Genomic DNA, 70,872 nt, shown 5'->3' with positions numbered 1-70,872 from the left:
GTCCTCCAGGGGCTCCAAGTTTGATTCCCAGCATCCATGAGACAGCTCACAACCACCTGTAACTCCATTCCAGGGGCTTCAGTGACCTTTTCTGGTCTCCTTGAATGCCAACCATGTATATGGCACATATACACAGCTACAGGCAACACACACACACATACACACACACACATACACATACACACATACACACATACACACACACACACACACTAAAAGTAAGTAAACCTAGAAGCAAGAAATCCAGTGTGGCCCAGTTGGTAGAACAATTTCCCAGCATTTGAGAAGCCCTAGATTAGCTACCCAGAACCAGGTAGAGCAGCCTGAGGCAGAGGCTGGAGGATCCCACCTAGTAGACACAGAGACATCAAGTCTGAAAGGAAAAATATTGGCTCAGGATCCCCAAGAGCAAATCTGCAGCACAAAGGAGGTTTATTTGCCTCACAGGGACAGAGGGCAGGGAGTAAGAGCCAAAGACAGGAGATAGAGGGGCGTTCTGGTACACATTGCAAACACAAAGAATCAAAGTTTGAGGGAAAAAACTACATCCCAGTCTCCCTTACCCTCTCCTACAGGGAAAGGCAGGGAACAGGATGACAAAGAACTGCCTGCCTCTGGATGGAGAGAAGACAGACCTGGCACATAAGAAAATGGCAGTTTATAAAGGTCCATGGACACGTACACGCCCTGTGCAGCATGAGGTGTTTAATTTTGGTTGGGCATGTTAATTCGTGAGCCAAAGAGGGCTTCTGATTGCTGGACTTTAATATTCCATAGTTCAATCTTCTTAGCCTCAGAAGGAGGAAGTGGCCAAATAAGGGAGTAGACCTTGGTAGCCAGCTTTAAGAATATAACCTAACAGTAGCCAGGTAGTAGTGGTGCACCCTTTAATCCCAGCACTCGGGAGGCTGGCAGATCTCTGAATTCGAGGCCAGCCTGGTCTACAGAGTGAGTTCCAGGACAGCCAGGGCTACACAGAGAAACCCTGTCTCAAAAGGGAGAAGGGCAAGGCCATGTTCTCCATGCTCAAGCTCTCCAGAGTCCCTTCATAGTCCAGGCTGAGTAGGACTACAAAGTGAGACACTGTCTCAAAGGGCAGTCAGAGGTGGGGGTGTAGCTCAGTTGGTAGCGTGCTTGTCCAGCACACCTGCAGCCTGGGTCCCGGCCCCACTCCGTTCACTGCAGGAGTGGCCTTGCATACCTGTTATCCCAGCACTCGGGAGGCAGAGACAGGAGGATCTGAAATCCAAGGACATCCTCAGCATAGGAGTTGGAGGACAGCCTGGGCTATGTGAGACTCTGCTTCAGGAAGAAAGAAAAGGAGCTGGAGGCAGCATTGTAGCTGTACAACCTCTGGGAATCTCTTTATAAATACGGACGCTGTCTCTGCTCGTTGAAAAACCCCAGAAGCACTAAAACTATGTATACACTTGATACCAGGGGCCCAATTTCAAAAGAGTATTTCTCTCTAAAAGGAAGCAGAGCTCCTTTGAGAAATGGACGGCAGAACAGAGAAGGTGTAAGCTAAGCTGGAACACCCTCTTATGACAGAAAGTCCCCAAGCCCATCCTGTAAAGGATGGGAACCTGTCAAAAACGGGAAGAAGGTCCCTTTCCAGTAAAAGCTGAGCTGTTCCTTCACAGAAAGCCTTTCCTAAATAAGAAGCAAATACATATAGATAAAATATAAAAAGGAACTTCCTGAAGGCACCAGCAAGCAAGCAAACATTAAGAAACCTGGAAAGATGGGCTCCTTAAGGATTGCTTTTCCAGTACCTGGTGTTGAGTTGTCACAAGTGTTAGGTTTCAAACCTGGAATGAATGGCTGAGGTGCCTGTTTAACACATCAAACCAGACCTGGCTGCCAGGTTCTCCCAGCATCCCTCAGTCCCTACCTGTTACAGGGCCCTTCTGGCTGGTTTACCCTACTCCATACCCTGAATTCTTCAGTGCAGGGGCTGGGCTGCTCTTCCCTATATAATCCAGTCATTTTGGTTACCTGCTCTCTTCGTACCGTTGAGCCTCCTGGTTCCCCTGCCCTTTCCTCTCCCTCCTACTCCACGTGGCCCAGCTCAAGACTGGTCATCCCGCCGGGCGTGGTGGCGCACGCCTTTAATCCCAGCACTCGGGAGGCAGAGGCAGGCGGATTTCTGAGTTCGAGGCCAGCCTGGTCTACAAAGTGAGTGCCAGGACAGCCAGGGCTACATAGAGAAACCCTGTCTCGAAAAAACCAAAAAAAAAAAAAAAAAAAAAAAAAAAAAAAAAAAAAAAGACTGGTCATCCCTACTCTGGAGTCTCCCAGATGTCCCTGCCTCTGACTATGCTCTTCCATATGTCTAGAATAAACCTTCTCCTCCACCATACCTAGGACTGTTATGCTTCATAAAACGGCTATATACTGCGGTGGGAGGGAGGACCTTGGGAGAGGGGCATGCTGAGGTGTACCTGAACAATCATGCTTAGTATAGAAGGAAGTTTATTGGGAGAAGGGAGGGGGAGCTGGAAAAGAGTAGAGACAGAGAAAGGGGGGACAGAAAGAGAGAGAGAGAGAGAGAGAGAGAGAGAGAGAGAGAGAGAGAGAGAGAGAGAGAGAGAGAGAGGAAGAGGCTGGCCAGGAACACGTGGTAACAAAGAGAGAGTGTGACGAAGGGTAACGGGAGATGGAGAGAAAGCTGGGCTGCAAGCAATCCTCTTACACACCTGGCTGGCACCTGGTGGCAGGTGATGATATAAGCTGTTGCTAGGTCACCAGTGCTAGGCTCCTGGGAGGAGCCTAGTGGAATTGTCTGTAAGCCAACTAGGACCATTTTCTTTGCTTTTCATTTCTTTTTCTCATTCATCTGATGCTGAAACCTGGGACTAATCATGTTCCTTTTCTTTCTTTCTTTCTTCTTCTTTTTTTTTTTTTTTTTTTTTGGTTTTTCAAGACAGGGTTTCTCTGTGTAGCCCTGGATGTCCTGGAACTCACTTTGTAGACCAGGCTGGCTTCGAACTCAGAAATCCTCCTGCCTCTGCCTCCCAAGTGCTGGGATTAAAGGCGTGCGCTACCACGCCCGGCTTTTTTCTTTCTTTTTATTCACTCAGCAAGTACCTGTAACTCCAGTTCCCTGGGATCAGAAGCTTTTCTGGCTTCTGAGACACCTGCACACATATAACACACAGACACATTCGAGGAACACACACACACACACACACTTCAAGAGCAGGTCTCTAATCCTGGCTGGCCTTGAATTCCTGAAGTTGTTGAGGGAGATCTTGAACTTCCGGTAAAATGGTCCACTTACGAAAGCTATGACAACCACCTTAATTAAGCCAATTAAGAGTAGATAAGTCCTTTTATTAGCCAGTGACCAAGAATGGGCTCTTGCCTCAGAGTCTCTTGGTGTTGACACTCTGGGGTGCAGCACTCCTTTAAGAACAAAACCACAAATGCCACCAGGTATGAAAGAAGTCAGAACCACATCTGTCTTTTTTTTTTTTTTTTTTTTTCTTTTCTAGACAGGGTTTCTCTGTATAGCCCTGGCTGTCCTGGAACTCACTCTGTAGACCAGGCTGGCCTCGAACTCAGAAATCTGCCTGCCTCTGCCTTCCGAGTGCTGGGATTAAAGACATGCATCACCATGCCCAACTTTTTTTTTTTGCAGAGTTTAGCAGTATTTTCCAGACACCCCATGCCTTTAATCCCAAGTGCTGGGATTAAAGGCATGAACCACCATCCCAACCATTCAGCCAAGCTCTCTCTCTCTCTCTCTCTCTCTCTCTCTCTCTCTCTCTCTCTCTCTCTCTTTCGTTTGTCTTTTGGAACAGGGTCTCCCGTATCCCAGGCTGGCCTTTAGACTCACTGTGTACCTGGCTCCTGCCCTGGCTCCTGCCTCCATTTCCCCAAGTGCTAAGATTACAGTTCTGTGCCATTGCATCTGGCTTAACTATATCTTTTTTTTTTTTTCCTACTAGAATCTTCTGTCTTTCTCACTCCAAGTGAATCAGTATAAAGCCAACACAGTTATCACTGCTAGCTTATTTCTTCAAAAACCTCAAGCTGGTTTCTCAGTCTCATGAGTAAGTATTTGCACTGTGAGGTTAGAGAGACTCCTCTGGCCTCTGTGGTCCACTGTGTTGCTCATTCCCATCATGCTTTGGACATTTCACTTCGTTAGGGCTCCCCTTTGCACAGCATTCCAACGCCCACAAGCTAAAGGGCTTCCTGCCTCATGAGTCTGAGAGTCATGAGGGTTGCTTAAAACACTGCATGCCTTAGGCTCATTCACTTCTCCTTGTCTGTGTAATCATTAATAGAACCAAAGGGAGTTGTCCCTTGAGGCATCAAAGCCTGCCTCTAAATGCATTTTGAAAGGGTTTGTCCAAAAAAAAAAAAAAAAAAAAAAAAGAAAGAAAGAAAGAGAAAAAGAAAAAAGAAAGAAAAGTGTTTTGTTTGGTTTTTTGCATTTTACCCAAAGACCTTTATCTTAAACATTCTTTGGCTTTGAAAGGAAAAGCCTGAGTGGTATTTTGGGAAACTCAAGAGTAAAATAGAAAAATAGACCCCTTCCATGGAAACAAACTGCCAATCAATACCTCAAGAATGCCCAAGGGTTTAGTAGGTTACATAAAGGTTCTTGTAGAACTCTCTGACTTCACACTTCACTGGACAAGGTAAGAAATAGAATTTATTCTTTTTTTGTTTTGTTTTGTTTGTTTTGTTTTTCAAAACAGGGTTTCTCTGTATAGCCCTGGCTGTCCTGGAACTCACTTTGTAGACCAGGCTGGCCTCGAACTCAGAAATCCTCCTGCCTCTGCCTCCCAAGTGCTGGGATTAAAGGCGTGTGCCACCACCACCCAGCTTAGAATTTATTCTTATATAAAAGGAAGACACTTTAAAAATTATTGGACTAGATACAGATGATCATTGATTTACTGTTCTTTCAAAAATGCAGAGATAAACTTGTGTGTCTGTATTCATGTGTTTGCATGTGTGTGTGCAGTGTGTACATGTGTGTGCATGTATGTATGTGTGTGTACATATACATACATGCACATGTCTTAGTCAGGGTTTCTATTCCTGCACAAAACATCAAGACCAAGAAGCAAGTTGAGGAAAGGGTTTATTCTGCTTACACTTCCATACTGCTGTTCATCACCAAGGAAGTCAGGACTGGAACTCAAGCAGGTCAGGAAGCAGGAGCTGATGCAGAGGTCATGGAGGGATGTTACTTACTAGCTTGCTTCCCCTGACTTGCTCAGCCTGCTCTCTTATAGAACCCAAGACTACCAGCCCAGGGATGGCATCACCCACAAGGGGCCTTTCCCCCTTGATCACTAATTGAGAAAATGCCTTACAGTTGTATCTCACAGAGGCATTTCCTCAACTGAAGCTCCTTTCTCTGTGATAACTCCAGCTGTGTCAAGTTGACACAAAACTAGCCAGTACAGCACATGTGTATGTATGTTTGTAAACCAAACTCAACACATGTGTTGTTCCTCAGGATTTGTCCAACTTCTTATTTTTATTTTATTTATTTATTTATTTATTTATTTATTTAGAAACAGGGTCTCACTATGTACCTCTTGCTGTCTAGGGACTCACCATGTAGATTTGACTGGTTTCAAACTCACAGAAATCTGTCAGCCTGTGTGCTGGGATTAAAGGCATGTTCCACCACATTCAATTGGACTGGTCTGGCTGATGAGTGAGTCCCAGGGATCCTCTTGTCTCTTTTTCCCCAGAGACAGGATTATTCGTGAGCACCATGCCAGGCTTCTTTTTATATGAGTCCCGGGGACTAGATCTGGATTCTCACGCTTGTGTGCTGCAAGCTCTGTACTAAATGAGCAATCTCCCCAGCTCTCAGAAGAAAATTCTTTCCCTTTCCTTTCCTTTTTTTTTTCTCTTTTCTTTTCTTTTCTTTTTAAATTTCTCAGATCTTAGGACCAAACCAGAACTTTATACTTCCTAGCAAGGACTCTACAACAGAGTGAAAGCCCAACCCCTATAAATTCATATAGTTGAAAATTTATGTACAGCAAATCTCTTTACTAAAGTCTATACAAGAGGTCTAATGGGCTGAACAGTTATCCCTCAAATTTATAGCTAAACTAAGCTTGTGAATGTCCCTTATTTGGGAATAGAGTATTTTTCAGATATAATTAAGACAAGGCCCTATTGGACTCATGTGAGTTGTAATCCAGTAAGTGATGTCCCCATAAGGTGGAGAAAATGTGGACATTAAAAAGATAGGAAAGAATGAAAAGAGGGTGTGTGTTCCAGTGTATCCCCAGAGTGCTTCCAAAAGCCAAGGAATACCACTGACTGATAGGGATTACCAGGAGCTAGAAAAAAATGGAAGGAGTCTTTTCAGAATTAGGACCACACAGACACCTTCATTCAAATCTGTCTAAATCAAGTGCAGTGGGCTACTCCAGCAATACCGGCACGTGGGAAGTAGAGGCAGGAGGACTGGGAGTTGCAAGCTAGCCTCAGTTACATAGTGAGCTCCAGGCCAGCCTGAGCTACATGAGACTCTCTACAACAAAACCCTCCACAAATAAGCTACCCACTCTGTGATTATGATAGTTAAAGGACAGTCATCCATGCTGGGCGTGGTGGCGCATGCCTTTAATTCCAGCACTTGGGAGGCAGAGGCAGGCGAATTTCTGAGCTCGAGGCCAGCCTGGTCTACAGAGTGAGTTCTAGGACAGCCAGAGCTACACAGTGAAACCCTGTCTCAAAAAAAAAAAAAAAAAAAAAAAAAAAGACAGTCATCCAGGAAGTATACAGACAGGAGTGATATGAGCAAATATTATTCTTCAAAACTCTTTCTTACTCTCCTCTGGGCCCCATGGAAATCTAAATTGCATAGATTTAGAAATATAAATAACTCCTCATTGGTGGGAATTTACGTAATTGCCACACATTATTCAAAGAGAAAAATAGAAAGATAAAAGGCCTTTTATATTTACTATAGCTACAGTAACAATTCTTGTAACTTTGTGTTTAGTTTTTGAAACAGAATCATATGTAGCTGAGGCTATCCTTGAACTCTTGATCCTCCTGTCTCCATTTCCCAAGTGCTAGGACTACAGACATTTGCCAGCATAGCTTGTTTATGACTTAAATTATCTATCTATCTATCAAGAGTATATGGACATGTGCTTACGTGTATGCACAAGCACAGAAGTCCCATCTCACTGGCCTTCTTGTGACTTTCCAACGCTCTATTACTTTGATCCTTCTATCTGCTATCTATCTACTTTGTCTTGATAGTGAAGAACTGATTAATCTTTGTTATTTAGGTGTCTAAGCAAAAGCTCAGTTTAGAGTTGATAGTTTTGAATAAGTCTCAGATGGAATTGCTAAGATCTTTTTGGGGCCATAGGCATACTCGAGAACATCATATTTTATCATTTTGTTTTTGTACCTTTTTTTTTTTTTTTGGTTTTTCAAGACAGGGTTTCTCTGTATAGCCCTGGCTGTCCTGACACTCACTTTGTAGACCAGGCTGGCCTCGAACTCAGAAATCTGCCTGCCTCTGCCTCCTGAGTGCTGGGATTAAAGGCATGCTCCACCACGCCCGGCTTTGTATTTGTTTTTGTGAGATTGGGTCTCACCCTGTTGCCCAAGCCACCCTAGAAATTCTGGGCTCAATGATCCTACTGCCTCTGCTTCCCACAGTCAGTAGACTGCCGGTGCTTAACAATGCACCAGTACACCTGACCTAACAGCATTTCTTTACTTTTTTTTTTTTCCTATGCTTAGAATTGAACCTCATTCATGGTAAGCATGTGTTTTATCTCTGAGCCATACCCCCAGCTTCAAAAACATTTACATTTTATCTTGTTGGATAATGCCATGTCCTCTGATCAATGGGAATACCTACCTCCTAGGGTTATTGTGATAGGTAAAGGAGTCTGTATTTACAAAGCATAGTGGAAACTTCCTGGCACATAGTACAGTGTTAATCATTGCACCCACCTCTCCCTTGCAATTTCTTTAGATGCTTTGTTGATCTTCTCGGCCTGGTGTTCACTAGGAGGCAATCCTCCTGCGTCAGCATTCCAAATTACTAGGATTACTACAGGTGTGAGCCATCTACCCCCACCCTCACCCCCAAGTATTGAAATATACTTCTCAAGATATTTTTTTTTGGATGGAAAATGTATCTGCTCCATTTTCATATCTGTGGTACCTAATAGTGTTCCACAGTTGTAGACTTCAACAAATATATTACCCGTGAGGTATCATCTAACAGACAGAAATGCCCTCTCTGACCATAAAGAAAGGTGGAGGAGGGGCTGGAGAGATGGCTCAGAGGTTAAGAGCACTGACTGTTCTTTCAGAGGTCCTGAGTTCAAATCCCAGCAACCACATGATGGCTCACAACCATCTGTAATGAGATCTGATACCCTCTTCTGGGGTGTCTGAAGACAGCTATAGTGTACTTACTTAAAATAAATAAATTGGGGCTGGTGAGATGGCTCAGTGGGTAAGAGCACCCGACTGCTCTTCCGAAGGTCCAGAGTTCAGATCCCAGCAACCACATGGTGGCTCACAACCATCCGCAACGAGATCTGGCGCCCTCTTCTGGAGTGTCTGAAGACAGCTACAGTGTACTTACATATAATAAATAAATCTAAAAAAAAAAAAAAAAAAGAAAGGAAAAAAAATAAATAAATTAAAAAAAAAAAGAAAGGTGGAGGATAGAAAAATAGACATGAATCCCAAATCATAGACATTTGAAATTAGTGAGAGGCAAGATGGCCAAGATTAGAGCATGGGAAGAAAATAAATGAACACTGGGGAAAGATGTCTAGCAGGAGATGAAAGGAAGAAGAAGAAAAAAAGTCTTAGCTTAACAGGTTAAAGTATTTCAGACAAGCCTGATGTCCGAGTTCAATTCCTGGGTAACCGGGTTAAAGAGAACCAACTCCCACTAAGTTCTCTGACCTCCATAATAACTATTATTATTATTATTATTATTATTATACCTCTAAGAGGATGTACTTTCAGGGAAACCACGGTGCGGGTTGTAGAAACAACTCAAGTGAACTATAGTCCGGGATAGGCTTTCTTACAGGTAGTGTATGAAACACTTGTTTGCGGTTAGGAAGCAGCTGACTCTGAGGTTAGCTTTTTTCCCCCTAAGTCTATGAGGAAGGAAGTGACAGTCACTGTGAAATGCTTGGCAGGATTTCAATTGTGGGTCCCTGCCTGTAGAAGGAGCTGCGGAATGTGAATTTCTAAGTCTCAGAAATGCTGCTTCTCAAGAGAACTGTAATGAAGCAATACCTTCAATTACCATGTGCAGTAGAAAAATTCAAATAAAATGTTCACTGTGTCCATCATTTTGTTCGGGCTCACAAAACACGTTTTGTAATACTTCTGCCAAGCAGATAAAAATTATCAGTACAAGTTGCTTTTTTTTTTTTTAAATCCGAAATACCTCCTTCACTACACTTGAATCTCAATGAGCTCCGCCACCCACAGAGACTGACTGACCAGTTCTCCAAGTTCCTCCTGATGTTCCTGCTGACTCCCTACTCTTCTTTAATTGGGGGGAAAGGACTCTATCAATATTTAGAAAAGGAGCTTTTAAAAAAAATAGGTAGGTATCGTTTTGCATTCAAAAGATATATGAGGAACTGAAAACTCCTACGTGGTCAGATGGGTTCACAGAAACCTACTAAGCAAGATAAAAATAATTACTTTGTCAACATGTGGTCTTCCGGGGATTTTTTTTTTTTTTCCCAATTTGGATAAGTGTAAATCCTAGGTAGCTGCTGGAAGAATGAATCCGATACTTTGTAAGTGGACGAGATCCTATGTCTCTAATATAGGATTTATCTTAAGTCGCTCTCCAGTCTCAAATATTTTCAGAGGTCTAAGAACAAGGATGCGTGTACGTAGAAAAGACTAGCTTTGAGGCCCCCTTCAGCTCTCAGATCATTCTATAATGTGCCCATTTCTTTCATGCTGCTTTCTCCAAGAAAAGGTTGTGAATTGTTTCTCTAGAAAGTAGAGATGGCAGGTAACCTTGCTCCGAGGATAATAGAGTGAAAGGATTCTGATAGACTCAAAAGGCAAACATTTCAAAAGTCACACGCCCAGCCCCATGACTTCCAAACTGGGATAGAAATCACAACGCCGGAACAAAGATGGCGACAGCACACCAGGACTCGTCCGAGCCCCATAGACTCTGCACTGCGGCAGCTGGGGAGAGACAGCATCCTATTGGTCAATTGAGATGAAATCATCTCGGGGGCGGGACTCGGCGGTGGCGTGGGGGCGGAACCTTGCTTGCGTACGCTGGTGGGCGACTCTGCTCAGCCTGAGCCGGGGAGGCTTTGCTGCGGCGGCTGCGGTCGCGGCGGCGGCGGAGCCGGCGAAAGGTGAGCGAGGGTTGTAGAAAGAGCGCTTCCCCGAGTGGCCTTCGAGGGGACGTGGAGCGCACTCCGATACCTCGGACGCTTGTCAGAAGAATTAGCCAGGATCTTAGGTCTCTGAGAAAAATATGGGGGGGGGGGGGCCATCTCCCTCTTCGGACACCCTTCCTGTGGACAGAGGAACTGGAGGGCCACTGCTCAGGGATGACCCGGGAGAAGAGGAGGCGAAAGGACAGAAGAGATCGGATAGGCAGAGGGATCTGGGGGGATTTCTTAAAGGGTCTTACAATTTGGGGATTTCTTCCTTAACCAGGAGACAGGTTATGCCTGGTCCAGAAAATTTCTGCTCTCTCACTGTGCAGCTTAGAAATGAAGAGGTGAACGACAAATGCTCCCTGCTAGAAAGGGAGGATTGGAGAATCCGAGCGAGAGTCCTCCTGGGAGGACCTTGGGTTTGGATCACCCTTTTGCAGAATTACTTTCTTCGGACTTCCTTTCGCGACCCCTGGAAACCGCTTTTCCAAATTCGTTTTGTGTTTGGTTTCAGTGGGGGTAGAGATAGTCTTGGAGAGGCCTGTAATCATGAAGGAACAGGAGGAGGGCGGCAACTCACTGGAGGCTGTCATCCCTGTCAGCTCCTGGTCTATGCCTGTCAGACATGATTTCATTTATTTTGAGGTTGTGGCACCTATCCTCGTTCAAGGTGGAAAGGACTGGTTATAGCTTATGTGGGTGATTCATATTAAGTCAACCCACATAATCTCTTGAGAAATGCTTGCTTTTAGTCGAGTGTGTTATTTTGCTCTCCTTACCTAATGCCGAAAGGATTTGTTGTTCGGGTTCTTCAAAATGTCTTCCTGCCTTCCCGAAGGGCAAATCTTCTCGGAAACATCAGACTTATCTATCGATTAACATGGAATTTGCATGACGTTACGACATTAAAATTGATACAGTGCATGATGATCTGTTGAGGATAGATACTGCAGATGCTGCTGTACAGAAGCTGAGCGGGGAGCTTATCGCGAATAAATAATTGCATTTTCAGTACCACTGATAGCGCCAGCTGCTGACCTGAACGGAAGCCTTCAGGCTCCTAGGAGAGACTTGACAGATAGAAGAAGGCAGTTGTCTTTGAGGATGGGGATGAGTCGCAGGAAGCTGCAGAGGTGGAAGGCTTTTCCTCTGGCTTGTTAAAAGTGCTTTGTCATTACCAACGTTTTCCTGTCATGCCTGAATTGAAATTAAGCTGTGTGATCTCCTTTGTCTTTTTTAAAAATGAGGTTAATATGTTGGAATTCCTTAGAAGAGGAATACTGTTTTCCCAGGAGTTTGGAAGCTTGATCCCTTTAGCCATAGCTTTCAGATAGTGCTGGGAATTTTAGATGTTGGAAGTGGGCATTGTCAGTGAGAGGGGAAGCAGTCACAGCTAGTCACATCTTTTATATAAGAGGGTAATTAAAGTCTCTTTTATTGTTTCCTGCTCACAAAAAAAAAAAAAAAGAAGAAGAAGAAAAAAAAAAGAAATAACAAAGAGGAGGGTTTTAGCGAGAAAGTTTGTATCAAGTGTGAAAAAGCAAACAGTAGCAACAAAAAAGCTCTGGGCATGTTGGTGTATCCCTGTAATCCCAGCTCTAAAGAGTTGGAGGCAGTGCCATTGGTGGTGGTGCACTATGCCAGCACTCAGAGGTAGAGAGACAAGTGGGTGAGTTCCAGGTCAGCCTGGTCTACAGAGTGAGTTCCAGGTCAGCCAGGGCTACACAGAGGAAAGAAAGAAAAACAAAAAACAAAAACAGATGGGAGGCAGGAGGATCAGGAGTTCAAGGCCAGCCTTCACTATATATTGAGTTTGAGGCAGGCTGTGGGTTATATAAGACACTGTCTCAAACAAAATAAAACCAGACCCCCAGGTAGTGTCAGCCTCATATTAAAGAGCTTTGGGGGTTCTCGGTTCCTGTCCTTATTCTGCATATATTCTTTTGTATTGTATTGCCCCAACACACTGTCAGTCCATCCTGATTCCTTGCATTGCTTACAAAGGAAATGACTCTTAGTCTAGGCTCCCTAGTCTGGGATTTAGTAACTGCTCTTGGCAATTTCTCTTTTGCACCTTTCTGAGCCAGATAGCAAGAGTGTTAAGACTTCCCCTTGGGGCATACAAGATAAGAATCTCACCTAGGGTATTGTTTGTTCTTGGTCCTATAGGTTAATTCTCAAGCCACGTCGTTTTCTCTCTTGCCTCGGATTGGAGTGAACTACCATCGCCACCATGGGGGAGCTTTTCCGGAGTGAGGAGATGACGCTGGCCCAGCTATTTCTACAGTCTGAAGCTGCTTATTGCTGTGTCAGCGAATTAGGAGAGCTTGGAAAGGTCCAATTTCGGGATGTAAGTGAAAGTAAAGCTGGGTTTGTTTTGTTTGTTTGTTTGTTTGTTTGAGCACCATTGAACGGATTTTGTTTGTTATGTTGAATGGTTTTATCATGAGGGTTTTCTTTTTTTTTCAATTTGAGAGTAACAGCATAGCACTGGCTTAGACGGAAGCTCAGGTTGTCTTTTGTCTTTCTAGAGATAGAAATGGTTTCTGCTCATTTTTCCTGGACAATTATCTTAAGCTGGGCATGAGGGTTCACCTCTATAATGCTAGTACTCGGGAGGCTGAGGCAATGAGGCGATGAACCTGAGCTACAGAGGGAGACCTTGTCTTGGAGGAGGAGGAAACAAAAAAACTCAAACAAAACAGAAAACTAAGCATGATGGGAAATGACCTGTGATCCCTGCACTTCGGAGGTAGAAGAGCAGTGTTATGAACTCAAGGCCATCCTTGGCTACATAATAAGTTAGTTTGAAGCCAGTTACATGAGACCTTGTCTGGGAGAAAAAGAAGAAAACTATTTGAACTACTCTTAAGGTAGTTGTTAGGAATGCTGGTAGAGATTTTTTATTTTGTTTGCGTCTCCCTAACACTACAGCCTGATATTTAAAACAAAAACAAAAACAAAAACAAAACAAAACAAAGAAACCTATAGTTTTCCATACAGTAGGATCTAAAAGAAAAAAATTAAAACAAAATCTGAGACATCTAGGTACATCACTTATATAGTATGTAAACAAGCATATAGTAATAATTCGCTGTTTTTGGATACTTGGAAAAGGATCTCAAGGACAGACAGTCTCAAAGGACAGACAATATTTTTAAAAAATATGCTCTGAGGGTTTATAATATGAGCAAGAAGACACGGTGCACAGGACTGGAGGCTGTGGGTCGTCAGGCGTGGGGCACGGTGTCCCAGACTCCGATCCTGCAGGCTCAGAGTTCCAGGGACTTTTCATAGATTTTATAATAATGGTCATGACTTCTCACTTATCAATGGGAACAGTTAATTAATGTCCCTCCTCAATGATCTCAGCCCCAGGGAGTCTAGCTCATTCTCTGTTTTTATACCCTTTTGTGGTTTTGGTGCCTATGTAAAGTATCCACATTGCTTGGTTGGAATGAATTCGTGAATTAAACAAGAGTGATGGGAAACGGGCAGGGTTAACTAATACAGGCTCTGGAGCTGGCAAGCTCTTAAGTTAGCCAGCAGGCGGTTCTTCTGGTACTGCTGCGTCCGCTGTGCTCTCCCTGTCGTCAATACACTTGTCATTTTCTTTCAAAAACAAAAACGTAAAAACCAAAGCTGGACGTGATAACTCACATCTCCAATCCCCTCAAGGTCCTTGGGAGGCCAGCGTGGTCTATATAGTGAGTTCTAGGCCAGCCACTGCTAGACAGTTTTTGTAACTAAAAGGCTGTTGTGGGATTGCAGGGGCAGCTTAGCTGATAAAATGCTTGCCACATGGCAACCTTCATTGAATCCCTAGCTCTAAAAAGGTAGCTGTGGTAGGTAGCACGAGTTTGTGAATGTAGCCCAAGGGAGACTGAGGCATGCGATCCCTGGAGCTTGTTAGCCAGAGGGCCCAGCCTCTTCAGGAAAGCCCCACGTTCTACTAAGAGATCCTATCTCAGAAAGCAAAACCAAACCAAACCACGGTAGATGGCTCCCGAGGAACAACATGGATTGGATTGACTTCTGGCATCCATGTGCGTGTGTGTGCACACACACACACATGCACACGCATACACACGGGCACACACACACACACACACATTCCATAGAAGCACCACCAAGTATCATGTGCATCTTTAACATTTTTGATGTTGTCATAGTGTACTTCACAATGGAAGCACACATGTGTTATGCTCCCATGGCTGTGTCAGTAGGTCTGTCCACACGATGATTTTACAGGTATGGGATGGGCCCTTGTTTTAATCTGCACTTTTGTATGTGTAGTTGGCATCCTTTTGTCTGTCTGTGGACAGGGACTTTCCTCTTCTGTGAGCTGTGTGTTCCTCTCCTCTGCTTATAGCGGTCGGTGGGATTCCCTGACTTTTGCTTATTGACTTGGGAGGTTTGTAAAATTTCCCCATGTGTCTTAGGTGGGGTGCTCTCTCCCTCCCTCCCCTTTTCACTCCCTCCCTCCTCCTGTCTACCCTGCTTCTTTTTGTGATAGGGCCTTGCTTTGTGGCATGGATAGTCCTGGAACTCACTAGGTAGTCAGACTGGCCTTGAACTCACAACATTCCCTTCTGCCTCAGCCTCCCCAGTGCTTAGGTATGCCTACTATGCTGGTCTTGTTCTATTATTTGTGTGTGTATGTGTGCAAATTTGTGTGTGTGCTTGTTTGTATACACTTGTATGTGCACAGTTTCTTAGTATTTTATCTCTTTTTTTCAAACATTTTTTTCTTTTTTCTTTTTTAAAGATTTATTTATTTATTCTATGTAAGTACACTGTAGCTGTCTTCAGACACTCCAGAAGAGGGAGTCAGATCTCATTACGGATGGTTGTGAGCCACCATGTGGATGCTGGGATTTGAACTCAGGACCTTTGCAAGAGCAGTCAGTGCTCTTAACCGCTGAGCCATCTCACCAGCCCCATATTTTATCTTTTTTATTTTATTTGGTTTGGTTTGGTTTGGTTTGGTTTGGTTTTTTGACACAAGATTTCTCTTTGTGGCCCTGGATATCCTGGAACTCTGCAGACCAGGCTAGCCTGGAATTCACAGAGATCCGCCTGCCTCTGCCTCCTGTGTGTTGGGATTAAAGGCATGGGCCACCCCGACCTTGCTTCCACCCTAGTTTTCCAGACATGATTTCCTTGCTGAGCCTGGAGCCTGTCCAGCTTTCTTCCCTGGGTTCTAGACAGTGAACTCGGGCTTCCGCATTTCCATGGCCAGCCCTGTACTAACTGAGCTGAGCCCCAGCCCTGTTCTATTATTAAAGATAAATTTGATCACCTGGTTACTGTATTAGTTCTTAGATTTCTCCAGTGTAAAAGTATCTCATCACTTGTGTAATTAATGAGTAATCTGGGGTCACACTTCTGAAAGCTGTGTGACTATCTAGTTTCCCAGAACATTTTTACCCAAAATAGTTTTAAAATATTTATCATTAGTATTGATATTTGGGTTTTGGGGGGTTTTGTTTTTGTTTGTTTGTTTTTTGAGACAGAGTCTCACTATGTAGCTTTGGCTGTCCTGGAACTCTGTATGTAGACCAGGCTGGCCTCAAACTTACAGAGATCTGCCTGCCTCTGCCCTTCTGAGTGCTGGGATTAAGATGTGCAGCACTATACCCAGCCGACTTATTATTTTTTAAATTATTATTATTATATTAATTTATTTTGCTTTTTCAAGATAGGGTTCCTCTGTGTAACAGCCCTGGATGTCCTGGAACTCTCTTTGTAGCTCAGGCTGGCCTTGGATTCAGAAAGACCCACTAGCTTCCGGATCCTGAGTGCTAGGATTAAAGGCATGAGCCACCATGAGACTTTTAAAATTATTATTTTTTTTTTAATTTTTAATTTTTTTCAAGACAGGGTTTCTCTGTGTAGCCCTGGCTGTCCTGGAACTCACTCTGTAAACCAGGCTGGCCTCAAACTCAGACTTCCTCCTGTCTGCCTCCCAAGTGCTGGGATTAAAGTCGTGCACCACCACTGCCCGGCTTAAATAATTTTTAATTATGTGCATTGTATGTGTTTGTATGTGGGTATACATGTGTGAGTGCAGGTGCCTGAGGAGGCCAGATTCCCTCTGCAGCTAGAGTTGCAGGGGTTGAAGGCAGTGTGAGCTACCATGGATGTGGGTGCTGGGGGTTGAAGGCAGTGTGAGCTACCATGGATGTGGGTGCTGGGGGCTGCAGGCAGTGTAAGCTACCATGTATGTGAGTGCTGGGGGTTGAACTTGGTCCTCTGGAAAAGAAACAAGTGTTTTTAGCTGCCTAAGTTTCAATGTGGCAAACATATTTTTTTATATGTGAGGTTTATAGCTTGTGGGTTTTTTTGTTTTGTTTTCATTTTTTGTTTTTACACAACTTGATTTCTTAACTTTTCGATATTTGGGAGGCAAAAGCAGAAGGCTAGCCGCTAGCTTAGGGCTATCCTGAGCTATAGCAAGTTGTATTTTTGCCACTTTTTACTGCCATGACTGAGTGAGGCAGTGAGGTCCACTGCTATAACCCTGTTGCTCCTATCACCACTTCACCCAAGGTCTCTTTTGTCAATATCCTCAGCTCCATAGTAAATTCAAGGCTATCTTGGCTGTGTATTAGACCTGGCCTTAAAAATTCAAGTGGAAGGGCTGGAGAGAGCACTCTTAAGTACTTGCTGCTCTTTCAGGGGACCTGAGTTCAATTTCCAGCACCCACATCAGGCTCTGCAGCTCCTGTTATTATTACTTTGGCGAGAGGTACCACCATACCATTTGTTTATTTACTCACGTCTGTATTCATTTATGTATTTATTCTTGGTGCTGGGAATTGAACCTAGGGCCTCGTGTGTGTGAGGTAAGGGCTCTGCCTATGAGCTATCTCCAGCTCTTTTTATTTTGAGATAGAATCTTACTAAATTGTCCAGGCTATTTACTAGTGGTGGTGGTGGTGGTGGTGGTGGTGGTGTGTGTGTGTGTGTGTGTGTGTGTGTGTGTGAGACACATGTGGCAGTCAGAGGACAGCTTTTTGGAATTGATGCTGTCCCTCTAGCTTTATGGAGGCTCCAAGGGCTAACCTCAGATGATCAAGCTTGCCTTGTCTCCAGCCATACTCCTTTATAACACTGAGCTATCTTGTTCACCCTGCAGTGGTTGAACATTTTATTCCTGGGCTGGAAAGGTGACTCAGTGGTTAAAGCACTGGCTGCTGGCACAGAGGAGCCAAGTTTAGTTGCCAGTTTCACATCACTCCAGTTATGTGGAATCAGATGTTCTCTTCTCCATGGGTGCCTATACCACACGCGCATACGCAAATAAAATGTATTACTGGAGTCAGTAAGAAGGCTCAGCAGGTAATAGCACTTCTTGCCAAGTCTGACAAGCTGAGTTCCATCCCTGGAACCCCATGGTCACATGGTAGAAGGAGCAAAGCACTCCTGCAGCTCGCCCTGTCACCTTCACATGTGTGCTATGGCAAGTATGCACCCACACACATGCATGTGCATTTACACACACACACAGGGAGTACATACATAAATGTTTAAAAAAAAAATGTATCCCTAATAGCTCAACCCTTTGGTCAGCTGCTTGTCATTTCCTCCCTATTCCCTCCTATCTGAAAATTTGTGAACTTTGACCTATACCTTCCCCAGCTGGCCACACCTCCTCTCTGTCTGTCTCCCTCCCTGATAGCCATTTCATAACAACCTTCCTCTCAATACTTCTGTGGATTCAAGCGTCTAAAATGTATGTGTAGGAGCCCGAAGGGATGGCTCTGGGGTTAAGAGCAATGGCTGCTCTTTCAGAGAGCTCAGGTTTGACTCTCAGCACCCACATGGCAGCTCACAACCACCTCTCATTCCAGTTCCAGAGGATCTGATACCCTCTTCTGGCCTCTGAGGGCACCTTGTATGCACATGGTACACAAATATACATGTAGACATGCCACCCGTACACATAAAAATCCTTTAAACAAAAAACCTAAATAATAAAGTTGTACGTGGGGGTAAGATGCAGTATACCTGGTGTATTCCATTCACTCTATGCCCCGTGTTTTCTTTGTCTCTACATCTCTTGGTAGGTTGATTCTATATACTAGTTAGTGAGAATAGCTCTGCGTATTGATTTCGGGTCTTGTGCATGTACCCAGAAGTGGGGCTGCGGGACTGTATGGTAGATCTGCCCATTCTAATTTATATTCCTATCAACACTTCACCTGAGGTCTCTTTTGTCAATATCCTCATCAGTTCAAAGTTCTCATCTTCTCAGATAGGTTTTACTATGTAGCCCAGGCTGGCCTAGAACTCTAATCACCCTGCTCTCCAGAGTTGGGATCACAGCGTGTACCCCCAAGCCTGGCTTCCATCTTTCTTTCTTTTTTTTTTTTTTTTTTGTTTTGGTTTTTGAGACAGGGTTTCTCTGTGTAGCCCTGGCTGTCCTGGAACTCACTTTGTAGACCAGGCTGGCCTCGAACTCAGAAATCCACCTGCCTCTGCCTCCCGAGTGCTGGGATTAAAGGCGTGCGCCACCACGCCCGGCCTGGCTCCCATCCGGCCTGGCTCCCATCTTTCTAACATTCTAACAGGTGTTAGGTTTTACGGCTTTAGTGCATGAATAAAATCAGACTGTCCCCAGAAGGTGACATCCTGGGGCAGAAGAACAGATATTTGCTTTCTGTCTCCTTTGCCTGGGAAGGAACAGAGAGGAAAACCAGGCAGAGAGCCTATGACATGGCTGCCCGAGTTCCAGGCAGAGGAAAGGAAGAGAGCTCACCGCTTTGGCTAATTTGCCTTGTATAGCACAGGAGGCTTTTAACTTTGCTTGCGTGGCTGGCACAAGGCCGTTTCTATCGATCAGCGGATAATCTTGGTTAGAGTTGCATTATTCACTGGCTCAAAATTACGTTTCCATTTATGGCGTGCGTTGCTTATAACACAGAATGTAGACTCGGTGTTTGAAGTCTTACTGTTATGTTCTTGTTCTTGCAGTTAAATCCAGATGTGAATGTTTTCCAGAGGAAATTTGTGAATGAAGTTAGAAGATGTGAAGAAATGGATCGAAAACTCCGTATGTGCAATGTGGTCATTCCTCATTTGTCTCATGTTAGAATCATTAGTCCTCTCAGTAAAGGAATAAAAACTCTACAGTAGAAACAGGAATTCAGGCCCCAAGCCCGAGTATAAGAAAGCCAGATGTGGCTGCCAGCAGGATATTAGTTACCATCCAGCCTGCTGGTCCTTTGCAGTTTATTCAATAAGCAACAACAAATAACTAAGAACTGGGTATGCCGGTGCACATCAGCAACCCCAGCATTCCCACTGTGAGGTGGGAGGGGGAGACTTGCAGCCAGCTAGGCTGGAGTACACTGTGCAGCAGAAGCAAGAAGCAGGGTTGAAGTCAGGAACCAGTTCCCCAAAGTTGGCTTCTGACCACCACATGAGCACCCACACGTACACGTACACATGCATGCGCACATACACAATATAAATAAGCTTGTTAAAAGATGTAAAAAAAATGAAGGGAAAAAAATCTGCAACCACAACCTTATTTTTGTATATTAAATAGATTTTATGGACTTTGAGCTAAGTTGTATTTAAGGGAAATCTTGTTCAAACAACAAGCTGAAAACATTGTGGTTGTTTTTTGTTGTTGTTGAATTGTTTTGTTTTTTCCTTTACTCTTGGACACTGTGTAGCTCAGACTGTGCTGGGACTCCGTGTAGCTGACCAGCTCAGGCAATGATCCTTCTGCCTTGGCTTCTCTGGAATACTTTGATTCCCTGTCTATGCCATATTCTTAGATTCTCGGGGGATTTTTGTTTTGTTTTATTTGTTTGTTTGTTTGTTTGTTTTTCAAGACAGGGTTTCTCTGTGGCTTCCTGGCCATCCTGGAACTCACTGTGTAGACCAGGTTGGCCTGAGTTTAGAGAGTCACTTGCCTCTGCCTCCCAAGCACTGAGATTTGAGCGAGGCATGCACCACCTCTGCCCGGTCAGATTCTCATGGGATTTTAACAGCAGAACTATGTTTCAGAATTCCAAAAGATACTATCAAATTTAGACGTCATCTGAGCAGTTTATGAGAAGTGTAACATTCTCTGAGACTTTACAGGCTGGGGCACTGATGAGTAATTGAAAACCTGATTCATTCCCCACACCAGGACTTTAAGTTGTGGTGGCACACCAGTTTGGTCTACATAGACACTGTCTCAAAAAAAAAAAAAAAAAATATGTGTTACCCTTGTGTAATACTAAGGAGCCTGTAATTTCCTTAACATACGTAAGAGCATAAGCAGTCATAATGGAGTCAGCATTTGAAACTAGGTCATTCTGTCTGGCTCCAAACCCGTGATCTTGCCACTCTGCCAAGTTGATAAGTAAATTGGTCCCTATTTAAAAAAAAAAAAAGTCAGTAGTTGTCATGGAAACGTTTTTTCTCTTTCCATGTTTTGGGTCCTTTTATGCTTATTTTTTTTGGCTTTTGATCTTTAAAAAAAAAAAATGACCCAATTGTTTCTAAATTAAATGACTCTTGTTAAAGGTGTATTCTTGTGGCTTGTTGACTGACTGACCAATCATACTTGCAAAGAGAGCTATCACACCTGAAGGAAGTGTGACGTGTAGGGTGGAAGGGGGAAGGGACTAACAGAAAGTCAGCCCTGGCTGTGTGCATGGGGGCTCTGGAGGAGCTGCTTCTTTTGTTTGCCAGTTCTTGGAATGAAGCTCTCTGGCCAGGCGTCAGCGGCAGGCAGGGTCGGGTCTTTGCAGGGTATGTTTTCTCAGTGAGAATTCCAGGCATCTGCACTACATTTGAATGCTCTGCCTCTATCTTTTTTTTTTTTTTTTTTTTTAAGGATTTGTTGAGAAAGAGATACGGAAAGCTAACATCCCAATTATGGACACTGGTGAAAACCCAGAGGTGCCCTTCCCCCGGGACATGATCGACTTAGAGGTAAACAATTCTCAGATAACTTTCTACCTAAATGCCTGACTGGTTGGCAAGGAGGAGTTCTGAATCCCTCTTTTATAATGCCAAACAGCATCTCACACAAAGATAACATAATAGACCACCAAATTCATGGTTATTGGTTTACTGAGCCCTTGTTGAATGATGACCCTCACATACTATAAATGGGTTTTTGATATTTTTGAGTGTTTGAATTATCACTGAGTGTATAGCGGAATCTGTAGACAAAGGCTCATTTAAGTGAAATGTTTTGCTTAAAGTTGCTGGGGGGAGGGATCACAGAATTGGTTTGGAGCAGTGGATAATTCGTTACCATGGCAACAGTTGGGGGTGCAAATTCAGTTAATGTCTTTGAGCACAGCAAGCTGAATTTGAGTTAACCTCTTAATTTTTTCCCTTCCTTCCTTCCTTCCTTCCTTCCTTCCTTCCTTCCTTCCTTCCTTCCTTTCATTTTCTTTCTTTCTCTCTTTCTCTCTTTTAAACCCTAGGCCAATTTCGAGAAGATTGAAAATGAACTGAAGGAAATCAACACTAACCAGGAAGCTCTGAAGAGAAACTTCCTGGAACTGACTGAATTAAAATTTATCCTGCGCAAAACCCAGCAGTTTTTCGATGAGGTCAGATGATTGTTTCTTTAGTACTAGAGCAGCTGGGATACCTGCGCACGGCCGGCCGTGTCGTTATTCCAACGAGTCTTTTACCTTGTTAGCTTGGAAGCAGTGCCATCTTGCACCCTATTTTAGTTAAAGACTGTCAGCACATGTCCCATGCTCCATGTAGTGCACAGCCAGTCATGGCTTCGGCATATGTTTCTTACATGTCCTGCACGCTTTCATCTCAGGACGGGGGTGCAGTGGGGGTGGGGGTGGGGTGGGAAGGAACCCTCAAGTTGATGTGCAAGTATAGTTGAAACGTTTGTGTGATACCTCTAGCTGTGTGTTGTAAGGTAAGTATGATTTATATGAAGCCAGAGAAACTAGTCTGGTTACACACAAAATTACAGTGAAGCTTCCGTCTCCAGACCTTTAGTCATGGAATTATTTTGTTCACCACACTTGGGAGTTGTTCAGGACTTCAGATCTCACATCACCGTGTTTTTTGGAGTTTTCATTGTGTCCTATGGAAATAACGATGTGATGCTAGTTTGGATTTCCCCAATACACAGTTTATTATTTATAAGGAAACATGTTCCTAAGTTCCTGGTTAAATATAAAGGTACTGAGTTGCCAAATGGCAGCTTTCTAAAGAGACCCCTCCTGAAAGGAGTTCGCTCGGGTTTGTAGATGGCTTCCTTCTAATTAATCTTGGGAAGGATCATTCCCTCCCAATCGGGATGAGGTTTTTCTGATGGTCTAACGGGTGTCTTTGCCAAACTTTACACACTTTAGATATCACCTTAGTTACTGTTACTGTGTTCCACCCAGAAAGTTTATTTCCTTTTCTTGACAAAGATTTTTAGATAGTATCTGCTAGGCTCTCAGTTTCACTTTAAATCTGCCTCGCCTGAGAAGAGACCAGTCCTCCATAGTTGGTAAGGTTTCCAGCCAGCAACAACAGCCTCACCTGGAACCTTGGGAGACGTGTAAATGAGCAGGCTCCACCGCAGACCTGCTGAGTCAGACACGGTGGCGAGGGCTGGGACAGGATCCAGCTAGCCGTTTTAACACCTTTTAACTCAGGCACGCTACTCTGAAAACCACTATGTGGAGAAAAGTCTGCCGAGGATACGATACATTCTCTAGTAAGCACGGATTTCGATTCCTTGCACAAAGAGCTGGGGAAGTCCTATGAATGTAACTCCCTAGTCTCCCCAGGAGGAGGAATCTGGTTATAAAGCAATAGAAATTCCCTATGAATATTTGCCACCCAAGCTGAGAGGTTTGAGTCTGGTCAGTTAGTAGGCGTGAGGCAGTGAGGTCAACTCTCTGTGAGCGCTTCCATCTTTGCGTGAGGCAAAGCCACTTCTGCCATTCCATCCCACTGAACGTGGGCTCCTGGATGCTCACGGCCACATAGCAATGTATTCTTTTTTTTTTTTTTGGTTTTTCGAGACAGGGTTTCTCTGTGTAGCCCTGGCTGTCCTGGAACTCACTTTGTAGACCAGGCTGGCCTCGAACTCGGAAATCCGCCTGCCTCTGCCTCCCGAGTGCTGGGATTAAAGGCGTGCGCCACCACGCCCGGCTAGCAATGTATTCTTATCTGTTAACTCCCAAGTGTATAGTGAGCGCTTACTCTTTATAAAGTCCAGGTGGAGAAAGACCCAATCCCTTCAGTCACAGGGAATGTCATTTGGTTATATGAGGAGACCCCCCCCCGAGCATAGCGCTGCATGTGCTCACAGAGTCGAATTCTTCTAAATGCGCCCAAGCTGCCCTGACCTCATAGGCAAAGCTTAGCCACTTTTACACTTATTTGTGGCTTCTTTTACTAGTTGTGCAGCCATGAGGGAAAGGATCCCATTAAATCGCTCAGGCAGACCTTGCATTTGACATTCCCCTGTGCCAACCCAAGGCCAGCCGAAAGCTATATAGTGAAACTTTTCCCCACCCTCAGCTCCCTCAAAAGAAATCACTAAAGATAAGATGAGCCATTTAGAAAAATGAGTTGCTGCTTCAAAGCATAGTTAGGAGCCAGGTGTGGCCATGCAGCCTGTAATCCCAGCATCTAAGAGGTGGAGACAGGAGGACAAGCCTCAGGTTCATGGCAGTTTTGAGTCCAGACTGTGTTACATAAGACCCTCTCTCAATAAACAAATAAACAGAAACAAAAAACCAAAAACTAAAACCCCCCAAAAACAGAAAGAAAAACAGTCAGAAAAGAACATAAACGGGACACCTTTTTTTTTTAAGATTATTAAGTCTAAACATCAAATCCAGTCTTAAAAGAGACTCTGAGTCTTTCTGGCCTTCCTGCTCTATCCACGGTGGGTTCTCTCTTTCTTATGCTGAGCCACCCCAGCCCTGCCCAATCTCCCCAGTGCTTTGAGCCTACCGCCTTGGCTCCGAGAGCTTCTCCACCGCTTTTTTCATCAATCTCCCATCATTTCAAGCATGAGCCAGCAGCGCACAGCCTTCTGGCCACAGTCACCGTGCTTTCTCTCACCATGCGCAGCTGGCACCTGGCCCATTGCCACCGTCCCACAGTCTCAGCCAGGTCCCTTTCCATAGACCTTGCCCTGCCGGGTAGCCATTGCAGATGCTGCTGCCCTCACCAGAGGCAAAGTCTCACTGGGTGACCACATTGTACGTGCAGGTGCACGTTTAAGCAACACAGAAAGGTGAGCCAACCTGGGACCTCAGATGTCGGAAATTCAGTTCGTAATGAGATTTTGCTTCATGTTTGCAAATGGCACCAAACACTGCCAACCACAAAACCTCTCCTCTTCTCTTCTAATTGGGTGAACTCAATCGATAACTCAGAGTAATCAGTCAAAAGTGGTTAAATCAGAAAATGATGCTTTCCTATTGGTGATAATAATTGGCAGGGTGTGTAGAAAGGGAAAAGTAAACATATATTGAATATGCTTATGATTTAAGATGATTGTTAATTCAACGTAGCCATTTCTTACCCAGAGCATTTAAGATGATTTATTAATGATTATCCTTTTCTAGTCTTCTTGCTTATGAAGAACTGTAAGAGCTGGAGAGGTTTCTCTACATCTTTTACCATAAGCACCATAACATATGGGAACGTAAAGAAGACTGGGAAAGTAATGGTTAATGGCATGCAGATCCCCGCCTCCCTTTCCTTCTCTGTTCTCCACCCATCTGCTTTCTTTATTTTTCTTTTCCATCTGCCATCTCCTCTGGGTGAATTCTTCAAGTAGCAACATTTCATTTCTTTCTCTCTGTAGCTAGACAGCTAAAGTGTTCGTAGTAGCTGATGTAGCTTGACTGGACAGGCTGTTTATATTGAACTGCTAGAGGCAGAGCTGAAGTTCCATCAGCAACTTGCTTCCTCTAAGGTGTAGTTTTCAATGTTCTCAATGGAGAAGGGGCAACTCAAGGAACAACAGGTGATTTAGAGAACTTGGCAGTATTATCATTACTAGAGAAGCATTGTCTTGGGTTGGAGAGATGGCTCAGTTAAGAGCACTAGCAATGGCTGCTCTTCGAGAGGACCTGGGTTCAGTTCCCAGCACCCACACAGGCAGCTCTCAACTGTCTGTGACTCCAGGTCCACGGGATCTGGCACCTTCACACAAATGACATCCATGCAGACAAAACACCAATACATATAAAATAAATAAGCTGAGAGAGGGAAAGGGGAGAGAAAAAGGAGAGATCAAACACCATGGTCTCTGATCATGTTTTGCTTTTAGATACACGCTCTTAGTTCTGATCACTGTAGTTTCCCAACAAGCACAATTTTATTTATAATTTTTTGACCTTCCTACCTAAGACTTGGTGTTCTTAAATATGAGGTGGTGAAATTAGTATTTAGAATTTGAACTTTCTGTTTAATTTTAATTCTGCTGTTTTGTTTTGTTTTTTTAAGTCTCAGCCCCAGATATCTTCTTTGGAGCAGTTGAGTTTAAATACAGTCTGTTCTTGTCGGCTGCCCCCTGTAAGAGCACACATGCCACACTGACTCCAGTAAGAGCCAGGTTCTGAACAACATAAGCCAGTAGGAGAGTCTTGTGGGGAACAATTAGTGCTATTCAATTTGCCAACACAAACCCCAAGAATCATGGTCATTTGACTATTCAGATTGCTTTCAGTTGGCTGATTTGTTTCCTGGTTGAAAAAAAGAAACCTTTGTCTACCCATGTGACAGAAAAGTAGTAGCCAGTGTTCCCATTATCTCACCTTAAATTCTAATCACATGGCAATATTCCTCTGCTCCATGTGCCTGAAAAATAAATCAGCCCTGATCCTAACTTCACAAAACAATTACTTTTACTTTTTTTGCCCTTTAGAATTATCTGGTTTACACTGTTTGTTATGTGTATGGTCCACGACTTTACCATATAAGGCAAGCATGTGCCTTTGCTCCCCCTCAAAGTTTAATTGACAGGATTAAGGTGAAATTAAAATGAAAGGGAATTTCTCCTGGTGTTTTGTTTGCTTTTGAACAGCTGGGTAGATTAGGCAGTGGAGGTGAATATTACAGCTGGGTAGATTAGGCAGTGGAGGTAGATACTACAGCTGGGTAGATTAGGCAGTGGAGGTGAATATTACAGCTGGGTAGATTAGGCAGTGGAGAAGCTGATTGGAGTTCATGTTCTAGAGCAGCTTCTCCATCCTGATGAGACTAGAGGTATTAAAGGGAGAGAGGTGAGAAACAACAGACCTCTGTGGGAAATCCTTTGCCTTCATTTCATTGTATAAACTGTCCTAGTGGAAGTCATTTTAAGTCTCACCAACTAAGCAAGGCCAGTAACTCTAGACTATTTATCTGTGGCCCTTTATTTACACTCCTTGGTTGTTGTTCTCTGCTGTAAAGTTTGTAAAGACTTTTCAGTATCCCTAGATTTATAGTCAGAAAATATAACCATTGGATGTTTTACCTTTTTCTTACCTTTATGAGTGGGACAGAGGCCCAGCCCTGTCCAGCTGCTGTGCTTCTTATCCTCGGGAAGAAGCTCTCTTTAAATCTTGTGCTTTGGGGCAATTGTGTGCGGCCATGCTGACAGTCCTCATGTTCTGCATTTACCAAAGGCTAGCCATGCCCTTTCAAGCTCCAGGTTGCTGCTTGCTTGAAAGAGTGTCCCACCTCCTGCATGCTTGCACAGACAGGTTCTACTTGGTGACTGTCTAGAAATGAAGTATTTGCAATATCTGCAGAGCTGTTTGGGAGTTTGTTTGTTTGTTTGTTTGTTTGCTTGTCTGTTTTTGTCTCAAAAAGAAGAACTTTTTGGCTTCCTGCCCAGATTCATTCAGGAAAACATTAAAGAACAAATGACTTCCACCTAGTAACAGATTTATACATGTCACCATCACTTCATGTTTTTCTTTTGTTTTCTGTTTCCCCAGATGCTTTTCTGGGGGAAGTTTTGTTTTCTTTAGCTCGTGTGTAACCTTTGTCCTTTCTTATTACTCTTCTCTTTTTTTGTGGGTTTGCTCTATCTTTTGGTGTTTTGGGGATTTTGTTTTGTTCTGTTTTGGTCTTTTCTTTCTTCTTTCTTTTTTCATTTTTATTTTCTGAATCCATCTCCTGGTTCCTCGTTCCCTGCATGCCACTAACTATTTTCATTAGATATTAATTGATTTGTGAATTCAGGCTGAATTGCATCATCAGCAGATGGCGGATCCAGACCTGTTGGAAGAGTCCTCATCACTCTTGGAGCCAAACGAGATGGGAAGAGGCGCACCTTTACGACTTGGGTAAGCAGCACTTCAGCCTTTGTGGATCTGTGTTCTTCTCTGCTAATCAAAAGAGCAGTAAGTGCTACCTGCATGCATGTAATCCCACCCCTAGGTGGGCAGAAGCAGGAAGACCATACATGTGAGGCTAGCCTGGGCTACAGTGAGTTCCTATTTAATGCATAGCCTGGAAACATAGATCAGCGGTAGACCTGGCCCTGGGTTTAATCTGAGGCAGGGTGTGTGTGTGTGTGTGTGTGTGTGTGTAGAATCATGAGTCTAGGAGCCACTTTGTTCTGAGACACAGAGCTTTCCCTAGATTTGTCTGGATTTTCTGGCAATCCTCTGATGTGTCCAGAGATGATGTCAGGAAGAAGGGAGTAGCAGACAGCCCTCTTGACACCACAGCCCATAGTCTCCTGTGCAGTGTACAATCTTTCCTCTTTCCCGTTTACTGTCCTGCTTTGTCCTAAGTCTCCCAGCCTGGAGTTCCCAACCTGACTCTTCTCCCCACAGCTTCGTGGCTGGTGTGATTAACCGGGAGAGGATCCCAACCTTTGAGCGCATGCTTTGGCGAGTGTGCCGAGGGAATGTGTTCCTGAGACAGGCTGAAATCGAAAACCCGCTGGAGGATCCTGTGACTGTAAGACAAGGAAATTGTGTCTTGTGGAGTAGGTCTAGCCCAGAGCAGTCGCACAGCATTGTGTTCCCTAGATCTGCCCTTCATTAAAGGAGACCTCACTTGAACAACCCTTGAAAGCTTACTCCCCTCTTTCTAACTTAGCTCTTTACATGTCCACACATATGTAGACACAGCATACACATATTTACCCATGTAAGGTCTTTTTTGCATGTTTTTCTCAATTATTCTAAACCTTAGCTTTTATATAATTATTGTATTAATCTGAGCTGGAAAAAATGGCCTTTATGAAAATTAACATAAAATCAAGATACCTCATTCCAAATCTGGTAATATTGTGTATAAAAAGGTAGATTTCCTAAACTTTAATCTTTATAAGCAGATGAAAACTTTACTCTCAAAATCTTATCTGCTTGTTTCTTGGGAGAATCAGAAACTTAATTTAAGCATAGATACATGCATGATTTGAGTGATCTCACCCACCCAGCTCTTTAGAAAGTAGGAATCATCTGATGTCTTGCCACTGGACACAGGCAAGACAGCGCATAGCAACGTCTACATGGCATGGGTTCAGATGCACCATGGGGACTGCATGTCATTCTTGCCTGAGTGTTAGTTAGAAGCCTATAGCTCGCTTACCTTACGAATGTCTTAAGGTTTTTTGTTCTAAGAGAAATTTAACTTGGAAATCTTTCAGCTCTGGTGGGAGCACTCTGTGGCTTTTGCCCCCTCACTGAGAAGGAGCTTGGTGACAGTGTAAATGCTTCAGTCTTGGGGTGCACTTTTTCAGGCTGCCTTGGGTTGTGGAAGCATTATAATCTGTAGCCATGTCTAATATGGAGCCCCTCTCAGGGGTGTTCAGTCAAGTTTCCTCTTCACAGTAGAAAGATTATCTTATCAAAAAGACAGGAAAGCAAGGCACGATACCTCTAGCTGAGCAGCTGTGCCAAGAATGGGCCCCAGTTTAGCCAGGAGAGCTAGGGATTGATTGTCTGGTATCTAACTTTCTTCCCTCTTTATCTCGTGGTAGCCATCTTAAGTCGCCGTTTTCTTTTATAAAAGCAGTGCACACTCTGTATGTGAGGTGTTATGGGCAGCCTGAGGAATGGAATCTTGGTAAATAGCTCCCACGCATATTTTTTCTGATTTTTTTCCTCACTGCCCTTGTACTTGAGGTGTGAGCTTGGCGTTCAGGGTTGTCTCCCTTCTTGTTCCACACTAACTGTACTAACTTAGTACAGTTCTTGAGATTCAACACCGCTGTTTTTGCCAGTGACTTGGTGCCTTGCATTCAGTCAGCTCTGTTTATCTGGGTCTTTCTAAGCACAGGAATAGACAGGCTTCCTTCTGTTTCCTCTGTGCCTTTGTCATCCTGGAAACACAGGAGTTCAAGTAGAACTGGAGAAACAGGCTCCCATCTGCTGATCATCCCCTCAGCTTCTCTCTCTGGTTAGATCTGAAAGCAGGAAGGGATTTGTGAATCTGGGGCTACAGGGCAGGTAGCCTCCAAACGAAGCTTAAGAGATGGAGTACCGCTAAAGCACGGAAGGCCGTGTCCTTAAAGGTTCGTTCTGATGCCACCCAAGTTTAATTGTTCTAGAACTTTAAAGCTAGGCCTGTCAGCCCAGCACTCAGGAGCCTGGGGCTAGGACTGCTGTGAGTTCAAGGTCAGTCTAAGCTACAGTGACCACCAGGCCAGCCTGAGCTGCAGTGTAGACTGTCTCAAAGGAAGTTTTCACCCATAGTGAGAGTTCTGAACTCTTGGTTTTCCTTCTGGGGCCCAGGGCGACTACGTGCACAAGTCCGTGTTCATCATTTTTTTCCAAGGTGATCAGCTGAAAAACAGGGTCAAGAAAATCTGTGAAGGGTAAGAGATGTTACCTGCAACCAAGAGGCACAGCTGTGATGTCTGCTAAAGGCTCAGAAAAGTGAAGCCTGCAGATCCCTCAGTTCTGCTCTCACTGGGAATGACATTAGGAGTATTTGAAACCATCAGATGTAGCTCAGGTTTCACTTTATGTACTTTTCAAGTATCAGAAGGCCAGCTCAGGGGCTAAGGTGCTCACTGCAAAAGCATACGGCCTGGAGCCTGGATCCCTAACACCACATAAGCGCCAGGTGTGCATGGCAGCTGTCATCCCTAGGCTCTTTGTGTGGGCGAACTCTAGGCTCAATTGAGACCCCCACCTAAATGACTCCTGGTGTCAACCGTGGGTCCCCAAGACATGCACATACACATGTGAATGTCCCTGCCCACACCCACACCCCCACACACATATATACACACACAAATGCATGCTACACACACATACTCATATCCCCACCCAAAAACCCAGCAAAGTCCTAATTCCTTTATTCAGGGACCATGGGTTTGCATGCCAACATAGTGCCACAGACATTGTATAAACGTTCTGGTATTCTGGCTATGGACAGAAATTTTACCATGTCATTTTTCTCTAGTAACTTCTAATAAAAATTGTTTTTTAAATTATTTTTTCAACATTCTTTTGTAAAGATTTGTTTATTTTGTGTTTATGAGTGTTTTGCCTGAATGTGTTATGTGCACCCCATGCATGCCTGGTGCCTTTGGAGGCCATCAGAAGAGTGTCAGATCCCCTAGAACTGGAATTACAGGCAGGTGTGACCCACCACTCTGGTATTGGGAACTGAACCTGGGTCCTCTGAAAGAGGAGCCTGTGCTCACATCTGCTGAGCAATCTTTCCAGCCCCTTATTATTTTTTTGATCTCAAAATTCTTTCATAGCTGTAGAGAATGTCAACACTGCTCAGCATTATTGCTGTATGCAGGCCACTTCACATGAGTGAATAATGTTCATTACCACACCAGGCCAGTCTGGCTGTGCTTATCCTGTAGTAAGCTAGGATTATTTTCCAAGGGGATTTGCATGGACTGCACTGAGAAACCTCAGTGTTCCTAAAGCTGTTCCTGTACTCTCCAGGTTCCGAGCCTCCCTCTATCCCTGCCCTGAGACTCCACAGGAGAGGAAAGAAATGGCTTCCGGAGTCAATACCAGGATCGACGACCTCCAAATGGTACAGGGGGACCATGGGAATCGGACTTTGTGACCTACTACGGTAGTGAGCTGGTCTCCTCCCTTAAACCCTTGACAGTTTGTTGAGGCACCTGTAGCAGTTGGATACCAAAAAAAGAAATGTGTGTGGGTAGGAAGTACCCCTGGGGACTGGCAAAAGTCTCAGGATAGGAGTGTTAAAAATAGCATTAGTCATCCTCCAACAAGAAAGGAATGCTAAGCCTCTGGAATCCTTATTGGTTAAAGAGCAGTCCGTTCCCCTCCACTTCATGAATCTGAGATGGTTTTTTACAATAATACATTTTTCTTTAAATGTGCTGCATTAAGAAAAAGAAAAGTCAAGCAACCCAAAGTTTATGTAAAGCCAACTCCATCCTCACACACTCTTCCCAGCAGCCCCTGCCAACTCCATCCTCACTCACTCTTCCCAGCAGCCCCTGTCAACTCCATCCTCACACACTCTTCCCAGCAGCCCCTGTAACAGCACGATATGTCCTCTGGTTACCTTTGATCTGAACCACATGGTCCAGTCAAAGAGCCTGGAGGTGACTCTTGAACCCAATAAGAGGACTGTTAGATTTTTATCAATTTTCAATGCAAAAGTCATGCACACTGTAGTTCTGAAGGCTTCTAAGGGAAGAGCTTTGATTTGTGCTTATTCGGAAGGAAAAGCTGACCAGGGCTTGTTACTTCAGGAAAGAAAGAGTGCGGTAGTTGTTTGTTTTCCTTAAAACATTAACAAATACACCCCCCTCATCCCAAGGCAGTTCTTTGTAGCAGTGGCATTGTCACAGATAGTGGATGGCTCTTGTTTCCCCTCTAGCCTCTGCTGTATTGGACCCACCAGCTTGACTGGCTGCTGGTGAGATATACTTACCCATTTAACCATGGGAAAGACAGAAGGTTGATGTGTGTAAAGAACTGTTGTTGGGTAGTATAAGCTATTTTAACCCATCCTGGTGTCTATGTCATACTCTTTCTAGGTTTATGGGTAAGTTTAAAGAGAATGTGGAGGAGCCATTGTGAATGACTAGAATTTGATTTTTTAAAAGTTCAGCTAGGGGCCAACATGATGACTTAGCAGATAAAGGCATTTGACACCAAACTCAACATCTCCCCATCACACACTGTGACACAGCATGCTTATACATGCACACACACACACACTCACACACACACACACATACACACACATACATACACACACACACACTCACACACATACACACACACACACACACACACATAGTTTTTTTGGAAAGTTTAAAAAAAAAAATGTCCAGGGGCTGAAGAGATGGCTCAGCAGTTAAGAGCACTGGCTATTCTTCCAGACATCCTGAGTTCAATTCCCAGTATCCACGTGGTGGCTCACAACCATCTGTAATGGGATCAGATGCCCTCTTCAGGTGTGTCTAAAGAGAGCAACAGTGTACTCACATACATAAAAATAAATAAGTTAATCTTAAAAAAAAAAAAAAAAGAAGTCTAGCTATAGAAAAATTTTCAAGGCCGGGCGTGGTGGTGCACGCCTTTAATCCCAGCACTCGGGAGGCAGAAGCAGGCAGATTTCTGAGTTCGAGGCCAGCCTGGTCTACAGAGTGAGTTCCAGGACAGCCAGGGCTATACAGAGAAACCCTGTCTCGAAAAACCAAAAAAAAAAAAAAAAGAAGAAAAATTTTCAAAGGGATCGAAAAGCAAGGAGAAAGAGGAAAGGAAATAAAACTAAAGGCTTTCAAATTCAGGCATTATTCAGATTGAGTATTAAGAAATTTTAGTATTATTTTTTATTTATTTTTGTTTATTTTTTTTTCAAGACAGAATTTTTCTGTGTAGTCCTGGTTGTCCTGGAACTCCCTCTGTAGACCAGGCATGCCTCAAACTCAGAGATCTGTCTCTCTCTGCATCCTGAGTGCTGGGATAAGAGGTGTGCCCCACCACTGCCTGGCAGCTTCAGGTTCTCAGCCTTACTCTATCCCTGTGTCTTTCTAAAAGAAAGTGGAAAGAATTATGAAACAGTCACAACTAGCAGGAGAGAAATGAGTGTGACACACTCCTAAAGTGACACGGTTTCCAAGCATGGTGGCATTTAAAAAAAAAACCCTACAGAAGTCACCTCCTTTGTGCAAGACAGTTTTTCAGGGATCAGCTGCTGCCCCGTGACTGGAGGCTTTTCCTTTATGTAGTTTGTTTTTTTTGTTTGTTTGTTTGTTTTTGGTTTTTTTTTTTTTTGGTTTTTCGAGACAGGGTTTCTCTGTATAGCCCTGGCTGTCCTGGAACTCACTTTGTAGACCAGGCTGGCCTCGAACTCAGAAATCCACCTGCCTCTGCCTCCCGAGTGCTGGGATTAAAGGTGTGCGCCACCACGCCCGGCTCCTTTATGTAGTTAACATGAAACTCTTTCCTTTTCAAAGAATTTACAATATCTTTTCAAAGCTTTAAGAGATTCTCACACAGGAGTGTGAGAGTGGGTCGTTGGCACAGTTCCTTACAATTGGGAACAGTGGGCTTAGCTTCATTTTGTAAAATTACATCTTTATTCCATTGTATTGACTAGATACACATGTGCTTGCACATCATGGCACACAGGTGGAGGTCAGAGGACAGCCTGTGAGATCCCTATCCCCTCCCACCTGGGGATGGTCCTCAGCTTCTCAGGCTTGGGGGCAAGCACCCTTACCTGCCAAGCTCTCCGTCGCACCAGCTCCTTAGTTTCCTATAACTACCAATGTCTTCCATATTTGATGATAAACAAGACACGGGAATGTAGACTGTCCCTGTGTCTTCCTCTAAGGGCGTCTGTACCGATTTTTAAAGGGCCAACACACAAGCTGTCTCCTCCTACACCAGGTAGCACCTGGACCTGTTGTCGCTCACTGTCCACTGGTCCTTTTTTTTTTTTTTCTTTTTAAGATTTATTTGTATTATTTTTAGTTATATGTGTGTATGCATGTTTATGTGGTGATGTGAGTGCATGTGCCTTTGGAGACCAGAGACATTTGCGTGGGATCCCCTGGGGCTGGAGTGATAGGTGGTTTAGAGCCACCCTCTCATGGGTGCTGGGAACTGAACTCTGGCCCCCTGGAAGAGCAGCAGCAGCAGCAGCAGGAGCAGCAGCAGGAGCTCTGAACTGTGAGCCATCTTGCCAACCCCTAGAAAGTCACTGACCTTAATGCAAGCAAAGCCAGGGGTCTTTCTGTGTTGTGCCTAGGATTAGTGGTAAGATTGAATATTGAGAAAAAAACCAAAACTAAACTAAAAAATATTTTCCTGTTTGTCATCAGCTTGGAGCTACATGAAAATAGTTATAATCAGAACCCATTTTCCTTCTTTTATTTTTATTTTATTTTATTTTATTTTTTGTAGTGGTGCTAGAAATTGAACTTAGAGCCTCATGCATGCTGGACAATTTCCTCTACTACTGAGTTATTTTCTCCACCCCAGAACTCAAATTTTATGAGCTAGAGACACAATTCCGTGGTAGCATGCTTTCATAGCATGTACAAGGCCCCAGGCTCCATCCCTAGCCCTGTGAGAACTCACATTTCTTGCAGTTTGACCCCCCACAACCCTAAACCTACAGAACCCCAAATAATACACCTTGCTAGGGGAAGAATAAGGTTGTTTCCTGGCGATCCTTTCTAGAAAGCAATGCCAGTTTGCATCCTGCCCTATGATGGAAGACTTGTGTTGGAAGATCCCCTCCCCTTCTCCTCCCTCTCCCAAAAGGTTCTGAATCAGACGGAGGACCACCGCCAGAGGGTTCTGCAGGCAGCTGCTAAGAACATCCGGGTCTGGTTCATCAAGGTGCGGAAGATGAAGGCTATCTACCATACCCTGAACCTGTGCAATATAGATGTGACCCAGAAGTGCCTGATCGCAGAAGTCTGGTGCCCTGTCACTGACCTGGACTCCATCCAGTTTGCACTACGAAGAGGCACGGTGAGTCTCCAGCTAGCAGTGAACCTGGCGAGCCTCCTACCACTCAATTTCATTTTTATGACAGTTTCACCTTCAGAGTCCTTTAATGTGTTCTTCCACCCTGAGAGTATGCTCTATCTATCGTCTGGAGGACTGGCCTTCTTTTCCAGGGCGGAACCTGCAGCTCAATGCTATGAAGGGATTTGGTCATGGCTGTGATTCCTCAGGACAGACCGTGCTGGAGCGTTAGCTCCCTGGCTCGCTCTCTCTTGGTAGTTACAGCAGCCTGCTTTCTAAGACACTGACCTCAGTAAGCCAGGGAGGGTGTATACATGCATATGTATGTATGTATATATGCACATATATATGTGTGTAGGGCAAGGTTCTCACCCTTCCTACAGCTGCAGCCCTTTAGTACAGTTTCTCATGTTGTCATGATCCTCAATCATAAAACTATTTTCATTGCTACTTCATAACTGTAATTTTGCTACTGTATTGAGTGGTAATGTAAATATCCAATATGCAGGATATCTGATATAAGACCCCTGGAAAAGGGTGGCTCAAACCCCAAAAGAAGTCTTGACCCCCAGGTTGTAGAGGGAGGGTGGACTTATTTCTCACTTATGTGACTAGAAAAGGCATCAGGAAAAGGTGGGGTTTGGTATAACAAGGGCTGTAGCTCAGGCCCTGGGCTTGGTCCCCAGAGCTGAAAACAAATGAGTAAACATCGAAAGGGTGACATGTGATCACGAGCCGGATGGCACAGTGGGGACATACTCGGGAAACCGTATGGACAGGGCAGGGGAGGCAGCTGAGTTGGGAGATTGTGTGTCTTGCAAGTACAAAGCCCCGGTATTTTTGTTTGTATGTTTTGCTCTTCAAGACAGGGTTTCCCAGTGTAGCCTCTGCTGTCTTGGCAATCCTGTAGACAAAGCTGGCCTTGAACTCAGAGCTCCACCCACCTCTGCCTCCTGAACACTGCCAGTCCTTGCTAGCTGAAGCCCTAGTTTAGCCTCCAGTGCTGCATAAGCCAGGATGATGGCATATCCTTGTAATTCCAGTACTTGGGAAATAACAGCAAGGGGGATCAGGAGGTCAGGTCCTCCTTGGCTATCTAGTAAGTTTGGGACCAGCCTGGGCTACACGAGACCTTGTCTTTTTTTTTTTTAAGATTTATTTATTTTTATTATATATAAGTACACTGTAGCTGTCTTCAGACACTCCATAAGAGGGAGTCAGATCTCATTACGGATGGTTGTGAGCCACCATGTGGTTGCTGGGATTTGAACTTTGGACCTTCAGAAGAGCAGTCGGGTGCTCTTACCCACTGAGCCATCTCACAAGCCCAAGACCTTGTCTTAACATACAAAACCTCCCCAAACAAGAGGAAAATCACTGCAGATAGCAGCCAGAAATACAGTGCTGTAGTTAGTGCACCGTGTTAGGCAAGAGCAGGGTTTCTAATGGTTCATCTGGAAGAGCAGCAGCTAAAAGTGCGTCCAGCAGATTGAATGCAGTTATGAGTGACTTTTCAAAGGTCACAGGATTTATAACTCACTCTGGGAGGTTAGAGAGGCCGTGAGTTATGTAGCTGTGATCAAAGCAGATTCAAAAGCATGACCAGCAGACCATGAAGAGCCAAGAAATCCTGAGGGTTGGTGGCCAGTCACGAGGCCACTGTGAACATAGAGTTGTCATTGATGAGGGCTGTGGGCAGGACTTGACAAAACCTGATGGATTTGTGAGACATTCTCAAGGGAAAAATGAATACATTATCTATCATCTATCTATCCATCCATCCATCCATTTTAAAGTACAATAATGAGATTAAAAATGGTTCTTAGGCACCAAAGCTGTGTGTCTCAGGTGATTAAAGTTCATAGGAGCCGGAGCCCAGCAGGAGGGCCTTCTTAGGGGAGGATAGCGGGTTGAGCTGCAGTCACACCAAGGCCCTGAATAGAAATCTGTGAGAAAATATCAAGCAGACAGTAGGACTAAACTAAAGAGATTGGAGTGTTAGCAGGTGTGGAGGCACCTCAGGGGACCTCAGAGGTGACCCCTGAGAGAGGAGTCCCCAGAGCCCTGCAGTGTTGCTGGGTGGGCAGAGGAAGAGCTGGTGTGTGGTCAGTGGTTTCATGAGCATCTTAGCGGAACCCCAGGCCTTCAGGAAGGAAGAGTAGGTGGGGAGCAGGGCAGAGAGTGTGGTCTGCTTTCTCTGGTCTCGAACTCTCGAATTCAAGGGCTCCTTCCCCCTCAGCCTCCTGGGTACACCACTGCCTGGCTTACATTTTTTCCCACCATAACGATGTGCTTTCTAAGAATTCATTAAAGCTCACTTTTTATTTTTTATTTATTTATTTGCCTGCAGATAGCCACCCTGATTGCTTTATTTATTACTGTTTTCAATTGTTGAAGTCATTTCTCACTATGTAGCTCAAACTGGCCTTGGGATGTCCAGGCCTCGTGGCGCGCTGGGGATCTCAGGCATGAACCACCATGGCGGGCTCCAAGACTTAACCGAAATCTTCTGTTGTCAGTTTTAGATCTAGTCCCAGTTTTCCCAAAGACTGAGAAAAACATGAAATAATCTTGATTTTTCTTAGTTTAATTGGAATGGATGTATATAAAAAATTACATGTTCTATATGTGCAGAGTGAATGATAATGCACAGCTGCATTATCATACATATTATTGTGTATGCACAGCTGCACAGCCATGAGGACAACCCAGTTCTCACATGTTGGTAATGTTCCCCCAGGAACACAGCGGGTCCACTGTCCCCTCCATTCTGAACAGGATGCAGACAAACCAGACACCCCCGACATATAACAAAACCAACAAGTTCACGCACGGCTTCCAGAACATAGTGGATGCTTATGGGATCGGCACTTACCGGGAGATTAACCCAGGTAAAAACATTTGATGTTTTCCCCCAGCAGGTGCGTCTGGACCTCAGCCTTAGGAGAGCTATGAGTGCAGCCCAGCAAGAAATCACAACCTTATTTAATGTTTTAAGAGCTTTTGTGTGTGTATGTGTGTGTGTGCAGTTCCCTAATGCAAACTTTGTAAACAACATTATGTCACAGGGTCAAGAGACTAGATATGTCTATCACTTCATTTGATTCTTTTAATATTTTAAACTGTTTTTGTTGTGGTGTTGTGTTGTTTTGAAACAAGGTCCCATCATTTATCCCTGGCTAGCCTGGAATTTACTCTTGTAGACCAGGTTGCCTTCCAAGACACAGAGATCTGCCTGCACCTGCTTCCTAGAGCTAGGATTAAATGCATGTGCCACCATGCCTGGCTAGTATTTCAGTTTTAGACTCTGTGAGACAGCTGTTTTAAAGATGTAAAGATGGCCAGACTTGAGTTGGAGTGTAAATCCTATGAAATGTGCCCACTGGACACGAGCAGCTCCATCACTGAATAGTGCTTCACTGTGAGCTCCTTAGTAGATGCTGTGTGCGTCCTCAGTGCTACAAAACACCTGGCATCTCAAAAGAGTAACATCACTGGGAATGGTGGTACACACCTTTGATCCTAGCACTTTGGAGGCAGAGGCAGGCAGATCTCTTTAGTTCAAGGCCAGCCTGGTCTACAGAGCAAGTTCTAAGCCAGACAGGGCTACACAGTGAAACCCTGTCTCAAAAAACCCAACCAAACACACACTTGGCTTTGGGGGACTGCTTTAAACATACTTTTTTTTCAAGTTGCCTTCTATTCTAGAATGACTTCTTAGTTTCCCTGTCCTGGAGCTAGACAAAAAACACAGCAATAAGAACTGTTTTCAGCACAAGTCAGGGAGTCTCCTGTGTTGAGTTAATTATCGATTCAAGAGTCGGAGCATTCAACTTTAGCCTGCAGCTCAGAAATGGTTGCTGCACAGAGAGGCAACAGCTGGTCTAGCCCAGAGCAGAGTCCCGAGGCTGAAGGAAGGGAAGAGAACAACATGTTAGTGTTGTCAGGGCTCTGTTTCCCTTCATCCTCTCAGTGTGAAGTGCCAGCTGTAGCATGCAGCTGTCAGCTGTATTGTGGGGTGTGGATCTCACTGTGACAGTTTTCCTGAGAGAGGGTCTATTCATGCAGCATGCAGGAATAAGCATCCCACATCAGCCTCGGAGTGCAGACAGGAACGAGGCATGTGGGGACTCGGTGCCTTTACTTACCTCGTGCCTTTCCCTCTGACTCCTTTGTAGCTCCGTACACTGTCATCACCTTCCCCTTTCTGTTTGCTGTGATGTTCGGAGATTTTGGGCACGGCATTTTGATGACACTGTTTGCTGTGTGGATGGTGTTGAGGGAGAGCCGGATTCTCTCCCAGAAGCACGAGAATGAGGTACTGTTCCGGTGACCCCTGCACTGGACTGGGTGGTGAGGTCTCTGCAGCATTCATGATGATAGCAATGATCAGAAGGTCCATGAAGTTACCAAAAGGGAATAGGAAGTTGTTTGAATATTGAAGAAGCCATGTACTGAGCCAGTGGATTTAGTTTAGCATTCTTCTTATTTCACTTGTGGTTCTGGGGGTAATCCTTGATGTCACTGGGGCTGGGCTGGTACTCTGACATTGAGCTACTTCTCCAGCCATCTCAGCCTTATATTTTGGTTGTTGGTTGAAGCTTTCAGAGCCAGAATGGGGTGGGCTGCTGTGTGGTTGGTGTAAGGAGCATTGTCACAAGGGATGCTGCCACACTTCATCTTTATAACCCCTTTCCTCTGGCTCCCAGATGTTTAGCATGGTGTTCAGTGGCCGCTACATTATTCTTCTGATGGGACTGTTCTCCATCTACACTGGACTCATCTACAATGACTGTTTTTCCAAGTCCCTGAATATCTTTGGGTCATCGTGGAGTGTACGACCAATGTTCACTCAAGGGAACTGGACGTAAGTTGCAGAAGCCAAAAGCCAAAGCTAATTCCTTGTATGTTCAGCTCTGACTTGTAGGGCCAGCGGTAAACTAACACCCGGTAGGAAGTAGTTGAAAATGTTTGGTTCAGAAGGACATATTGTCTCCTCTTATTTATACTCCAGTCTATGAAGGGCTTTATGATTGGCTCAGCAAATAGCAAGGATCTGAGCCTATAAATTAATGTAATCTATCTTCTTATTGACTTGTAAATTAAAAGCAAGTTACCTAAATGCCCTACTTAGTTATGTATTAGTGCTTAATTTTTCTTTTTTTTTTTTAAGATTTTTTTTTCTATTTATATAAGTACACTGTAGCTATCTTCAGACACACACTAGAAGAATGCATCGGATCCCATTACAGATGGTTGTGAGCCACCATGTGGGTGCTGGGAATTGAACTCAGGACCTCTGGAAGGAAGAGCTGTCAGTGTTCTTAACTTCTGAGCCATCTCTCCAACCCTTAATTTTTCTTTATGTTTGATTCCCTGTTGTTCTTAACTACGAATTCCTCTTTTCTGTGTGTGTGTGTGTGTGTGTGTGTTGACTGTGTAGAGATGCAGGCAGGTGTTGTAAAGGCCCAAGGGTGACGCTGGTTGTCTTCCTAACTGACACATGGAGGCTTCAGGATCTCTTCCTGAACCTGGGGCTTGCCATCAGCCAGGCTGGTTAGATAGCTTGTTTGTCTCTGCTTCCCATAAGGGCTGCTACACCTGCCTGGCTTTTATGCAGGTTCTGGGGATCCAAACTTTGGTCTTCATGCTTCCCAGGCAAGCACACTCCCCCCAGCCATCTCCCTAGCCCCTAGTTTCTTTATTTTCACTGAGGAATGGAGATAGCTGTAGTCGTTTCTCTTATGCTTACTTTTTAGTTTCCTCTTCTCAATCACAAATAAATGTGGCTTTTCTAACACAATAGGGAAGAGACGCTTCTGGGGAGTTCTGTTCTCCAGTTGAACCCTGCGATCCCTGGAGTTTTTGGTGGCCCGTACCCGTTTGGCATTGATCCGGTAAGTGTGCCTCTTTCTGACATGCGGCTTTTCCCTAAAGATTGATGCTTGTTTGAGTACTAAGAATTGAACGGAAGGCCTTACGTATGCTAGACAAACGCTCTCTAGCTCTTGAGCTGTGTGCCAGCCCTCCGTTTGTTTTGTTTTGTTTCATTTTAAGATAAGTTCTCAGCAAGCTGTCTTTGAACTCACTCTAGCTCCAGCAGGACTTGAACTTTTTAATCTTCCTGCCTCTGCTTTGAAGTTTTTAACTGACCTTGAAATGAGAGGTTTAAGGTAGAGCTAACTGGAGCATACCCATAATCCCCAGCACTTGGGGAGCTGAGGAAGTAAGTAACATCACCCCAGATATGAGACCAGCTCAGGCTTTGGAGTGGAACCTGTACAAAAACAACACCACCACAAACAAACAAACAACCACCACCATCAAGAAACGAAACAAAAAACCAAACCCCAAAACTGACTTACATATTAAAATTAAAGCAGGAGCCAGGAGGTGCTCAGTCAATCGAGTGCTTGTCGTACAAGCGTGAGGACCCAGGTTAAGATCCCAGGAGTCACATAATGGCTGGCGTGTTGGCATGCACCTTTAGCCCGAGCACTACGGAGTAGAGACTGGCAGAGCCTGGGCGATCATTAAGCAGCCACTAGTTGAGTCAGAGAGTGGGGGGATCAGTGAGAGACCCTGCCTCAAAAAGTCAGGTGAAGGACAACTAAGAAAGGGCTAGCATCAGCCTCTGGCCTCCGTGTGCACACATACACATAGACACACTCAAAGTGTTCTTAAAACAAAATGTAAAGAAGTGAAGATATGTTAAAAATTGCAGGGTTTTTTAATGTGCATATAAGGGCTCTGTTCTTGTGGAAATACAATTGTACCATTATGAGAAACAAATAATGTTTTTCTGTCACCACTCCTCAGCATGTAAGTGTCAAAGGAGCTTCTCTTTGGGTTGGGTTGTATTATAATGTTTTGTTTTGATTTTTTTGTCTTAGCGTGGCTGGAACCCAGTGTTTCAGGCAGTCTAGCCAGGCATTCCAACCACAGAGTTTGCCCCCAGCACAGAGTGTTTGAATCGCTTGCCTTGAGTTCATTTAAGAGGAAAAAAGGCACTAAATTAATCCTGCATGAAATTAGGACAGAATTTCCAACAATTTTTGCACTGATACTTCTGTAGTTTTGTACCATGTACTCTGCCAGAGCAGCATTCTAGAGTTGATGACTATAAAGTTAGGCTATTGATCAAGTCTGAAAAACGTCGAAGATGCTTTACATCAGACAGTATCAAATGCGCAGTCAAGACCTAATGCTGTGCTTGTGCTTGTTTTTTTTTTTGTTTTGTTTTGTTTTGTTTTGTTTTTTTGAGACAGGGTCTTAAATAGCCCAGGCTGTCCTCAAACTCATTATGTAGTAGAATGGGACCTTGAACTTCCAATTCTCATACCTCTAGGTGTTGGCATTACAGAGATGTGCTACCATACCTAGTCTAGGAGGTAATTCTTTATCTAAAAATAAGCACACCCAACTCATTGATGTATTGATTTGCTTTCTTCTTTATAAATGATGAAATGACACCAAAATTGTTTTCAAAATAAGTTTATGATTCACTTTGAGTATTTGATTGCCCAGCCTAGTTTATATTCCTGTCTAGCCAGGGCAGTGTCACACTTAATCAATGTGTCTTGATGACTCCATAAGGGAAAAAAAAGAACCCAGCAATGTAGCAAGAATTCTTACATGAGCCAGGCATTGGCGGTGCAGGCATTTAATCCCAGCGCTCAGGAAACAGAGGCAGGTGGATCTTTTGAGTTTGAGGCCAGCCTGGTCTGGAATGAGTTCCAGGACAGCCAGGGCTACACAGAGAAACCCTGCCTTCAACAAGACAAAACAAAACAGAGCAAAAGTTCTCCTGTGGCAAGAGCTATGCCAGGTGATACTTAGTGGTTTTGCCTTTATTTTTCTATGTTCTGGGTATGGTGTTTTGCCTCTGTATATGTCTGTACATCATATGTATGTGGTACCTGAGGAAATCAGACATTAGATGCCCCAGGACTGGAGTTATAGGTCCCCTGGATGAACTACAAATATTACTAAACCACCAAGCCCTCTCTCTAGTCCCCAGTTGACACTTAAAAAGTAGGTCATGGTGGCACATACCTGTAGCCCTACACACTGGGAACATAGATAGAGCATTGAAGGTGCTAAGGGCTTAGTTCTATAGTATAACACTTGCCTAGTATATACAAGATGAATAAAGCCCTGGCTTCAGACCCTAGCACATGTGCACAAACACACACAATCACTGTTGATACTTTTGTGATATGATGACTGTATTATAGTCATGTTTTTAAAAGAAGTCTTGGAGCTGGAGAGATGGCTTAGTGGTTAAAAGCACTCACTGCACTTCCAGAGGTCCTGAGTTCAATTCGCAGCAACCACATGGTGGCTCAGTCACCTACCTGCAGTGCCCTCTTCTCGTGTGTCTGAAGAGAGCTGCAGTAGTACATAAAATAAACAAACAAATCCTTAAAAAAAACATCTGCTTGAAGAAAAATTACTTCTTAAAAAAAGTCTTTACCTTTTAGAGATTCATACTGATATATTTATAAGTAAAACACTAGGCTATTTCAGCTTTGTCCCAAAGTAATATGCAAGTGGGGAGAGAGTATGTGGAAAAGATGTTGGCAGCCGGGCGTGGTGGCGCACGCCTTTAATCCCAGCACTCGGGAGGCAGAGGCAGGCGGATTTCTGAGTTCGAGGCCAGCCTGGTCTACAAAGTGAGTGCCAGGACAGCCAGGGCTACACAGAGAAACCCTGTCTCGAAAAACCAAAAAAAAAAAAAAAAAAAAAAAAGATGTTGGCCTTTAAATTGATGGGAATGAAGCAGGGTGTAGTGGCACATGCCTTTAGTCCTGGCACCTGAGAGGCAGGTGGATCTCTGTGAGTTCCAGGCCAGCCTGGAATACAAAGTGAGTTCCAAGACAGTCAGGATACACAGAAAAACCCTGTCTTAAAAATCAAATCAAATCAATTAAGCTGATGGGAATGATCAAAGCTGGCTGATAGGTACATAAACATCTGTTTTAGTATCATCTTTATTTGAATAAATTGTTTCAAATTTTCAACAAAAAGGGTATTCTTTAAGCAGATGCGTAGTGTTTTCCCACTTGAGAATTCTTTGTGTAACATCTTCCAGTTTTCTGTCCTTGTCACAGATTTGGAACATTGCAACCAACAAGCTGACCTTCCTCAACTCCTTCAAGATGAAGATGTCTGTTATCCTCGGCATCATCCACATGCTGTTTGGAGTCAGCCTGAGCCTTTTCAACCATATGTGAGTCCCTCTGTCCCTGTCATCACACATTAGCCAGGTGACGCCTTTGCCTAAAGGCATCTCCTCTGGAGAGGAATCAGTAAGTCAGGGCTCTAGTCTATATTGTAGAAGCAATCTCTATTATACAATCCTCATGGTCTTAAATGAAGCTTCATATTAGTTCCTGATCTGTTTATAGGTACAAAAAAATGATCTTTGAAAAAAAAAAAAGATGCAGCAATTTTCCTGTGATTTAGTGAGTTCTTATTTTGAACTCTGTGTATGTGGTGGTTGTGTGCACATGTGTGTTGTGTGCCCACAGAGGCCAGAGGCATCAGATCCCCTGGAGCCGGAGTTACAGAGGGTAGTGAGCTGCCTGATGTGGGTGCTGGGGATCTGTACTTGGGTCATCTGCAGGAGCAGTAAGTGCTCCTGACTGATAAGCCATCTCTCCAACCCCATTTTTTCTTCCTTGATGTGTAATTTATACAAAATTATGAATCCATATATTAGATCTTCCATGGAGAGTAGTGGAGGTGGTCCAAGAGCCATTTGAGGCCCAGACGTTTGGAAGTGTAGTCTCTGTTGTCTCCAGTGCTCTGGCTGCTGCTTCAGTGTGATGCAGACAGAGCTGAGGGAACGGTGTGTGGACACAGTGTGTGGACAAACCTATGGAGCACTCCGGTCAGTGCCCCAGTCCATAGGCCTGTCGCTCTTAATGTCATTTCTCTTTCCCTTCTTAGCTATTTCAAGAAGCCCCTGAACATCTACTTTGGCTTTATTCCTGAGATCATCTTCATGTCCTCGTTGTTTGGCTACCTGGTCATCCTTATCTTTTATAAGTGGACAGCCTACGATGCCCACTCGTCTAGGAATGCCCCGAGCCTCCTGATCCACTTCATAAACATGTTCCTCTTCTCCTACCCAGAGTCTGGTAACGCAATGCTGTACTCTGGACAGGTATGTCAGCCCCGAGGACGGGTGGTGTAGGTGGCTACCCAGGTCCCAAAGCCCCATGTAACTCTGACCTGAAAAAGGCCTAGAAACACTGTTCTGTAATGCCTGGTTTTCAGTTTATACCACCATATAGTATGAACTATATAGTACCATATAGTCAGACTACTCCCCCTCTACCTCTTAGCTCTGGAGAGTTCATTAATGACTCCATGCTATAAAGGATAGGATTTGTAGGGCTAAGTGCCTCAGGCCTGTAGCCTGAGCACTCAAGCCTGGGCTCCCTAGTGAACTCCAAGGCACGGTGAGCTACATAGTAAGATCCTGTCTCAAACCATTAGATGAGTAAAGGGGGCATAACCTAGAACTACCATTTGATGGGACACTTACTGGGTTTGTCCTGGTGCCTGCTCATTACTTAGAGAACACAGATCATAGTTGTAGACCAATAAGGATATATTGTTTGGGGGGGAAACGTGTGCTGCTGTTGGAAACGGTCTGCCTGACTGGTGGGCCTTGTTGTCTCTTACTTTGCAGAAAGGAATTCAGTGTTTCCTCATCGTGGTGGCGATGCTCTGCGTCCCTTGGATGCTGTTGTTTAAGCCGCTGATCCTTCGCCATCAGTACCTGAGGAGGAAGCATTTGGTGAGTGTCTTTCTGTGGCTAAAGGTTTCTAGACTTTTTCCTCGTCTAAGATCCAGGCAGTGCCTTAGAGGATGTAATTAACTGTGCACACGTGCATGCGTTCTGTTATGGATTTGGGTTACATATGAGCATGAACCCCGGGCCTGCCAACGTCAGAGACACCTGGATCGGAGAGAATAAATCACTTTATTTTTAACCTTTCCTGGTCGTGATTTTTGTCACGCTCTCGGCAGCAGAGGCCAGCCCTGGGCCCACACGTCTAGATGTGGCATCAGCCAAATATCAAGGTTAGGAGAGCTGCAGACAGTGAGCTCACTCGCGTGGTTTGCCTGGGCAGCCACAGGACTGACCCAAAGACATTTTTTTTTTTAAATGAGACTATGACGCTTTCACCAACTGAATGAAACACCTGGAAAGGATCTGACTTAAAGCACACTGGTTTTTTTTGTTTGTTTGTTTGTTTGTTTCTTCTTCTTTTAAGAAGCAGCATATATACACACAGGTGTTTACTTAACAGATGTGTGTATACCGACTCTACACACAGACACACAGAGTTAAGCTTGCCAAATGTTCGATACTGCGTGTAATTTCTGGCTATCCCATAATGCTTACTGCATTGCCCGGGAAAACCCAAGAGATCTTATTGCATGAATCCCATGGCTGTGAGATGATCCCTCCGTTGGAGAGCAGCTGAGTTACAAGACCCTCCTTCTCCCTTTTCTGACCATCTTCATCCTTTCATGTGCCCTCCATTCGTCTCCCCTCCCTCTCCCCATCCCTCTCTCGTTCTCTTCTCCCTTCTTCTCTCCCATTCACTATCAGGAAGGGCAACCCGTGGAGGCCCCAGTCACACCAACCCCGAGCCAACAGGGACTAGAGGCAGCACCGGCTGCAACAGTGAGTCACTTAACTCCGACAAAGCAAAATGTTTGTTTAAAGAGGTGGCAGACAGTGCAGGTGAATTCTTTTTTAATGCTGTTGAGAGCGTGGCACGTGTGCTCTCAAGAAGAGTGGCCTTGTTGCTCACTGAGACCATGACAGAGGAGCCACCTGCCTCTTAGGAATAGATCAGGTATCGTCTTTACCATTGGCCTACTAAGTTTCTGTTTGGTTGTGTAAGTACAATCCTATCTTCAGGAGCCAAGTGGCCCTCTTCGAGTCTCATCATCTTACTCCAAGACGGCAGCTTCTGGGCTCATCCACTTTTGTGTCTGTATCCTGTGATCGTGTGTGGGGTGGGTTTTCAGCATGGAGACAAGAGGGGCTTGGACTCTTTCATTGATGTCTTTGTTCTCTGTGCTTGTAAGCCCTTCTTTAAGGGATCCTTGTCCTTGTTTTGGGAGTTCAGTCTTTAGAGAAGGTCTGTATCTCTTTCCCTTACTGGGACGCAGAAGGTCTTGTTTCTTCAGCTGATTTCCTGAGCCACCCTGCGTGCTGCACATCTGTCAGAGCCATCTGTCTAGACCCTCCCTTCTTCTGTACTTACAATTCAGTGACAGCACTTTGAATGTCAGACATTTGACATCATTTTACCAGAATCTTAGAATGCACTGTGTCTATGCAGCCTCACATCTGAAATTTTCAATCTCGCTGGTCAGGATTGTTCTGTTAGCATACACTGCTTTAAAGGAAATGCATGCTTATGCCAGACAAAATTTTAATCTCGCTGTGTGAAATTATTTTCAAGTTGAGGAACACACTGCCCAGCATGGATTTTCTTTCCCCATCGTCTTTTCTTGCTTTGTTCTTGCTTTTTTTCTTGCATTGTTCTCGATGCCTTTTGAGTGTGACTCCATCCTCCATGCTGAGCTCCACAGTAACCCCTCTCATCTGGAAGCTCTCCCACTCATGGCGTCTGCTCAGCTGTGTCCCTAGCTGAATCTCTTGCTGGAGAACAGCCCAACAGCATCAAGGTGACCACACTCCAAGAAGGACCCTTGACCCTTGACCCCACATATCTGCTCCTGCTTTGCTCCTTGTCTCCTCCGTTGTCTCCTTGAGTGGCATTGTCACAGCTCAGCATTTCTTTTCTTGTCTTTGCTGGTGTGTCTCTCATTTCCTTCCTGTAACTCTTGTTTCCTGAGCTGTGCAGGGTACTCATTAGAGTCTGGTTAGGAGGTCTAATCTGTCTGTTCTCACTTCTTCTGCTGGCTAGGGAAATCTTAGGGAGATGGACTCTGTTTGGGGAATTTTGAATTCGGAAGCTTTCCTCCTCTGCCCTGTAAGACCCAGGCCAAGATACAATGGAGTCTCCCCGCCCCAGCCCCATGCCCTTTATAATGCTTAAAGCCCCCCTTCTGAAGGTAGTTAGGCGACATTTGAGCCTGACCTGGAAGGGCTTAGAGTTTAGTCATTCCCAGATCTGAATCACCTAGTAAACTTTGAAGAGAGAGAGAGAGAGAGAGAGAGAGAGAGAGAGAGAGAGAGAGAGAGAGAGAGAGAGAGAGAGAGAGAGAGAAAACTTTTATATTAACCAAGAAGTCTTGCCGGGTGTGGTGGCGCACGCCTTTAATCCCAGCACTCGGGAGGCAGAGGCAGGCGGATTTCTGAGTTCGAGGCCAGCCTGGTCTACAAAGTGAGTTCCAGGACAGCCAGGGCTATACAGAGAAACCCTGTCTCAAAAAAAAAAAAAAAAAAAAAAAAAAGAAGTCTCAGTGCCCTGCCGCCTGCCCTCCTCCTCCAGGACATTGTTATCAGGTGGGGTCTTTGCCTTCAGCACACATCTGTCACCTACTGAGACACAAGTAGACAATATGTATACCTAGAAGGAGAGCGATGTCTCAGGACCTATTTTAAACTGAAGCAATCTTCTGCCTCTCAGTGTTTCTTAATAGAGTTGTCTTCTTAGAGGCTGCCAATCTTTGTATGGTACCTAACATTGCTGGGTGTAGTGCATGCCTTTAGTCCCAGGCAGAGGCAGGCAGATCTCTGAGTTCAAGGCCAGCCTGGTCTATAAAATGAGCCCAGGACAGCCAGGGCTACTCAGAAAAACCCTGTCGCAAACAAGGTAGCTTCCGTAGAGCTCCTCCCGTGGCCTTTTCTGTGAGCCTTGTAAGACTGATTGATGCTACAAGGGGAGTCTACCCCAATAAACCTTGGGGTCTGAACTGGCCAGCGAGTTGTAGTAAAAGAGGTACCCCAAAAGCTAAAGCTAAGGAATGGAGCCACAGGGAAGTTCCCAGCCCTGTCTCCACATTGTTCAAGCTTACTGGAGCAGTCACGCTGCAGGCAGGCAGTCCTCCCGCTTTGGGTTGATAGAACTCATAGGAAGTGGTCCAGGGGCTGCTTCCTCAGTCCCTTTCACTGTACCAGAACCCTCTGATGGAAAGGGATCTGCCTTACTTTACGTTTTTAAAACTCAGAATTCTTTAGCCACAAATGAGTGACTGTTAGGATGTTGTGATGTTTTGTTTTGTGTTCTTCCAATACCTTGGGTAGTTCTTTGTTCCTACACAGGCCTGGTATATTTCTGGTAGATGTTGCTGGAACCCTTGGGCTCCTGTTGAAAGCCTGTCAGAGCAGGGTATACTTATCATGTCACCCACTGCCATCCCTACCCCCACACTGCACTTGGAAAGTCTCATCTTCAGTTCCAGCAACACTCAGACCCTCTTAGACTTTACAGCTTAGCTGTGTTCATTGTGAGAGTGTTCATGCTCAGCTTCTCACCCATGCAGAACTCTGTGAGCATTGACCAAGGCAAGGTTGATTTATCTTGGTGTGACCGAAGGAGGTGGTAAAAGACAGGGCTGCCACTCGTGGGGTCCAGAGTGGTGGTGGTGGCTGGGGTGGGACAGTTACTTGTTTTTATGTAGCTTGTCCCTTTGGTGGCCACTGCTTCTGTTGATAGGATGTATGCCTTTCTGAGGATCGTATGAACTAACCATCGCCCTTCCCCACCTCACAGAGTGCCGCATTAAAGCCCAGGCAAATACTGCTCTTTCTGTTCGTCTGTGTAGGGAACTCTCAACTTTGGTGGGATCAGGGTGGGCAACGGACCGACAGAGGAGGATGCTGAAATTATTCAGCATGACCAGCTTTCCACCCATTCAGAGGACGCAGAAGAGGTAAGAGCCGGGGGCACGGGCTTCCTCTCCTTACCTTGGGCAGCTCTAGGTCTTGTTTCCTAAAAGGCTTATTCAATCGTCTCCTTGAAAAATAAAACTACTAATGATTGGCCACTGTCAGGCCCGCTCAGGACGCCGCAGCTTGCCCTGTGGGGCCTGCTCTAATCTGTGGCTACAGAGCCCACCCAGCTTTGCTCTGCTCTTCTTGAATTCCTCGGGTCTGTGGTGCACTGCATGCGACCTCAGTGGCTAACTGCTCTCCCCCCAGGCAGCGCCTAGCATCTCACCTCTTGTTAACTAGCAGCATGGGAGCCTTCGGGATAGCGTCTTCATCCTCCGGTCCCAAGGGCCTCACACACACTGCCTAGCAGCTGTATTCAGGGCTTCTTTTTGAGGCCTGCCCCATCTATGTGTTCTTGAGCCAGGGGTTTTTGTTTGTTTTTCAAGAGCTTTTAAATTTTGCTATCTGTCTTCTTTTTAGACTGAGAGGAATCAGGCCAGGCCAGCCTTTCCTTTTGACACTACTTCCAGTTCCAGCTATTTAAAATTCACTCTCCTTGCCCGAGCTTTCGTGGCATAATGCCTGCAAACTGAACTAGTAGTTCTCACTTTTTCATTGAATTTTATTTTTATTCTTATTTTTTTTAGCAAGTAAAATAGCAGCAAGGGACCTAGGCTAAGTTTTTTGGTCTAGCTACTTTGACTATAGTTTGGTTTTTTTTTAATATGTGTGGGGGTTTTTTATTGTAAGAGTTGGGGTGCCTTTAAAATTACGTCTCTTAATTCTGTGATTTCCCTTTTTGTGTGTGCTAAGGACAAGTGCCTCCAACACAGTGTCCCCATTAACCACTCTCACCCCAAATAGTCAGAAATGCATGTTCATAGCTTGTGACCGTGTGTGTGGCACGGCTTCCCACTAAGTGTGAATTTGTGTTTTCAAGCCTACCGAGGACGAAGTGGTAAGACCCGAGCCTTCATGTCTATCCGGGGCTTCTCTCTTCCCATCCTGTGCTCACTCTGTCCACCCTACCGCACCCTGGGGCCACACACATGACACTGTGCATCCTGCATCTCACTGGCCATGTCTAACCAGTCTGTGAGCCTGCATCCGAAACAGTTCATCTCCATTAACTGCATCTCGTGTCGGTCACCTCTGTCCTTGTGCTGTTGACTGCTGATCTAATACCTCTGAGACTGGCTTGGAAGGAGCTGCAGGGAATGTCTACACTGGCATTCTTGAAATCATTACCCCCCAGGGTTAAGGTTCCAGGGGTCTCCACCTTCCTCTCCTGTGATGTGTTGGTTGCTCTGCCCCCGGGGGAGGGGGTGTAGTGGTTCCCACCCTGCTCCTCTGAGTGCTTGCCAGCAAAGCTTACCCTTCCTCCTGTCTGAGATGCAGCCTCTCCCGCTGCCCCCATCAGCTTGGTGGTACTTCAACTTAGGGCCACAGGACCCTTGCTTGGAGTCAGTCTTAGCTCCACATGACCTGGTTAAGAAGTGAACAGCTTTCCAAATGAGCTTTGCCTCTCAGGTACATGCAGGGAAAAGAAATCCACCTGCAGGAAAGGACTTCTATGTTAAGTACATGAAGAATAATAGAACGGGAAGGATGCTAAATGCTCAGGCCACGTCTAGAGTACCAGGCCTCGTAGCTCAGCAGCAATCCATTTGCCAGCACTCACGTTTTGAGATAGGTTTGAAATGACCTTTCTGCACTGTTTGTCTTTCCCCTAAACTTCTCTCTAACATCCCTGTACCTATGAACCGTTCCCTTCCCTCTCCCGGTCTCTCCACGGGGCAGTGCATGACCATGGGAAAACCTTTGTTGTGCTGTGTCAAAACAGGCAGCTCTTGGTCTCCCTGATGGCTGGAGAGGCCTCCTTGCCTGCATCAACCACCTTTGCTCCCGGACCAGGTGTCTGTGCAGAGTTGCTGGCTAAGCTGCCTGGCATGGCTGAGGGAGGGGAGGGAATGAATGGGACCCCGTGTTGCTGAGGAGCCTGGCCCTCTGCCTGTATCACCACCTCCTACGATACTGCTTTCCAAATGGCTACCTCATGTGCCAGTGCCTTCCCCATTGGCAGAATGTTCTAGTCAGCTATCTAGTGCCAGTACCCTCAGATAGCCATGTCCCTGGGAGTTGGACAGTTAAAAGGATGGACCCCGGTGGAGTCTTCCCATTCTCCGGTTACCGAACACACAAAGGAAGTTAGTTCTGCCTGGCTTCTGCCAGGGTTATAATTTTGTCTTTTTCCGGCATTGATTCCCCACAGCCAAATTTAGAAAACTGATATTTTTTGTAATGATTTCAAACAAAGGAGTCTTGCAAAGCAGTGCAGTGAACCTCTATAATTCCCCACGATGTAAACACATGTTTATTCCAGGCAGGGCAACTGTGTCCTCACCTTAGGAAGCACAGGTCTAAACTAGACCCAGACTCGTTGATATCTGGGAAATCTTTGAAGGCTGTAACCATTCAACAAGGGTCAATGACCCCTCCCCCACTGTGTCTTCTCACCCACTGTGTCCACCAACTCATCCACGCTCACCCACCATCTGCCAGTCACGTCACGCACCCTCAGTGTGTCAAGCACTGTGTAATGCTATAGAAATGGAGAGATCGTCCAGACAAGGTAGGGAGCTGGTCTGCTGACAGACTCCATGGTGGCTATGTGCCCGGGATGCTTTGGGAGTACAGAAGGGCGCCTGACAGGCACTGGGGGGGATTGGAAAGAGAGCAGGAACATATTCCCTTAGGTTCCTCCTGGACTGAGGCTGGCTGAGCAGGAGTGTGCAGAGGCAGGGAGAGAGGAAGAGGGCAGACCCACAAGCTCAGCCCATGCTCAGGAGTGGTCCAGCTTTGCTGGAGCTGATGTGGGAGCTGGGGACTCGTGAGAGGAGGGTCGGCAGAGAGTGACAGAAGTTGTAGCCTCATTTTGGCAACAAGGATCTCAGAGTAGTGAAGCTGAGGTGTGTGGGCCCTGCTGCTGAAGTCCCGTGGGTAGCGCTATGGAGTACAGGGGGTGGGGGTGGGGCACAACCGGAGGCAAGGACATCCTACGGCGTGATGTGATTTAGTGAAGGACTGGATAGCTTAAAGTGAATTAAGTCACTCACGTGGAGGAAGAGGGGTGGAAGGGAAGGCCCTGGCTTGGCTATGGGACAGCAGGCATAATCTTGTCGGGACCTGAGGACAGACCGCTGTGTTTCAATCAGTGATATTGAGTCTGGAAGCTTGTGGCACCGCCATTCTGGAGAATGACAGGTGAGAGCCAGGGCGTAGAACAAGCAGGCCAGGGAGAGCACAGATGGAGGGCGGGGAGGGGCTGGCTGTCACAGCAGACATGCTTGTGTTGGGCGAGTGACGACTCCTTCCAAATGCGGGATGTATTTCTCCCTGGATTCTCATCCCTCCTGAGAAAGAACATTCCCAAGAAGCTGAGAGGAAGGAAAAGGAAAAGCAAGGGTATTGTGTGGAAGTGAAGGTTTTCCCCTTCTTTCCTTTCCTCCAGGAAGGGCATGGAGACAGTGTCTCCTGTAGCCCAGGCTAGCCTAGAACTCACTATGTAGCCAAGGCTGATCTTGAGCCCTTCACCTTCCTGCATCTACCTTTCAAGTGCTGGAATCACAGGTGCCACAGCCATATCTGGGTCTCCCTCATTTCACTTGGTTCCTTTTATTGAAATACCTTTTCCCCCACACAGTCTACCCTGACTGTGGTTCTCCTTTTTACATGAGAGAAACTTGGGCTGAGTGAGATGAAAACACTGAAACCACCATCCTTTCATTGCGCCCAGGAATAAAGGCCTTGGAGCTCCAGGCTTGCTTCTGCATTAGTTCATGCAGCCGATATAGGAAAGGGCTCAGTTCCCATTGCTGGACTGAGGTAGCTTGGGGCAACAAGGGCCACTCATTTTCAGAGTAAGAGGCCTGAAAATAGAAAAGTCCCAAAATTCACAGGGTTTGACAGAGATGACTGGACATGAGGCATTTCCCAAGGTAGCTTGCTGGAAATGTCGCCTCTTCCTACTGGCCCTACCCTTACGGCTTGCCAGCACAGCCCCTTAATACAGGACAGAGATTATAGCACACACCAGGCGCTGACATGAGGCCAGGGGAAGCCGATGGAGTCCCAGGAGCCCGAAGACTGACAGCGGTGCTGTGCTGCTCTCCGAGAGACAATGCCAGGAAGAAAAGTATGACTTGATCCGTGGTGGACTTTTTGGTTTCTCCACCGGAGCCTTCCTAGAACATAGTGAGTTCAGAAACTGCTCCTAAATGTGAGCTTCTTCCACACCCTGAGCTCCCAGGCCAGGCAGGGCAAGCGTCCCGGCTGAGCTGTACCCTGGCTCCCCACACCCTTGTTTTGTTACAGATTTTTAGGGACATGGTCTTACTGTGCTGTCCAGGCTCTCCTCAGCCTCACAGCCCTCCCACCTCAGCCTCCTGCTCAGTGCTGGGATTAACAGCGCGAGCCACCAAGCCAGCCACACCTACAGTGTTTCCCAACTAGCTCTTCATGTGGGCAATCTGTGGACTTTTGACAAAAATTTCTCCTGGTGATCTTCTCAGAAGTCAGAGAAGGAAGTTGTCTAGCTCGCAGAAGACTGGGAGGAGGAAGTAAGGAGGCTTGCAGAGCTGGGTGTGCAAGTAGCTTCCTACTTGGGCACTCCTGTCTGGCCTTGCCACATTCCCAGCAGAATGTACACAGAGCTGCGCTGTAGGGTTGGGGATCAGCGGGCTCAGGCCACTGGCAGGGCCCCACGATCTCTCAGTTGATGTTAATTGTCAACTTGACAACATCTGGAGTCACCTGTAAGTCTCCAGCCAGGACTCTGAGAGGGTTAGTGCAGTTCAGTTAACTGAGGTGAGATAGTTTAAAAACAGGTGGCACCATTCCTGGGCGTGGCCCTTGCACTGAAGAGAGGGGAAAGCAGGCAGACATGCGTTCGTTCAGTGTCCTCTGCTTCTTGGCTATGGATGTGATGTCACCAGCTGCTGTAAGCGCCTGTTGCCTTTAGTCCCCAGCATGATGACTGCACTGGGTACTGTGAGCCAAATAGCCCTGTCTCCCTTAAGTCGCTTTTGACAGGGTATTTAATCCCAGCAAGGGGAAAAATAATAATAGTACAGTGTTTACAGACTCAGTATGCCCCACGGTGGTGATCAGAGCCCACCAGAGAGAGAGAAAATTGTTGAAAACAATGTGGCTGGGAGGTGGTGGTGCAGCTCTTTAATTCCAGCACTCGGGAAGCAGAGACAAACAGATCTAGATCTCTGTGAGATCAAGGCCAGCCTGGTCTGCATAGTAAACTCCAACAGAGCCAGGAATACACAGAGAAACCCTGTCTGGAAAAAAAGCAAAAAAATTTAAAAAATTAAAAAAGATACACAGTATGGCAGAGGTGGTGGCTCACACCTTTAGAGGCAAATGGAGCTCCTGAGTGCAAAGCCAGCCTGGTCTACAGGACAGTTGGAGCTACACAAACCAGGACTTGAAACAAACAAACAAACCCCCTCTCCCAAAAGTATATACAATGTGGACCTGGAGAGATAGTTCAGTGGTCAAGAGCACTGGCTGCTATTCCAAAGAACCTTGGTTCAATTCCCAGCACCCACATGAATGTTCACAGTCTTTTAATGCCTATTCCAGAGGCTCTGGTGCCTTCTACTGGCCTCTGCAGGTACTGCATGCACATGGTGCCCAGACATACATGCAGGGGCAATAAGTCTTTGAAAAAAGAGAGAGACAGAGACAGAGACAGTGTGATGAGCATGGTAGTACACACCACTAACGCCAGCAATCGGGAGTCAGAGGCAGGCAGATCTCTGAGTTCAAGGCCAGCCTGATCCACAAGGTGAGTTCCAGGGTAGCCGGGACTATATAGTGAGACCCTGTATGAAAAAAAAAAAAAAAAAAGATACACATTGCAGCTGAATAGATTGCTGCTCTGCCAGAGGACCTAGGTGCGTTCCCAGCACCAACATGGTGGTCACAACTACCTGTAACTTCTTATACACACACACAGATAGGCAGCTGGGTGGTGGTGGTGCACACCTTTAATCCCAGTTCGTGGCCAGCCTGGTCTACAGAGTGAGTTTCAGGATAGCCAGGGCCACACAGAGAAACCCTGTCTCTAAAACAAAACCAAAAGCTAGACATTTCCTGATGCAATGGTCCACACTGTGAAGCCAGCACAAGAGAGGCCAAGGAGTTAAGGTTCCAAGTTCAAGATCAACCTGAAACTACATAGTGAAATTCTGTCTTTAAAAAAAAAAAGGATACAGTATAGCGTATTGATAGGAATTAGGGTGCCCCAGTTGGAAGCCAGGCCAGGAAGGATTTCTGGGGAAGTCATTGCTGAGATCACCACTCATAGTCAACGCCAGTACTCAGCCCTCTCTACAGGTGAGAGGTCAGCTATGAGAAGTGTAATCTCTGCCCTGGCATGGGCTCCGGGGACCACTCAACTCCTGCGCACTCCCCTTCTCGCCTGATCATCTCCTCTGTGGTTTTCTTCCCATGCCAGTTTGACTTTGGTGACACCATGGTCCACCAGGCCATCCACACCATTGAGTACTGCTTGGGTTGTATCTCCAACACCGCGTCGTACCTGCGGCTCTGGGCCCTCAGCCTGGCCCACGCACGTGAGTGTGCTCTCTCCAGTCCCCTCCTCTGGGAACGCCCTTAGAGTGGTGGGGCCTTCTTCAGCACAGAAACACATGATGGTTCTCGAATCCATCCAGCTCCTGTCTCCAAGAATGAGCAAATCGATCATGTCATCAGCTCTTTCTCAAGTTAGCTGTTTATAGTGATCTTGCCCAAAGCGGTCAGGAACACAGGGCTCAAGGAACTCAGCACAGAAATGGGGGAAGAGCAAACCGCCAGGCTCCCTTTTGCTAAACTCAGTTGCACCTTGTGTCTCCCCACCCCCAGAGCTCTCTGAAGTACTTTGGACCATGGTGATCCACATTGGCCTGCACGTCCGGAGTTTGGCCGGGGGGCTAGGGCTGTTTTTCATCTTTGCCGCCTTTGCCACGCTGACTGTGGCTATCCTGCTGATCATGGAGGGCCTCTCGGCCTTCCTCCACGCGCTGCGGTTACACTGGTGAGTGGCAGGGGACCAGGGGTGGGGCAGGCCACGCCTTTGCTCACAAAGAGTAGACAGTCCTCTTGCTTGGCACCAGAAATCTGTCCCTCCTCCAGTTCTCATCGCACATCCCTCCCCCACTTTCCTGGCACAGGAAAGGGCCACAGGAAAGCCCAGCTCATCTTTTCATGGCTTCCGGGAAAGGGCCTGCTCCTTGCTTCAGTATTCCTCAGTGCTTCCAATTGTGCTTATAGAGTGGAGAGGGAGTTGTGGTAATGGGTCTTGTTTTATTATTGTTTGTTTGTTTGTTTGTTTGATGTTTAAACAGGGTCTCACTGTATAGCTAGGCTGGCCTTGAACTCACAATTCTCTTGCTTCAACTTTTCAAGTGTTAGGATTATAGGCAAAAACTACCCTGCACCGCTAGGAGTTCATTTTGTGTGGGGGTGTTTCTGTTTTGTTCTGGCCTGTGACTCCTGTCTTTAGAGCACTAGACTGGACCCCTTGCTGCCTTGGTGGGATGCTAGCTATACTAAAGCAACTTTTCCAAAGATGGTGTGTGTGTGTGTGTGTGTGTGTGTGTGTGTGTGTGTGTGTGTGTAGGGCCGTGGTGTGTGTTCGCTAATGTACCATGTGACCCTTAGGGACTCTATATGGAGAAATGGCTCAGGAACAGAGGAGCTAGAGGCTGGGCTGTGACTGTGAGTTCAAAAGAGGGTTGCTAGGCCTAGCAAATACCAATACAAGAGAAGTCTAGTGATGTGGCCCAGTTAAAGCATTTGCCATCAAGTCTGACAACCCGAGTTTGATCCCTTGGAACCACATGATGGAAGGAGAGAGCCAACCTTTGCAAGTTGTCCACTGGCCTTCAGATGTGTAACTTATACCCCAGACACACACACACACACACACATACACACACACACACACGCAACTGTAATTTAAGAATTCTTTAGTAATACAGGATGTTCAGTTAGATTGAGTTTCAGATAAATAGTGAATATAATTTTTGTATGAATATTTCTTAAATGTGCCTGAACCGTAGTTCTCCTAAAGGCCAGGAAGCCTGTTTTGCTAGCAGCCCTGCCTCAGACTCTGCCTCTTTGGGGCTACATTTACCCCTTTGTGCTGTGTTCCCCATTTCAGGAAAGGGTTAATCCCAGCTTCCTGGAAAGCTCTAGTTGACCCCACACTGTGAAGGGGTCACAAACTCAGAAAGCCCTGGCTGAGGTGGTGTGGGTGATCTCTGGTTCCAGGAGGGCTTTGCACAGCCCTGACCCTAGAAGCCTCGCCTCTGTGACCCTCATCTTCCTCTCCTGGCTTGCATTGCAAGTTTAAGATCCTGCGCCTGGCTGTACCAGGCTATGGGGAGACTTGCTGCACGTTAGGGGCGGGCTGTAGTCCTCCCTCCGTAGCTGCTTTAGAAGGCCTGTGCTGCTATGTCAGCAAAAGCTGCTGTCTCAATCTGGCCCTCTCTGAGCCGGCCCTCTCCTCCTGGCTCCTCTGCACCCAGTGGTTTGTTTACTGTAAGCCTGGGAGGCTGGGAGTGCTGCGTGCTTTCAGCTGCTGGCTTGGCACCCTCTCTTCAGCCAGCACGCTCCACTCTGCAAGCATACCACCCCAGCCACTCCAGTAGGGAGTGTCTGTGTAACCAGCCCCCCGCCCTGTGACTCACTTTTTCTTGTCCTCTTGACCCCCTTTGCTTTCGTGTTCCCATCTGTGTCTCCAGAGCTGATCTGAGGAGAGAGCGCCTACCTCTCATTAGTTCCTGCCTGTGTGAAAGCCTGGTTGCCTCCTATGCTGGGCACGGTGAGGAGCCATGAAGCTTGGATCAGAACCATCAGGCAGACCAACAAGGCAGGGGCGCCCTGTTCTGAGGAGGTTGCCTGGCCCTGGGTCTCACGTTTATCAGGAGCTGAGGCAGTTTGGGGTGCTATGTTTTATTGCCAGAACGTCCATGATTGCAGGCTTACCTTTGGCCTTTAAGTGACCGTGTGCCTTCCTCCACTCTCCTAAAGGAACATGGAGGCGTAGTGGTGAAGTAGGCTTCTGAGACAAACTGACCTCACTGTCAGCTGATCCTGAGCTCTCTGAACATGACTTGGTCTCGTGTGGAGAGAGACGACGATAGCCATGTGGCAAAGTTACTGTGAGAAACAGAAAATAATATACACGCTAAGTGTCCGCTACATGGCCTGACACACCATAATAGACCATGGCTGAAAGTACACTGCCCTACAGAGAGACCTGGCTGCGTGTGCCCCATAAACAAACTTCTTAGGCTGGTTAGAGGATGGGAGGCGCTTGCTGGCATCTGAATGCCCTAATGCATAGTCTGCGAGCACAGGCTTGTAGTATGCGTCTCATGTTGTTTGTCTGTATGGCAGTGTAAGTATTGAGTAGAAGAGGAGAATCGTAGGAAGCCTCCTGCACCTTTCAAAACCCTGGCTTTGGAGGGATGGGTGGCTGCTGAGACGGGCACCACCAAGTTTAATTGGTGCTTGGGCGCCCTCTACTGGCCAAATTCAGAAGTATATCAAGACCTAGAAGGAGCTGAGCAGGTGCTAGCCCTTTGGTGAGATGGAACAGCTAGCTGGTGCTTGCCAAAATGGTCCAGGGATAGTGCTTCTGATTCCTGGCACCAGACACAAGCACCTTCATGCCTCACACAGTCTCTTGGCATTTCCCTGATACACAAGTTCTGAGTTTCTGTGGTGGGATTGAGAAGAAAAACACTTAAATTAAGTTTGATTTGATTTGATTTGATAGCACAAGCCACTAGTCTGAGATTTGTGAAAGTCATAAAGTCAGTGACATTTGAAGATATAGTTTCCTTTTGGGTTGTGCCTCTTCCCACCTACCACGTAGAATGCACTTGGTATTCATGCTCACCATAACTAGACAGGAAGCAGGAATCTGGCTGTAACCAGCCATCAGGATGAAACATAAGACTGCTGTCATGAGACAGAAGTCCATATGTGTCCATGCTGGTTAATGAAACAGAACTGGGAGTAGGCCTGAGAAACGGTGTGGGGCGGGGCGGTGATCCTGGGAAGATAGTCGCAGGCTGACAGCACTGCCAGGGGTCCAAGCCATCAGACAATGTAAACCCTGGAGGCAGAGCCCGAGAAGCAGCCGCTCTAGGCCTCTTCCAAAGCTGCTCCCTCCACCGCACCCCACCAGCAAGGGAAGAGGCCCCACAATCCCTTCCTCCTTCATCCATCCCTGAAAAGAGGTCCCTGGGACCATGGCAGGAGCAGGCAATATCCTCAGCCCCACCCCGACCCCCATGGCTGACTGGAGAGCCTTTGCAGGAGTTGAAGCTGGCAGAGGTGTCAGAGAAGTCTGTTTGCCCTCCTGATACCCTTGAGTGGGAGGTTCATTTCACTAGAGCTGAACAACAGAAGAGCTTGCAGGGGTCAGCACCTCTCACCCCACAAAGCAGCCTCAGATCTGTACTTTCTCAGGAAGCACACATTTCCCTGGCTGGGGGAAGAGGGTGGGGTGACCAGAGGCAAATTGTTTTCCATCTCTGTACTTGGAGCTTGAGGTGTGGACTCTCTGGGTGGGAGGTAAAGTCAGATTTGACCTCTACATAACCCCAAGATGCTGGCTGGCCTCGTGTGTGTGTGTGTGTGTGTGTGTGTGTGTGTGTGTGTGTGTGCGCGCGCGCGCGCGCGCACATCATAAACACTGTGGAAAAAACAGAAAATGTAAAATATCCAAGATGTTCCTGGTTAGGACTGCCCTGAGCTCCTGCTCGTGGGAAGCCTTGCACCAGAGGGACCTTGTCTGTGAGCCCACACAGCAGAGCTTTTATGGCTCAAGCCAAACATAGGCAAGCAGGGCTTTTGCTGACCAGGCTAGGACCCCTTAATCCTCCAAGGAAAATTCAGGCTCCATTTGCCCTGTTTGGAAATGAGAATTGTCTGACTTTGCCATCGGCCAGCCAGGGAGTCCGAGTTCCGAATGTGTCCTTAGACCTGGAGGCAGGAGAGGGGACCCGTGATGGCACGCTTGGGCTAAAGAGGATAGAATAAAGAGAGAAGCACATCTTTTGTTCCGTTGTTCGGAAATACCCATGCTACACGTGAATGAGGCCTACTCAAACCCCGTGGGAGCGAGAGATCAGGAGGCTAGCCACTCTCCTCCAGAGCCAGCTCTGTGCTAGGACTTAAGAAGGGCTTAGAAGCTGGGCAGTGATGGCACACCCCTTTAATCCCAGCACTCGGGAGGCAGAGGCAGGTGGATTTCAGTGTTCGAGGCCAGCCTGGTCTACAGAGTGAGTTCCAGGACAGCCAGGGCTACACAGAGAAACCCTGTCATAAAAAAAAAAAAAGGGGGGGGCCGGTGAGTAAGAGCACCCGACTGCTCTTCTGAAGGTCCAGAGTTCAAATCCCAGCAACCACACGGTGACTCACAACCATCCATAACGAGATCTGGCACCCTCTTCTGGAGTGTCTGAAGACAGCTACAGTGTACTTACATATAATAAATAAATAAATCTTTAAAAAAAAAAAAAAGGGCTTAGAAGCCAGCACTGCAATGCAACTCTGGGCCCTGACCCTGGAATCTTGCAGCTCCTGTTAGCTCAGAGCTCCATTGCTGGCTTCCATTTTCCCTGGGGCCTGGGCCCTGCCCATGTAGAATGTGGGAGTGGGCACCCTACGATCAGTTCTGCGCTTCCCCCCACTTCTCCCAACAGGCACAGCCCGTAGCTCTGACACTCAGTCCTCAGGCAGGCACCCTGGAACTGAAGGGGTGTCTGGCCACCTCTTGCCCACCATTGTCTAGTTGATAACTAAAGTTGAACTGGGTTAGTCTCGAGGCCTTGAAGTGTCTGTCACCTGTCCCCTGGAGCCCACCACAGTCCCATCCCCGTATGTTCTTGCAAGAGTCACACGGTCCCGAGTGGAAACTATGCTCCATCACTGCTCGGCCTTTTGCTCTGAATCATGTGTGCATGTTTCTGCCCATATTTGGTGGTGATTTGGCTGCTGGGCTACCATCCAGGGGAGTGTGCGGGAGGAAGCAGGCAGGCAGCCCTGATGTTTTCCTGCCCCTCTGAGTAGGAAAAGGTCCCAAAGCCCAGCAGGGATGGCTGCCGATCTGTTTGAGAAGACAGTTAAGGCCCTGTTTTCCCTTTTAGTCTCTAGAGAAGAATTCTTTCTCAGATGTTTTTGTGGTTGGAGAAAATTTTGCTTTGAGAAGAATCCCTGTTCTCCCCACCCCCACCCCCACCCCCACCCCCACCCCCCGGCTTTCCACTGTGCTTTCTGGGCTGCTGCAGCCTTTAGCACAAACACAAGAGGACAGAGAAAATGAGATGTTAGGACAGACAGACTTATCCAGGTATCCCCTCCTGCCGACTTGCTGAGGGTGGGCCTGGACTCTGAGGAGGTGGCATGGTGGGCCTGTGGGAAAGGTGCAGCCACAGAAAGGGAGAAAAGGGGACCAGTGCCACACAGCTTGACCTCTGACCTCCCCTCGTAATAAATTTGAAATGTTATTTCTTTTTAAGATTTATTTATTTTATATTTGTGAGCACACTGTTGCTGTCTTCAGACACACCAGATCCCATTACGGATGGTTCTGAGCCACCATGTGGTTGCTGGGCATTGAACTCAGGACCTCTGGAAGAGCAGTCAGTGCTCTTAACCATTGAGTCATCCCCTCAGCCCCCAAAATATTATTTTTAATTTAAAAGATAAATAAAAACAGAGGTCAGGGAGCTAGCCCAGTGAGTAAGTGCTTACCTCGAAAGTCCAGTGACCTGAGTTTAGTTTCCTGAGGCCTCGCAAAGGTGCAGCGTCTCGGGATTAGTATTGCTTCTGCTGTGCTGAAACAGCCTGACCTCAGCTCTATGGGGAGGAGAGGGCTGATTCAGCTCACACCTCCACAGCACTGTTCATCATTGGAGGAAGTCAGGACAGGAACTCAAGCAGGGCAGGAACCTGGAGGCAGGAGCTGATGCAGAGGCCATGACTGGGTGCAGCTTACTGGCTTGCTCCTCATGGCTTGCTCAGCCTGCTCTCTTATAGAACCCAGGACCACCAGCCCGCAGTAGGCTGGACCCTCCCCCATCAATCACTAATTAAGATAATGCCCTACAGATTTGGCCACAGCCCAGTGTTATGCAGGCATTTTCTCAGTTGAGATTTTCATCTCTCAGCCGAGTCTAGTGTGTGTCAAGTTGACATAAACCATCCTGCACAAGGTGGGAGAGGCAGAGAGAGAGAAGCAACTCCACAGAGCTGTCCTCTGACCCACACACATGCTGCGGCACACATGTGCCCACAGACAAATCCCATATACATACAGCATAAGCTAAAATGAGTTCGTTAAAGTAGCTCCTGGGCAATGAGTTGCAAGCCAAGTTCACCCAGGACGGCAGAGTTGGAGGGAATGGAGGAAGTCTGAGGAAGGTTGCTGCGTCGGGCATGGTGGCATCCCCTCTAGTGACAGCTATTCTGGAAGCTGGAGCAAGTGGGTGGTTTGAGCCAGCGGTTCAGGGCTGCTTTGTGGGTGCTGGGATTTGAACCTGGGTCCCCTGGAAGAAAGCAGTCAGCGCTCTTAACCACTGAGCCATCTCATTGTTTTATTTATGTGTCTGAGTGGGGGCGTGGAGACTAGATGAGGGTGTCAGGTCTCTAGGAGCTGGAGTTACAGGCAGTTGTGAGCAGTCACGTGGCTGCTGGAAACTCAGGTCCTCTGCAAGAGCAGCCTGTACTCTAACCACGGAGCCATTTATCCTCCTTATTTTATTTTATTTTTATTTTTGATGGGGTCTCACAATGTCACCCTGGCTGGCCACCGATCCACCTGCCTCTGTCCCCCAGGGTTGAACTGTGGGCCACCACACTCAGCCCTGTTTCATTTTCCCTGTGAAATGACAGCTGTGCTCTTCTGTGCTCTTCTGCATTGCAGGGTGGAGTTCCAGAACAAATTCTACACTGGGACTGGCTTCAAGTTCCTCCCCTTCTCCTTTGAGCACATTCGGGAAGGGAAGTTTGATGAGTGAGTCCGAGGCAGGGCACATTCCCAGAGCAGCTCCCCTGCCCGCCTCCACCGTGATCGGCTGTGTCTCTCTTGCCTGCTGGTTGTGATCCCTGGATGCCTGGACCTTTGTGTTGCCCTGCAACCCCTTGTCCCCGCTGTGACTCACTTAGGTAGTGCTGGCCTTGCCTCAGTCTCTCAAGACTTTGGATTGAGAGCTGAATGACTGTGCCTGAAACTCACCCATTCCCATGGCACCGGCTTGGCCCCTTGGCCCCCCCAGACAGACAGCCCTGCTGGTGAGCCAACCTGCACAGCCACATCGGGGCACAGAGCCCTCAGGATGCAAGGGATCCCTCTTCAGTCCGGGAGTTCTTGGTCACACCTTGGAGGAGGGTGGTAATTGGTTCTCTCCTACAGGGGGACACTGTTTATGAAACATATCCCACTCCATTAGCAGGGACAGTCAGGAAGATGCTGCTGTCATCCCCTGCCCAGCCCTCTCCAGTTAGTATCCAGGAAATTCGGCTGGCCCCACCCGGGCCATCCCAAAGGTCCCAGGATAAACACCACCCTCCTAAGCTCCCCTCCCCAAGCCCTCTTGGGAAGCATAGTATCCCTGGGACTGGGAGGGTCTCACCGACTTGCAGCACTGGGCTTCTGGATCTTAGAGTCCCTCCACCCAGTCTGTAGGTGAATGGGCCTTGCCCAACACTACACCCCAAGGCAGAAGTTAGAATTGGCATATCCCTGAGCCCTTCTGCACCCTGATCATGATATCCTGAGGCTGTGGTCAGTAAGGTTGGTTCTGCTGGCAGGCCTGCCTCGATCTGCCCACTGAGACTCCCTCCCCAAGCCCCGCACTGACCCCAGGTTTCAGGAGTGGTGTCCTGGGCAGGGAAGGTCATTTACAATTTGCTAAGCGGAGGTGACTGTTGGGCTGCCAGCGCAGGTATGGGAGCGCTTGCCCAGGCCTGCCAAGCCCTCGCCGTCTACCTCATGTACTGTGGATCTCAGACCCTTCTAATCATGTGCTGACTCCTGCAATTCACTCACTGCCTTCCCTTTGAAGGTGACACTAAATCAGCAAGGCCCCTCCCCACCCCCAACCCAGGTGCTCATGAGAACTACCCCCACACTCGCCCAGGCAGGACCGACCCATGGTGACCTTGTTCTGAACCCCTCTGTCCTTTTGTGCCCGGTTACGTGATCTTTGCTCTGTTTGCAGAGAGGCCTGCAGCAGAGCTCTTTGTGGGGACCCTGCCCAAGGCCTTCTGTCCAGACATCTTATCCAGAATAAAGTGTGTTTGACTCTCAGAAAAGCTGCCTGTCTGAGTGTGTGTGTATGGGGGTGCGGGGAGGCTGTCACTCTAGCTCTGCCCTCCCGAGTCCATCTGGTGCTCACACCCACTTCCTCCTGCCTGCCAGCCTTTCTGCTTTTCTTCCTGATCTGAGGCCACAGTCGCCCTAGCCCTGGCTGGGCCGTGAGTCTGTGAAATTAGCACCTTATCTCAAGTTGCCCAGGCGCCTTCCCACTGCCCTGAGCCAAGTTTGCATCGCTTGGGCAGTCTCTATCTCCCTTCCCTTCCCTGTGTATCCCAAGCAGAGAAGGGGGCCTGGGTGTCTGCCCCGACTTCTCTCCAAGTGCATTCTCCAGCCCTCCATGGCCTGGCTATTTTGAGCCCTAAAGCCTTTGGCCTCGGTATAAGTGGAGGCTTGGCAGGCTCCTCAGGGCAGCTGGAGAATGTGATGTGCTGAAGTAGGCAAGCTAAGGGCCAGAGAACCAGTAGACTATGCGGGGAGAAGGCTGGGTGGGGAGGCCACTTCCCGTCTCTGAGACGTACACATTCTTTCTCTGCCCTGCCCCCTACACACACACACACACACACACACACACACACACACACACACAGGGTTGGTTTATGGCACAGGAATGTAACACCTGCTTCTCATGAGAACAGGGAGAAGAGCTGGGACATCCTGTTCATTCCATCTTCTTAGTCCACCCTAGCCTATACCCCTCTCTCCCAACCAACAGGTCACCTCCCCTGGAGCAGTGCTCCCCGACTCCATCTTTAAATGAAAGCCCCAAAGAAAACCCTGATCCTCTTGCTCTCAGGGAGGACTAACTAGAATGACAGAGTCAAGAATCCAGGATCAAATGCTAATTTACAGTCAACCAAGATTAGACAAAGAGACCACAGTAATTCTCCGCAGAGAGAACAGAGCCTGACACTATATGTCTGCAGTCCCGGCTCTCTGGGAGTGGATACAGGATTGGGAGTTCAAGGCCAGCCTGAACTACATGAGACCTGGTTTCCAAAACAACACAACAAAAACCCCTTTGTTTTCAGTAACTGGAGCTAATACAACTGAGTGTTCACCTGCAGGGAGAACACATTTGGATTGCTCCCTAACCATAACGGAAAAAAAACCTCAAACACCAGGCCTGGGCCTGGGAGCCCAAGACTCAAGGGCCTGGAACAGAAGGCTTCTGAGTGTAAAGCCAGCGCATGCTGTATAACTACGTCATGTCTTATCAGCCACAGATAAAGAAATGAAAATAAACTTAATAAAATTAAATTAATAAAAAAATTAAAAGTGGATCATAGACTTAAATGGAAGAGTTAATGCTATAAAACTTAAGAGGCCTTCAAGCTAGGCAATGAGTCTCACATGTGAGCAACAAGATAAAAACGCAGATGTTGGCCTTCAAAGTTTTGGTAAGCTTTTGTGATTGAAGGTCAGAACCGAAGCGCCTGGAGATAGAGAAAGATAGAGAAAAGGTCACAGGCAGATACCCAGGTGGTCTGAGCTGTGCCGTTCAAGGAAAGGGTGAAAGGCCTCCAAAGACTGGGGATTGGGGAAGGATCCGAGATACCCAGCCATCTCCAAGGAATGTGTGTCTGGGCAAAGGGGACGCCGCTGCAGGACCTGCTCACTGCTCCTCCGGCTCACACACCCCTCCCCACAGAAGATGGGCTCTGTGTAAAGATAGGAGGTTGCTTTCCTTCCCTTTCTTTAAAAAAGAAAAGGGGTGCCCCCCACACCCCCATGCCTGTAGTTCCCGGAACTTGGAGTTGAAGCCAGAAGGAATAGTGTTGAAGGTCATCCTCACCCTTGGTGGCACAGTGAGTTTGAAGCCAACTTGGGCTGCATGAGACATGGTCAAAAAAAAAAATTTTTTTTTTTAATGTGGCACAATGGCTTAGCAGGTAAAAGTGCTCGCCACAAAAGCCTAATGACCCATGAGAGTCCCAGAGCCAAGTAAAGTTGAAAGGAGAGGATTAACTCCACAGAGCTGCTTCTGACCTCCACCACCCACCCACCCCACCCACCCCACACCCCATCATACACAATGATGATCATCAAAATATGTTAAAATTTAGAATAAAGCCTAGAGCTCTCTCTGAATTTTTCTTTCAATATGCTCTTTTTAAAAAGGAAAACAGAGGCAGGCACGGCCTTTAGTGCCAGCACTCAGGAGGCAGAAGTAGGCAGATCTAGGTCTCTGTGAGTTCGAGGCCAGCCTAATCTACAGAGCCAGTTCCAGGACAGCCAGGGCTACACAAAGAAACCCTGTCTGTTTCAACCCTGCAGGACTGGAAAATGAAGAAAAAGGAGAGGGAGGGAGGGAGAGAGAGAGAGAGAGAGGAGAAAAGGAGAGAGGAAGACACATCAGAATGGTGGTGGCACGGGCCTTTATCCCCCACCCCATGGGGGAGGGGGTAATGTGTTCACGTGAGAGTGTGGGTACACACTGAGTCCAGAGGTCAACACTGGATCTCTTCCTCTGTTGCTCTCTGCCTTATTTGAGCCTCCCTCTCTGGCACGCTTGAGACAGAGTTTTATAGAATCCCTGGTTAGCTCTGAACTCACTAAGATGCATAGGCATGCCCCACTGTGCCTGGCTAAAGTATACACCTGGAATACTTGTTAGTTTAAGTCTTAGTTATCTCTCTAACTGCTGTATACCCACCCTGGCTAAAATCAACGTACAGAAAAGTTTGCTCTGGCTACATTCCCAAGGGAGGGTCTATAATGGTGGGAGGCGAGGCAGCAGGCAGCCAGAACCTATGTTTGACCATAACCGGAAGCAAAGAGGGCAAACTAAAGTGGAGTGAGACTGTAATATACTCTTATCAACCTCCTGGCAGGGGCTGTCATGGCAACGTCATGTTGTGGTGACCCCCCAACCACCACCATAGTTTTATTGCTCCATAACTGTCATTTTGCTATTGTTATGGATTGTAATATAAATATCTGTGTTTCCCAGTGGTCTTAGGTGACCCCTGTGAAGGAATCAGTTGACAACCCCAAGGGGTCGCGACCCACAGGTTGAGAAAGCACTGCCCTACACGTTCTCGTTCTCTAACCTCCCCTAAACAATAACACTAATCTGGGACCAGGCATTGTAATCCATGAGCCTATGGGAGCCATTTCTTATTCAAACCACCGCAGTTTAGAATCTGAATCAAGGAAGAAAAGGGAGACGGCTAAGACTTCCTCGGAAAGAAATGGCTCCTCAGTGAGGCTGATCAGAGTGGCTTAGCGAGGCTGAGTTCTCAGAATCCAGAAGCTTCCGGTTTCCTCCAGCCCGCTGAAGATGGGATGATCTGGGCTGGAATATGTGGAAAGTTAGGGGTGAGGAGCAGGCTCCGTTAGGCCTGTTTCTAAGGGGCGTGTTCTTTTTTCTCTACAATTTCCAGACGCCTTCCTGAGATCCTGGAACAAACTTTAGAAATGGCAGCCACAGGTCTCCTGGAAGCAATGACCCACCTGCAGGGGCAGCGCCCAGCCTGCCCAAATCATGTGCTGGTTGTAGGCTGCCCCCTGGTGGTCACACAGGGAAAGAACGTCTCATTCTTGACACCAAATGGTTAATTAAAGTTGTAGCAGGCTTTTCAGGGCAGGGCAGAAAGAATTCTGGGATTGTTCTGGAGTGCAAAGGCAGAGGGACAGGATGGTCAGAGACAAAACCAAACAACAACAACAAACCAGAGCTGGAGAACAAGCTGAGACCCAGCCAGCTTACTTAACACATTAGTGAAAGAGTGGTGTCTTAGTCAGGGTCTCTATTCCTGCACAAACATCATGACCAAGAAGCAAGTTGGGGAGGAAAGGGTTTATTCGGCTTACACTTCCATACTGCTGTTCATCACCAAAGGAAGTCAGGACTGGAACTCAAGCAGGTCAGAAAACAGGAGCTGATGCAGAGGCCATGGAGGGATGTTCTTTACTGGCTTGCCTACTCTGGTTTGCTCAGCCTACTCTCTTACAGAACCCAAGACTACCAGCCCAGGGATGGTCCCACCCACAAGGGGCCTTTCCCCCTTGATCACTAATTGAGAAAATGCCTTACAGCTGGATCTCATGGAGGCATTTCCTCAACTGAAGCTCCTTTCTCTGTGATAACTCCAGCTGTGTCAAGTTGACACAAAAATAGCCAGTACAAGTGGTAACAGCTGTCACACACTAGAAGGCTCAAAAGGTACTCAAGGCAGATGGTGAAAGTGAGTTGTGTCCATGCCAGCACCCAGGAAGCAGTGGCCAGAGAACTAGCAAATTTAAGGTCAGCTTCATCTACATAGAAACTTCCAGGCAAGCGGGTCTATTTAATGAGATCAAAAAAGGAAAAAGAAAAAGAAAAAGAAAAAGAAAAAGAAAAAGAAAAAGAAAAAGAAAAAGAAAAAGAAAAAGAAAAAGAAAAAGAAAAAGAAAAAGAAAAAGAAAAAGAAAAAGAAAAAGAAAAAGAAAAAGAAAAAAAGAAAGAAAAGAAGAAACAAACAAAGGCAAAACCAACAGCAACAAAACCTCATGGCACACTTTTTGGTTTTTGGTTTTTATTTTGTTTTTCGAGACAGGGTTTCACTGGGTACTCCTTGCTGTCCTGGAACTTGCTCTGGCTGGCCTGGATCTCAGAGATCCACCTGCCTCTGCCTCTTGAGTGCTGGTATTAAGGGCGACCACCGCCGCTGCCCAGCTAGTGACACATGCTCTCAATCCCAACACTTGGGAAGCAGAGCTCTGTGGAATCAAGGCCAGCCTGTACACAGTGAACTCAGTTGTATCCAGAGCTGCTCGGTGACACCTTGTCTCAAAAAAAGATGTGGGAGTGGAGTGACTAAAGAAGAGATGGTTTAATATTTAAGAGCACTGGCTGCTCACCTTCCAGAGAACCTGGAATCTATTCCTGGCACCCACATGGTGCCTCACAAGCCTCTGTAATTCAGGTCCCAGAGGATCTGTAGCCCTTTTCTGGCCTCGCAGGCATGTGTGGTATATATGGGCAACACACCCATAGACAGTTACTTACTTAGTTAGTTAATTCGTTGTACCCCACTTTAGTGCACCTGTGCACATGCCGTGGAGGTCAGAGGACAACTTCCAAGGATCATTTTCCTTCCTCCTCTTTCTTCCCCTGGGTCCCAGGGACTAAATTCGGGTTGTCAGGCTTTGTGGCAAGTGCATTTGTCTGCTGAGCCATCTCACTCTGTGCCCCACCACCACCATTTTTTTGAGGTTTGCTCTTGTTCATACTGGTCTTAAACTCCTTGGATCAAACTACTGTCAGCACACAAGTCCATAAAGCTACCACAATTCCCTGTT

At 46.4% G+C, this 70,872-nt stretch overlaps 1 protein-coding gene across 11 annotated transcripts; it reads left to right on the top strand.

Annotated features, from left to right (window-relative positions):
• Positions 1-10,276: 10,276 nt before the first annotated feature.
• On the top strand, positions 10,277-65,585 carry Atp6v0a1 (ATPase H+ transporting V0 subunit a1). 11 transcript variants are annotated; one of them, XM_029483301.2, is made up of 23 exons: positions 10,277-10,382; positions 12,579-12,759; positions 19,389-19,467; positions 21,253-21,350; positions 21,854-21,982; positions 27,609-27,691; positions 28,187-28,313; positions 30,095-30,177; positions 31,271-31,364; positions 35,090-35,302; positions 38,040-38,190; positions 39,478-39,617; positions 40,009-40,166; positions 41,106-41,196; positions 44,413-44,531; positions 45,254-45,470; positions 46,002-46,109; positions 46,932-47,006; positions 50,069-50,176; positions 51,118-51,135; positions 56,707-56,824; positions 57,114-57,285; positions 64,195-65,585. In XM_029483301.2, exons 2-23 carry the CDS (start codon positions 12,643-12,645, stop codon positions 64,286-64,288), a joined length of 2,592 nt encoding a protein of 863 aa, XP_029339161.1. In that variant the 5' UTR covers positions 10,277-10,382; positions 12,579-12,642; the 3' UTR covers positions 64,289-65,585. The 11 variants fall into 11 exon arrangements, with proteins under 11 accessions (XP_029339161.1, XP_029339160.1, XP_029339158.1 ...); XM_029483300.2 differs by having other exon boundaries at positions 27,606-27,691; XM_029483298.2 differs by having other exon boundaries at positions 27,588-27,691.
• Positions 65,586-70,872: the final 5,287 nt, after the last annotated feature.

The sequence above is a fragment of the Mus caroli genome, unplaced genomic scaffold (assembly GCF_978045245.1).
Source record: "Mus caroli unplaced genomic scaffold, Mus_caroli_1 scaffold_13, whole genome shotgun sequence".
Taxonomy (NCBI): Eukaryota; Metazoa; Chordata; class Mammalia; order Rodentia; family Muridae; genus Mus; species Mus caroli.
Note: the sequence above shows the minus strand (reverse complement) of the source record. Positions and strands in the feature narration are given on the sequence as shown.

What these genes read in the sequence shown, in the direction of transcription:
- Atp6v0a1 (XM_029483298.2), top strand. Translation starts at nt 12,643, where the DNA reads ATGGGGGAGCTTTTCCGGAGTGAGGAGATGACGCTGGCCCAGCTATTT. An exon ending in AGAAATGGATCGAAAACTCC is followed by an intron (nt 19,468 to 21,252) that starts GTATGTGCAATG and finishes TTTTTTTTTAAG; the next exon opens with GATTTGTTGAGAAAGAGATA. An exon ending in GGCGCACCTTTACGACTTGG is followed by an intron (nt 27,692 to 28,186) that starts GTAAGCAGCACT and finishes TTCTCCCCACAG; the next exon opens with CTTCGTGGCTGGTGTGATTA.